At 36.7% G+C, this 72089-nt stretch overlaps 1 protein-coding gene across 1 annotated transcript; it reads right to left on the bottom strand.

Moving 5' to 3' along the window:
• Window positions 1-35724: 35724 nt before the first annotated feature.
• Window positions 35725-55107, bottom strand: LOC131048345 (calcium-dependent protein kinase 26). The gene is made up of 7 exons (XM_057982263.2): window positions 53072-55107; window positions 51372-51515; window positions 51092-51244; window positions 50668-50783; window positions 48036-48203; window positions 38744-38968; window positions 35725-36128 (listed from the first exon to the last, which is right to left on the bottom strand). Exons 1-7 carry the CDS (start codon window positions 53895-53897, stop codon window positions 36006-36008), a joined length of 1755 nt encoding a protein of 584 aa, XP_057838246.2. The 5' UTR covers window positions 53898-55107; the 3' UTR covers window positions 35725-36005.
• Between the last annotated feature and the right edge of the window lie 16982 nt (window positions 55108-72089).

Genomic DNA, 72089 nt, shown 5'->3' with positions numbered 1-72089 from the left:
ATCTCTAACATTGTACTTGTATCCAAACCAGATAAAAGCATCAAAATTTGTATAGATTTCAGGGATGTCAACTAGGCTTGTCTGAAGGATGACTTTCCTTTACCCAACATCGACGCAATTGTAGATTTAACACCAATAAATGCTATGTTATCACTTATGGATGGTTTCTCATGCTATAATCAAATCAAAATAGCACCAAAAGACCAAGATAAAACAACGTTTATATGTCCATGAGGTACTTACTACTAGAATGTAATGCCTTTCGGCTTGAATAATGCAAGAGTGACCTATCAATGAGAAATGACCACAATATTTCATGACATGATGCAAACATTCATGGAGGACTATGTAGATGATCTATTGGCCAAATAATTTACAAGAGGACACCTGGATATTTTGGACAAAAAATTTCAGAGACTAGATCAATTCAATGTACGACTGAATCCAAAAAAATGTGTCTTCGGGGCAACATCCGGCAAACTCTTGGGATACGTAGTCTCAGAAAAAGGAATTGAGTTGGACCCCACAAAGGTACAAAGAAATCGTGGAAATGCCACCTCCTAGAAATATCAGTTAGTTAATATCTCTACAAGGATGGCTACAATCCATAAGAAGATTCATTTCTCAACTAGCCAGCAAACACCTTTCGTTCACTCATCTACTCCACAAGAATGTCCATTTTAGATGGGAAGATAGATGTGCAAAATCATTCCACCAACTCAAGCAATATCTGATGAATCCACCTATCTTGGTACCACCAATAGCAGGAAAACTTCTCATTCTTTGCATATCATCTATAGAGGTATCATTAGGAGCATTATTAGCACAAGAGGATTCAGCAGGCAAGGAAAGAGCAATATACTGTATCAGCAAGACATTGAATGGATACAAGCTCAACAACACATTCATTAAAAAATCTTGTTTGGTTGTGGTGTTCGCTTTTCAAAAGTTTTGACACTATATGTTAGCTCATATAATCAAGTTGGTAGAAAAGATTGACCCGTTAAAATATCTACTCAACAAAGCCGCTCTTATAGGGAGGTTAGCTAAATGGGTGATGATTCTAAGTGAGTTTGACATTCAATACACGGACAGAAAGGATATCAAAGGTCAATCTATCACTGATCAGCTAGCAAAAGCACCATTACAAGATAGCCATCCAATCGATGTTAAATTTCTAGATACATATATTCTCACGGTATCGACAAAACCATAGGTCTTGTACTTTGACGGATCATACACACGACATGGATCAAGTGTCGGCGTCCTATTTGTCACTCCAGAAGGAAACACTATTCCTAAATCTTATAGATTGATGTTTCCTTGCACAAATAACATTGTTGAGTATGAAGCTATGGTAATAGGCATCAAGATGGTCGTAGAGTGGAAGATCACAAAGTTGAAAGTTTTTGGAGACTCGTAATTGATCATTAATCAAGTTAATGATGATTATCAGACAAAGGACAACAAGATGATGCCCTATAAGCACATGGTGGACGACTTCAAAAAGTACTTTGTGGACATCAAATTTCAGCAGATTCCAAGGTTGGACAACAAAGTTTTCGACACCATGGCAGCCATTGCCTCACTCCTGCAAATACCAGACAAACAGAGTCATTATGAGTTCCTGGTGGAATAATTGTTTTCCCCTGCCTATGACAATTCCAAGTCCCAAGTCATATGCCACATAGTCGGTTCCGACTCACCCCTCTATGGAAAGATCTACGCATACTTAAAAGACAATATCCTTCCACTAGATCTATCTTGAAAACAGAAATGCATCTTTAATCGCCAAGCAGCTTGCTATACCCCAACCGCTGACACACTTTACCGATGAGGTCTCGATGGTACTCTTCTTTGGTGTCTTGATCATAACGAATCCGAAGTCACCTTGCATGAATTTCACAAAGGTATTTGTGGCACACATTTGAGTGGTCCTACTCTCGCCAAGAAACTTCTAAGGATGGGATATTATTGGCAAACTATGGAGAAGGGATCATATCAATTTGCCAGAAAATGTCCAAAATGCCAAATTCATGGTAATCTTATACATGCACCAGCACAGGAGCTGCAACCCTTCACTACATCATGGTCATTCTGGCAATGGGGACTCAACCTAGTAGGAAAGATTCATCCTTCCTCATCAAATGGACATAAGTTTATCATCATGACCACTAAGTATTTTACAAAGTGGATAGAGGTTGTCTCATTGACTAGTATTACCGGCAAGTAAATATCCTCTTTTATCTTGAATTATCTCATTTTTCAGTATGGCATTCCTAGTTCCATTATCACGGATAATGGAAGACCTTTCAAGAATCGAGATGTGAAAGTACTATATGAACGATTCCATATCCAGCATCATTTATCCACACCTTACTATCCTTAAGGGGATGGCCAAACAGAGGCCTCAAACAAAACCATCTTGAAAATCCTCAAGAGGACAGTGAAGGAAGTTGGCCATGATTGGCATGTACAACTCAACCCAGCATTATGAACCTACAGAACTAGCATCTGCACACCTATAGGAGAAACATCGTACTCACTTGTGTATGTATCCTAGGTTATTCTACCAATTGAGGTTGAGATTACATCACTCAGAGTATCATTCAAAGGACTCATTCCAGATGAGTATCAGGTAAACAAACTACAAGAGTTAGAGTTGTTGGATCAGCGTCGACAACATGCTTTTGATCATCTCAAAGTATATCAGCAACGCATGTGTCAGAGCTACAATCACAAAGTAAAGCCAAGATCATTTCAAAATCAGTGACGGTACTAAAGGAAAATCCCCACAATCAACAGGATCGGGAAAAGAAGGGCAAATTTTAACCAAATTGGCTAGGTTCTTTTGTCATCATATCCACTTATGGATCGGGGGCATATCAGTTATCTACATCAAAAGGGAACCTATTTGATGAGCCTATCAACAGTGTACATAAAAGAAAGTAGTGAAAACCTAGCATTAGGCGTTATTTGTGATAGATTGGCTCTTCTATCTATTAGTACAAATTATCATACCTATTGCATCCATCTGATCTAAAGCCATTGGCACATTGTGCACAAAACATCTTAAACACGGGAAAATTTAGACACACTTAACGTAGCCACTTTCCTTCTTTGTTTACAATGGCTTATCCACATAATCTCTCACCATGGCTTGGTGATCAGTGTTTGTAACTAAATTTTTTGATGTCAAACTAGGGGCAAAATCCTAATCTCAGTAGGGGTATTTCATTTTAGGTTTCATCAAATAGACAAATTAACAAATAGAACACAAAGTGCATCACAAAAGAGGATCAAAGTAGACCACCGAGATAAAATATCAGAGTTACCCGACAACTTACCATCAAAATTGCCATCAAGATCAACACGAAAATAGAACGTAATGGATGATCTATTCTAAATCATGATTTTTTTACTCTTAGCAAGAAGTTGAACTATTTGTATCTTGATTTTTGAGTTATTAGATCTCCTAAGCAACTCAAGGATGCATTGAGCTAGAGAAGAAAAGGAGTCTGATATTTTATTTGGTTTTCTATCTATGAGGTGATCATTCATATGATGCAAATTTGTCTCGAGACATGATTGGAAACATATCTTTGAAGACATTTTGCATTTTGCACATAAAAATGGTTAACTCTTGTCTGTTTTATGCAAGCAACGCTCAGGTCATCTTGGTTTAATTATACCTCAACGCTTGTGTCATTTTGCAATATCAAAATCCATGAAAGTTGTACTCGGGTCATCATGGTTCAATTATACCATTGATGTATGTATTAACTTCCAACATTTCAAAAGCTCAGTGATGACCAAAACCGTGCAAACAATTGGCTAAAGGAATGACAACGAGGCACAATTAGACTTGCATAGATCATTATCATTAGTACATTTAGTTGCATTTCATCACCATTATTATCATCACATCCTATGTATATCATGTACCCATCACATAAATGCATTTACCATATAAAAACACAATCATCATCATATCAATATTTTTTTATCAGGTAAGCATATATCACCTTGAAAACATATAGATAACCATCATCATACAAATAACATCAAATGCATCTATACATCATCACATCATAAAAACATGCATATATAAAAACGCTATCAAGAAAAACATTTGCATTATCCCATCATCATATACTCATCACATCCACATATAAACATCAACCATCATCATGAAACATCACATGTGGACCAAGGGAAAATCGTTGTCATATCTCATATAATCTCAAAGCAAGGTCAAAATATACAAATGAATATTGTGTATGTATATAAGATACATCCAAGGTGATCTATATCACAAAATGAGACAATCAAGTATGACTATCTCCAGAGGTAGAAGGTTTCATAGCAGATGTCCCCGCTCCTGGGTCCCCGCAAGGTGGATCTCATGATATTGGTCTAGTCACACCTCTGCTCTCCGTCTTGGAATGACTACGTCCAGATCGGGTGGAGGCTATTGTAGCAAAGTTGGGTACTCTCTGATCTCAAGGGACCAGATCCTCATATAATCGCCAATACTACTCGGCCTCCTTGGCTTAGTATTGTATCTCCCTAAGCGTATCTCAGAGTAGGGTTCTTGTTTTTGCTCTATCCAATCTATCTGCAAGGGCCTCTACAAGTCCTTGTTGCTCTATAGCAGTATCTCTCTCAATTTATAGTTGAGAAATCTATCACTGTTGTGCCAAAACCTGTGCCTATAACTGTTGCGCAAATATCTGCAAAGCCCTAATTTGTGCATCTTGTTGATGCAAGGGCACTCTAATGTGAATAGGCAGTCGAGAGGAAGTCCCTTCTACACCTATACCTATTCGAGGAGCCAGTGGAGGGAGAACATCTAATCTCCTCCTATATACAGCCCGCCTACCTCCCACTGCATCTCCACCACCACCACCATCACACCCATCGTCACCTTCATCATCGTCATCCACCTCATCATCCTCTCTACGTCTCTATCCTCCTTGACCCTATAGACGCTCCTCCACCTCATCATCAAAGGACGGCACTGGCTCTCCTAGATCGGATAATCGTGCCACAGCATGTGTGATCCAATACACTGAGTACTCCTCAGTCACACCCGCGTCTACCACTTTGGCTCCGTAATCCTAGATCTGGCCGACTGGAATCATGTACTCTGCCACCACCACAGCACTATCAATGGTAGGCACCCACTTTGGTATATCCTACTAACGATGAGCATATAAATAGGCTCTATGCGGTATCCTTTGTTGTCATCCATACTGCCTATACACCCGATTGTGCAAGAATCTCTCAATGATAAAGGGTGTCCACTCGATCAAATACCTAGACATATATACATAGGGAATCTCTAGCCCATCCTCTGCCCACACCTCACAAACCCTATAAGACCTTCAAATGATCGCATCTATGTCATTCAGCACTCACCATCAATAATCTAGTTTGCCCAGTTTTCGTTGGACAACTACATCTGTGTATCCATTAGCATAAGATCGGCCAACTAGTCTATCTCTATCTACAAGCGGTCATGTCACTGATATATGCTCCCAGGTCCACACCTGTAGCAATGTGACTCCCACCAATAAACTCGTGTATCCCCGATACACGACCTAGTGCAGCTCCCTATATAGGTGGGCTAAAATATAATTTAATTAGCGCATAGAAATATCTCCCCCCCTACGGTATAAAGTCTTAACATTCTAAGAATGTTAGCCAAGGTCGTGTATAGAAATATCTCCACACCTGTAGCAATGTGACTCCCACCAATAAACTCGTGTATCCCCGATACACAACCTAGTACAGCTCCCTGTATAGGTGGGCCAACATACATGACCCCCATGCAAATCTCCTACCCTGTGTCATCATGTCCTCCAAAACCAAACCCCATCCAACTGCCAGTCCCTTCAACCTACGATCAGGACATAAGAAACCACCAATGAAACCTGCCAGTACAGATGGTAGCGGAGCATAACTGTTTGCCATCTCCTGCCACGGGATATCCTAACCACTAATCTGCTCATCCTGAAAAACCTGTCGCACAGCCTTTGTGTCACCATCCTTAGTCTGCTAATATGGAAACAAATCACCTACCTCCAGAATCTACATGATCCTATAGCAATCCTCAGGTGTCACTGTCATCTCCCATGTGGCAAGATGGAAGGTGTTGGTGTCGTTGTGCCACCTCTCTACTAGAGTTGTCAACAAACCCTGGTTAATCGTATACTGGAGCATGTCTAGAAGAGATGATAATCTACATCTCTCAATCACATCTTTTTCCACCTGTGAGAGCTGAGGAATCAGCCACCATGTCTTCGAGAATCTCTCCCGAGACTCTAGCACACCTAGAGAATCCTTCCAATCAAACAGATCCATCATAAGTCATCAATCAACTCAACTCTATCAAAACACATCAATATAATCCATTTCATCCAGCATAAAATATCAGCATCATATCAGGAAAAATCATACCAACAAATCAACATCAGCATCATATCAAGAAAATCATATTAGCATCATATCGATAAAATCAAAATCATATCAGGAATCATTTTCGAAATCATATCACAAAGTCCCATATCATACAACATATCAGCAAATCACCATCAAGATCAAGGAACATATCGGAGAATTCCATATCAATGACTCATATCAAAGAATTCCATATTAAGACTCATATCAGTAAAAACATATCAGTGATCCATATCAACAAAACAAAATAATGATCCATATCAACAACCCATAGCGTGCCCTATATCAGAAAATCATATCAACGAACCATATTAGGACCCATATCAAGAAATTCGAGCAATCAATCCCATATCGACATCAATCAAAACATATCCAAGCCTATCCAAATCAAAAATCAACTTCACAACACAAAATTCCAACTTTCCCACTCACACACGTTAAAACAGACAGTGTATGCACTAAACTACCCTACACGTGCTAAAATTTTAATGGAATGCACTAAAATTTCATGCTCATGTGCTAATTCTTGTATATGCGCTAAACAAGACCGCAAAAGCGCTAAATTGTGAAATGTGTGAGCTAACACAAAAAGAAAAAGCGCGAAACTTTCTTGCGTATGCGCTAAAATATTTCTATGCGCTAATCATATTCCTGTATTAGTTAAATTATATTTAATTAATTCCCCCACATTCCTTTATTTGATTTGGATAATCATTTGGTCGTGGGGCCTAGACGGATAACGAATAGCGAGTAACGAATGAATAATAGGTATCCCCAAATGCAAAGTGAGGCAGAGTGAGTGATCCGTGTAATAGGCGACCATCTCGTGCGGTTCGGAGGGCACTTGAGCCGCAGCGTGTTGACCCCCTATCCAATTCTCGGGCTAATCCCCCTACTGTACCACCCAAAAATGAGATTCTCGCCGAATCTGAGTTTGTTGCTCCAACCATTACCGAACTAATACCCAGATCCAGATACTGATGCTAGTGATAGAGATTATGACTTTCGAGAGTGAGATCCTGAGCTTGGTTCTGCAGTTGTTTAGCCAGTCCCATAAGCATCTCTTCCATTTTATCAAATGGAAATTCCCCAAGTCCCATCCTTTTCGTTTAGTTGGGATTCTCCTCACTCTTTGCTGATCAATCAGCTATAGTAACGTTGATCTCTTCCCTTCAAATAGTAGGGGCGGCATCCATCTAGCACATCTATGGATTAATTATGTGCATCTATCCACCCATCTATTCCTATGGCAGGCACATGCCTAAAGAGAGCGCGTATCCGAATTGAATGTTGGAACCGGTCGTTGAAGTATGCTATTTCAGAGTGAGCTCTACTTTCCAAAGAAATCCCCACTATAGATAGGTGTCGGGTTGGAGGAAGCTTGCTTGATAGATAGCTGGAAAGATCTATGCGTGAGCGTGCCCCTTTAGAATGGTAGGGGCCCACCCGATGAGAAAGGGGCGGACCTTCCTTTCCCAATTCCAGTCTGATCACCCGCCTTTGTTTCGAAAAGGGGCCAGATTATCTATGTAACATATCTCCCCCCCTACGGTATAATGTCTTAACATTCTAAGAATGTTAGCCAAGGTGTGGGGTTCTACTTTATCCTTTCCTTCTCGGGGATATCCTTCAGAGGAGCAATCTGATGGGGGAGTGGGTGGAGGACAGGCGGAGGAAGGGGACCTACCTTTGGGGGTTCAGGATGGATAAAAACCCCTCCCTTAAAAAGATCTACACCTGATTATTACTTTCCACCCCTCTGTAATTCCCTAATGAACTACATGTCTGATGAACTGCAAGGTGGGCCCCTACAGTTGGAATTTGGGTTATTAGGTATTGATTAGAATATGTTATTTTATTAATAGAGGAGCATATCTTTGATATTTATTAAGACAACTAAAGTCGGGGTGGCTAATTCCATAAAGAGACACTCAGCTACACTTTTGTCTATGCAGCACCCATATTGTACCATTGACAGTATTTTTTAATTAATTAATAATTAAAATTTAACTAGCATTTATTTATCAATTAATTATTAAAAATGATTAATGGTACAATATGAGTGTTGGATAGACATTTCCCTCAGCGATCGCTAACTCAAGGTGGATTGATAGCACGAGGATCTCTCCGGTACAGAAAAAGCAGATCACCGGGTCTCTGAAACCTTGATGCACCCAGGTGCGGCTAACCAAGCTCGGCCAATCGAATATACTAATTCAAGTGCTTCCCCGGACCTAACAGAAGGAAGGAAGGTTCACTGCTTCCAGAATCAAGGAATGCTCATGGCATACCCACACACAGGAGGACAAGGGTTGGTGCATCCCCATTCGAAAGGTTTCTTACATCCAAACCCAGACTAGACCATTGCTTACTTCGATTTCAATACATACGTCACATCCAACACTATTAGTTCTAGACCAAGGGTTAGACATACGGGCTCACTTAAATACAACAAAATGTATCTATACCACCCCTTAGGATAGTAGGGGCCCCCATGCATGCACACCCAGCCCTTTATGAAATCACGGGGTGGTTCATCGGGATCAAACAAATGAATTATAATCGATCCTATCGCGATAAGAAGTTGGGTCAACCAGGACCACGCCTGCGCGATCAGCTGATTTAGAAAGGAGGACCTTAGAGTGGAGAACAGTGAGGGTGAACTCGGTGGGGTCGCGGGGCTTCCACACCCCCCCCCCGCCGGAAGAGGGGGGGTTTACTTCAATTCCTATCGTACTACTATCAAAGAATCGGATGTTCTCGCCTATCTATAGTAGTAGGGCCCTTAGCCATTCCACTCTCTTCTCCTGAGCGTTTCAACACATGGTGTTTCCATGGAACTCCAACTATAGCCCCGGGGGGATTCTAGTTGGGACCTGGTAATGTAGTATAGTTGTCTACTCCCTTCCCTTCAACTAGAGAAGATCTTGCCTCCCACCTAGAGATAGTTGAAGGAGATGGAATCCAATGCCTTCATGGGCTATAAAATGAAGGACTACCGCTATCCGAACTAACCTCCTTCCCCTTGCGGGATTACCCACGACCCCTCTTCTTTCTTTTCCTCCTGGGCTGTTAACAGATATTTAATACCCCCCCCAGCCTCAGAATCAAGATGTTGGTACTCGATGACCGGGACTCCTACTGCAGCAGAAGACTGAACATTGAAACCAGATGTCGGTTGAGTCGAACATAGCCTCTTCCCCATCCCCACCGTCCAATCGCTGCCATGGTCGGAGTTCAATCTTTCCTGAGCACTCGACCAACCGTTCGGTCGGCAGTTTTTTGAGGGGGATAGAAGAGACCTGCCTTCAGTTCGAGCAGACAGTGATGAATCGTCCGTCCCTACTACTCATGCTTATGGGTATGGGTATGAGTCAATAGCTGCTACTAAGGCTTGCGACTTAATCCCCTCGACATCCAGTAGACCTGCCTTAGAGTCGGGTATGGATAGCCATACTCAGCAGAGGTAGAGGTGGGTAGAGCAGTTCCATATTCAGGAGCAGTCCCCACGGCAAAGCTCACTGGAACATGGGGGGATGTCGTTACTGACAACGATTTCCTTTCCTCATCTAGCAAAATGTATCACAGGTCTTCGAGCGAACTAAGAATCAATAGGGCGGTCGATCCCCCCCGGGGAACTATAACGGAGTGGAGTATACCAGTGGTGTAATGCCAGCTAACCAGAGTGAGAATGATGCCCAGATCTTTCTCTGTCCTTCACTTTACGATATCACTCTATCTCTATTCCTATATAACTATAGAAGGAAGAACAACTTCTGCATAAATTCACACAACTACCTAAGCGTTAGATACTTTTATGATTCAATTTATTTAATTTAATTCATTTAACCACATCCAACCCTTTAATTAAATAAATCACTTTTATTTAATGAAAACCCCTTTCTCATTTAATTAAATTTACAATTAATTAAAAATCCCCTTCCAATTTAAATAAATCAAAATTTTATTTAAATTATGCAAGTTATCATCCACTTTTTGGAATAAATCACTTTATTTCAAAAATAAAATTCTAATATCTTCCACTTGCATTCTCCTAAATTCATGACTAAACCTCTTCTAGGGTCTTCTAGATTCTTCTAAACACCCTAATTAGCCTGAACCATCTCTTAAACATTTACACATTCCTTAAGAGAAGTCGCTTCTCAAATTTTTCTCAAATTCTTTGAAATGCATTAAAGGCTTTATGTCCTCAACAAGTTAACCTTCAAAGTCTTCCTAACCATTAATGGTTAATCTAACATCAACCCATGGTTAGAGACTTTATCTCTAACTTAACCCTCATTTAACCCAGGGGTCTCATCAAGCACTCATTGTTTTGACCCCAGTCATCTTATTAACCCTTGCACAAGAGTTTACCCTTTGGGTAAAAGCTTTATCCACTAGTTAACCCTAACCTAGCCCTAACCACACCCTCCTAGGATGACCCTCATGTCTTCTCTGGCATTTAATGCCTCTTACATCCCCTCTCAAGCCGCCTCTTGTTGACAATTATCACCATTTCATTGGTGAAAATTGTAAACATGGATTGCATAGCTTTCAATCCTAGCCCTTGTTAAGATTTCTCAATCTTAACCATCCATTTCCCTATTTCTTCTATAAATAGGACTCACTTTTTTCAATATCCATATCTAAGTTTTTATGCATCTACACTATAGTCTAATTATATCAACCATTTTAGCCTCTCTTTGATAATAGCATTTTAATCATGAATCATGTTAGCATAGGTAATTATTTTCATTATCATATCAGCATCTTTATAATCATAGCTTAAAATCATATCTTAGTAAACTTTGTTAGATCTAGAATGCATTGCATATAGATCAGTATCATTCACTATCACTCATTCTTAGAGTTGTCATTCCGAAGTCATTTGCTCGATGATCTAAGAGAACCATTGACTTGAGGGATCCTATGAGATAGAGAACAATGAGACACATCTTGGGGATTTAACTTGTTTATATTAGTTTAAGCTTAGTTAGTCTTTATGCTCAAAAGTTTCATTGGTATGTTAGATTTTTATATTGATTTTCATATTTTGATTATACTAAATCTTGCATACAGGTCCTAATGGCTTTCAAGAATCCAGAAATAAGTCTTTTGCCAGATTAGTGTCCCTCTCACTCTTGATAGTTTCTAATGATGATATATTTAAAGATGGTCTCATTGTTTAATGTTTAATTGGTCCATGCAAAAAGAGCTCTGAGTAACTCCTAATTAGCTTCTCAATTTTATTATTAATGAGTTGATATTTATGCTCCCGATAGCTCCTTATCAATATGTCTCTTTTTCTTAGTAGCAAAATGATCAGTTCTGCATGATGACTCATGACCAATACACATTGAATAGTCAAAAGATAAACATTTATTATAGGTATTATTTTTGAAATATTGTTTTCTAATTTTGTAGATATAAGGTAGGGGTGATAAATTTTGTTTGTATAAATTTTTTGTCTGCTTATTAATAACAGTATTGTTATAAGTTAAGTTTTTAAACGAATAAATAAGAGATAAATTGGATTGACATCATTTGTCAATTCAAAATTTAAAAAATAATGATTACGGTGATAAGCACACATACTAAAGTCATTGCCAACTTCGTAAATCTTGAAACAAAGTACAAAATGATGGCGAGTAGATCATCCGGCTTTGTATGTAATTAAGGAAAAAAAATGTGTGTGCAATTAATGGTCACCTTTTGAATAATTTCTATTCAAAAAACAGAAATTATTTCATTTCATTTCTTATTGTGGAAGTTGAGCTCAAGTTGCAGAGTTGAAGAAGAGCATAATTTTCTGAGGAAATGGAGAATAAGAGAATCACTGAACTAGAAAATTTTAGCTTAGACCCAAAAATAGAAAGGTTGTTAGAGTAGGTAGGTTAGCTAAGATTCATCAGAATGTATGAAGGATTGAAGCCCATAATCATGGAAGAATTTGTGCAGAATTTCCATGTCAATGTTACTAGAGTGGGAAGAGAAATAGTTGAAGTAACACAATTATGAGTGAAATTTTAGAGATTCTTGTCGAAAATGAGTTGATAAACAAGGTCCATATCAATTTTGATGAGGTGATTAATTTATTCCATGAAGGAAATGAGAAGCGACCTAAGTTACAAGTACACAAGGGTAGTACGAAAGGTATAAATAGAAACAATCGAGATGAGTCGTGGAAAATAGTAGTGCTCTGGCTTATGAAATTTTTCACCTATGAGGGGTAGTCTAGTATGGTGTTGGGCACAGGAATGCGGCTGCTAATTCATTTAAGGTATGTAAACACCAGACCTGAGGCTCGAGTTAATCTTCCTTCTTTCATGTTCTCACAAATTTCTTCTATAATAGCTAGGGTGAAAGAAAGGGATGGTCATATAAAATACCCTAGTTTAATCCATCTTATTGTTAAGATTCATTTCTTAAAGAAGGAATCAGGGAAAGAAAAATGGTTGGAATTATTTTCCTCACCTGTCAGTAAAGCAAAGAAGGGGCCCATGTTGAAAATTTTGAAAATGGAAAAAGGGAAACCCTCAAAGAAGAAAACTAAAAGGACATATAAGGAGGTTGAACTCACAAAAGAGGGCCCATAAAAGAAAAAGAGAAAATTGGAAAGTGAAGAACCCAGAATAACTACAGTTACTCGCAGATATGCAAAAAAGATCATTGAAGAAGAGAAAAGAGATGATCATGTCTCTCCTTCTACTACCCATAGGGCTCTTGATGACCCCTCTGTCATAGACCCTAATGAGCCTATCCAGTAGACTTTTGTTCAAAACCCTACTGCCACACTTTCTGCTGATGATGAACCCCATGTGTCAACTCCACCCAATCAGTTAGATGTTGACAATGTGCCACTAGAGAAACCAAAAATTGAAAGAGTTATTGAGAAAAAATCACCCAAAATAATTTCTATTGATGATGACTCTTTAGATGATGTTGAAATTCAACAATCACTGCAGTTTTCCACACCCTCAGGAGGAGATACTGAAATGTTTAAAAATGTTGAGGAATTTGAGGCTTCTCAAAGCCAATTATCTCCTCCCCATGACCTTGAAACCCAATTACCTTCATCCCCTCCACAATTTGTCAGAAGAGAAGGCAAGGAAATACTAATTGATGAATAAATTCCTTATAAAGAAGATAAGGGAAGAGAAGAAGAGGATGAGGAATTGTTGAAAGTGGTGTTTTTTCTCATGTTGAAACAGAGTTCTATGAGGCTAATAAGACAATACAGTTTCTAGAATAAAGGTTGAAACTGTGAGAGATTGGTTGATATGTTGTCATTGATGTCAACATATGGGGAGATTGACATATGGGGAGATTGTTGGGAAGGTTGTTGGAATAATGTCAATGTATTCTTTTGTGTTTCAGTGTTGCAAATGAGTTGGTGCAGCTTGTGTGTTATAGATGAGTTGATGCGGATTAAAGGGTTTCTCGTATATTGTTTGTAGATGGTTTGTTCCCATTTGTAGAGGTCTGTGTGATGTTTTGATCAGTTTATGAGGTTTGGTATTGTGGTTGGATATTCAGTTATTTGTGTTATTCAGTATTCTAGTTTGTGCCCTATATTGCTTTGGAAATGTTATATATTTAGTTGTGGATGTGTGGGATGTATTTTGGATGTTGATGTGTGTCCTCAGTTTGATTGGTTCATGATTTGGAAATCCACAAGTGAATCCTTCAAGTTGACAGTCGGCTATGTTGATGTTATTGAGCTCTGGTAGAGAGATGATGATGATTCTAGTAATCTGAGTTGTTGCGGTTGTTGTGGTGCAATTCACGTTGCTAGTGAATATTTCTAGATCTTGTTCTATGCATATTGGTGGTCTGTGTTGATTATTGTGCGTGTTATTGAAGATTTTCTTTGTCTAGTGATTTTCTTTGTGTTATGTGACATTCTTGGTGTGGTAGCGTGTTGTGGATGATCAAGGCATAATTCTTGGAGGTGTTTCATATTTGCAGTGATTGATTTAGGTCCAGACTATGTCTTAGCCAACATTATTTTGGTCTGCATGCATTGTTGTAGCGTGTGAGGTTATTATTTTATAATTTGTATTAAGGGTTTGGCCGAACTTTAAATACAGGTTGATGACTTGTATAAATGAATGTAATAATCATTGCGAGATATCATGCTATGTGTGAATATTATATCAAACATTCAATAGTTGGGAAGTTGTGTGAATTTATGCAAAGAAGTGTGTTGCAGAGAAGATTTGACAGTGATCTTAACCGAAACTGTACCCAGGCATATGGAGATGTTATTTTCACAATTCATGTAATCTAGATTGTTGTCTGAATGCTTTTGTAAGTCAGTGAGACTTCCTGTAAGGCAGTGAGCCTTCCCTAAGGGATGTATCCCTTTTGGGTTTCTTGATTGAGCAGTGAGCTCTAGACAGTGTGCCCGAATGCATGTGCATTCCCCATTGTAATATTTCATTTACTCCTAGCAGGGTATTATCTCATTGTGGGTAGGTTCCCACTGTGGTTTTTCCCTTAACCAAGTTTTCCACATCAAAAGTCTTTGTGTTATGTGTATTATTGATGTGGTGTTGTTTCATGCTTTAAACTGTTAATTATCATATCTAATTTGTGGTTTAAGTTGTAGTAAGTTTTTGAGAAAACTGATTCACTCCCCCTCTCACTTTGCTGCATTTTTTCCAATAAAAACAAAAGGAAGGCCTCATTGCATACTGAACATGTGCAGAAAGATTCTGACATAAAACAAGAGAATTGGAAGAAAAGGATTGAAGAAATAGAAGAGGCATTGCAACAAGCCACTACCCAAGCCTTACAAAATGAAGAAGAAATGAGGAAGTTGATAGAAGAACTGGCAAGGAAAGAATTGCAACTTAACAACCAGAAACCACCAATTCTTCCTCAAGGAACTTCAACTTATTTCACTATTCCTTGGGAACTCTCTCTGATCATTGAGAAATATCGGCAAGAAAAAACTAAGTTGTTTTTAAACAACTTCAAGAAGTAAAGAATCAAAAGAATAGGGCAATTCAGCGGGTAGAGCAAGTTACAGAATTTTCATCTGCTTTACTAACAATGAGAAAACCCTCTGGGTTATATTCTTTGTTTATTCCTGAGAGATTCCTCCAATGGAAAATTAATCAATTGGTTTTGGATAGGAAAGTAAAGTATGAAGACGATGATGATTTTCTTCAAGACTTATATAGAAGTCATCCACTCTACCAAAACCAAATGTGTGAATTTTACTTGCATGGATTTTTGTTGGGATCTTATTATCAATCCTTTCTCAATATTTATGATGGTGAAGTACAAGTAAGGGCATTTGTGTCTCTATTGCAAAATCAGGTAGAATGGGAAGATAGGTTGAATTAGTACAAAGAGAAACAAAAAAAATTGGGACTCCCAATCAGGGATGAAACGCCAAAGTCCTCAGCCTTCAGATCAAAATTCATTTCCATTGCACAGCTTGAAAAGGTACAACCCACCTGTAGAAGGAATTTAACTGCTAGTATATCAGCATTCAGGGATGTTCGGAACCAATTACCCAATAGAGCATTGCAGGCAACCAAAACCAAGTACAATACCATTCCAGTCCCATTGAGGAGAAGAGAACCCATTTCTCCCACAAACATTATTTGGATTATTAATAGGTTAAGGTCAATCATTAGAATTATGGAAGAATGGGATATAAAATAGGTCAGAATGAAGTTCAGACCATCATTAATCCTTATGCCTGTGCCACAACTGGATGCACCAAATAATTTTGCAAGAACAACTTTGAGAGAATGGACAAATGATGTGGAGAAATGGAACGGGTATGTGCCCCCTCATGAGTAGAATTTTAATAAGTTAGATCTAGCTTCCTAGATTGAAAGGCAGAACAGAAATATACCAGATCAACCATGAGGACATGGTTTAAGATAGAAGGGGGAGGAATGATGAGTGATTCATCCTTATACTTATAATCATACATTATGGTTTAAACTTTTAATGATCTATGAACTAATATGTCTAGCGGCATTCTTATTGTATGCATATTTACTCATTTTTGCTATTATACTCTTATTATTATAAGTAATATTAGAAATGATATCTTTTGGTTCAATGTTTTACTTTTTGCTTGTTTGCACGTATGGATGGCATAATAATCAAAATAATGTCAGTATGTTATGTTTTATCTTCATAAATGTATTTTTGAATATGTTTTAAGAGAACAAGAAGACTAGGCAGACAACTCGAGTTCAGTTGCTACGAAGATGATGACAGCTCTTGAGCATTCTAGATAGAAAGATCCCCTTGATCTTCTCTACATCTATTCCATCGGTTGCCTTTAGAACTTTAACTTCCTTCTGAAGTTAGTTAATTTCATATTAAGTTTTCTCTAGTTTTGTTTTGTAATCATTACTTTGTTTTAAGTGGATAGCTTTAGTTTGAATTTGAATAGAGGATAAGTATAAATATCCTAATGGTTTCTATAGAATGTAATAGGAAAATAATCAGTAAGTTTTGGATTAAGGCAAAAATAGGTTTTGAAGGGGCCCTGAAACCCTTTACAAAATGATTCGAAGAGGATTAGAATCAGTAAGCAACATCTAAAACAAAACGGTCTGCAAGGATAGGCATAAAAAGCAGCAGCCAAAGAGACAGCAAAAGCCCAACCGAGCACAAAAACACAACAGAAATACCAAACCTAGACACAGAAAGAACTAGCAACAGAAAATAACCTAATTATATTAGGCTTCTGAGGGTCTCAGCGACCTCAACCTCAAGGGCATTCATGGTATTAGCAGTAGCCTGCATAGCTTTATGATCCAAATTCTGAAAGGCCGCCTTTTTCTTCATGTTCCCTCGGGTCCTTTTGCAGGGTCCTTCAACACTTTGAGCCGCCTTAGCTTCATCACCAATAACAACAATAGCCTTATCCAGTTGGTCCAGACTTTTCACCATGGTATTCATAACCATTGCAAACTGTTTAACAATTTTATGACTGCTAACCATAATGGTCTTGAGGGTGTCTTGGATCTTTTTGTAGCCATCCTCAACCCGGGTGATGTGTTCCTCTAGTTTTTTCTTCAGCTGGTCAACCCCTTCCCCTGTTTTCTTGATACATTCCATGTCTAAATTCTTCTCCGCCTCAATCCAATTCCCTTCATTATGTGGACCAAGAGAAGAACCAACAAGGAGAGAATTTGTTTTTCTTCCCAGAGCTCTTTGGTTAATCTGGATCTCTTTAAGTTCATGAAATAGCCACTTGAACAAACTGAAGGTGTCGATTGCATGATCACGAGCCATCCCCAGCACATTTTCATAATCCTCCCTCTTATCATTTATCTCATCATTTTTAGGATGAAGGTCTGAAATACCAATCACACCCACATTACCAATCTCCTTATAGGAAAGAGGAGAGGCTAGGACATTAGGGTTATCAGGGTTCTTAACATCATCAGCCTTCTCAATAGAAGAGGGGGATCCAATCTCAACCGAAGTAGAGGAGGAGGACATAACAATGTTCTTATGACCTGTGGAACCCTTCCTCATCTTGGGTTTAGAGCTCGAAGGAATTTCTATTTTAGCTTTTTTCAGGGGAGGGGAAGTCTCATCAGACCCAGACCCAGAAGCATCATTCTCAGACTCTCCCGCACTAGTCTCATCATTCTCAGAAGAAATATGGATAAAATCCTTAGGGGGAGGAAGGGAATGAAAATGGGCATCAATAAGAACCAGCAAGCCTTCATGCACAATGGGAAACTTAGCAGGGTTCTTACAGTGGTCACTGAAATTAGCCCTAAGAGAAGACATGAGGTAGAAAGGAAAGACATTTTCACTCCATGATGGAAATGACTCAGAATAATAAAGTGGTGGCCATACACCCTAGTACAACGACCATCCAAAGTAAGCTAATTCATTATTACCTTGAGAAGCTTCTACTAAAAAGACTTGATGACCGCAATATCATAGTAGTTGGTCGTCTTCTTAACAATTTTAGCCTGTTCCTCCTCCTCCTTAGGGAAATTCTACATAGCTTGCTCCGTGTACACCCTATCTCTATAATACTTCATGACATCCATAGATAACCCAGTGACCTGTGCGATTAGGGCTTCATCTACCAGGACCCTCCGACCATGAAGAACAATCATTCCATCATTCTAGTTTTTAGCAAAATATCTAGTAACATCTTGATTTCGCCCTTGAAGCCTCTCAATGTAAGTAGTGAACCCACCTTTCTTCAGAGTGTGTCATAGCTTCTTTTCATTTTTATTAAGCTACACACAACTAGGCGGCTCAATTCTCTTTCTTGCACCATCGATTTTATCGATCTCTCTATAATTCTCTCTGTGACAAATTTCCAGAGTTAAGGAAAACCTCTAGAAAATGTATGAAATTGCCCACAAAGCATGCGAAATAAATTTGTATCGATTCTTATGTCCTCTCTAGCCACCTGTCTCAAAACAGAAGGTATTAGCAGTTATAAAAACACTCAAAGTCATAGTAGCACTAGTAATCATTAACTTTACTCCCCCAACTTTGCTCGTGGAGCAAATGCATCGCAAGTTCCGAGTCCAACCTGTCACCATGGATCCAACAAAGTTGGGTTTTACACGTCACTCCCTTGTTGACAAGGAAGTCAGCAATGACATTGACTTGTCTGTAAACATGAACGAACATACATTTCTCAAAGATTTTAATAATATCTTTATCTTTTTTCATCCAAACATCCACATTCCAAGCCGAAGGACAATTGCCCTTTAGGTAGTTGATAATGTTCTTAGAGTCCCCCTCGACCCGAACAAGCTTACAGGTGTTCTGTTTTGCAAGTTTTAAACTGTAATAAGCTCCTATGGATTTAGCAACATTATTAGTCTGTTTACCAAGAGGTAAAGCAATAGCAGAAATGAAGTTATCGTAGTGATCCCATATCACCCCACCACAACCAGCTTGACCAGGGCTCCCTATAGTCGTGCCATCAAAATTGATTCTAACCCAACCTTGGGGTGGGAAGTTCCAACAATGTTTTCCCTAGGGTTGACCTTAGGTGTAACCATATGATGATTAAAATTCCAGCCCTTGACAACATTGGCTTCATACTCCTTAAGGATACCACTGTGAGAAAGGACATTGAGGCTAACAACTGATAGGTTATCAAAGATGGCACTAGAAATTTTCTTGAAAATAATATCAGAAGGGAGATGGATATCCCTGAAGATACGATTATTACGTTCTTTCCATAAACCCCACGCCATATTAGGAAACACAAAAAACTAGAGCTTCTTTATGAAGGGATTTCTTGAGAGCGGGTTCCATTGGTGAACAAACTCCTTAACAGCTCTTGGTAAAGTCCAGCAAAGATCCCATTTCTGAAGCACCAGACTCCAAATCTCAGAGGTGTAAGAGAAATGTAAAAACAGATAGTCCACAAATTCAGCCACCTGCAAGCACAAGTAGCATCTATTTGGGATAGAAAAGCCCCTCTTAACAAGATTGTCAGTAGTTAAGATTTTATTAAGAAAGAGGAGCCAAAAAAACATATTGACCTTAGCAGAAAGGTTCTTAATCCAAACTTTAGAACACTAGGACACATAGGGTTCATTACAGACATCCGGAGAAGCCACAGAAAAGTTCCCATTGGGATTGAATTTCCAAATTAGTTCATCTTCCACACTTTCCTGCAAACCAAAAGAATTTAGGGAAATTTGCAATTGGGTAAAAGAAGGATTAATAACAAGAAGATCAACCCACTTACCCTCCTTCCAATAGTCAACCACCATAGCGCCATGAGAAGCCACACAAAGATACTTTAAAGATCCCAAAGTAGGATCAAAAGCAAGTGAATGATTCTTGATCCAACAATCATCCCAAAACCGGATTTTTCTTCCATTCCCCAACTTCCAATAGGCTCCCCAACTAGCCACATCCCTAGCCTTGAGGATATTGTTCCAAAGATGAGAACCAACGGGGATATGAGAAGAACTCAAAAAATCCTGCAAAGAATGAACATTAGAGAGATATTTATTATGCCATAAGGTGTTCCATTCCTTTCTACAGTCATAAGACCTCTAGACCTGTTTAGCTATAAGAGCATTATTAAAGGTTTTGATGCTTCTAATTCCCAGTCCACCAAATCTCCTTGGCTTGCAGACATTCTCCCAAGCAACCAGAGGGATTCTTCTCTTTTCCTCAACCCCTGACCAAAGGAATCTTTTTTGAATTTTGTCAATGATTTCAACAAATTTAGAGGGAATTTTGAACAAACTGAGAGCATACACTAGGAGGTTCTGAAGAGTAGCTTTCAGCAGCTAAATTTTACCAGCCTAACTCAAAAGGGTACCTTTCCACCTAGCCAACTTCCTATTAAATCGATCAATTAAAGATTGTCAAAAGGACTCAAAAGGTTTAGATCCCAAAGGGAGGCCCAGGTAAGTAGAGGGGAGCTTACCAATGAGGCAGCCAAGAATGTTAGCAATCTTCATTTGGCATTGCTCAGGGGTGTTGATAAAATAGATTTAAAATTAAATTCTATTAACCATCTATCCAAAGGCTTTTTCATAGATGCTGAGAATCGATTTGATGACTCTGGATTCTCCAAAAAAAGAGCTACCCATTAAAATGGTATCATCAACGAATTGTTGATGAGAGAAAATCAAATTGGCGGAGGACGGCTTGAGACCTTTCAGGGATCCATCCACAGTTTTTTTATGAATGTATTTCCCCAGAATTTCTGCCATTAAAGTGAAAAGAATAGGTGATATGGGATCCCCCTACCTAAGACCCCTAGAGGTTTTAAAGAAATGGGACGGCGATCCATTGACAATAACAGCAAAAGAGGCGATAGAAATGAGCTGCCAAATCAAACTAATAACCTTGCCAGAGAAACCAAAAGCCTGAAGAGCTTTTTTTAAGAAGAATCAATCCACCCTATCATAAGCTTTAGCAATGTCCAATTTCAGAAGAAAGCCTTGAGACTTCTCCTCTAAAAGAGAATGAATGTTTTCATGAACTATGATGATGGAGTCAAGAATCTATCTTCTTGGCACAAAGCCATTTTGTTGAGGGGAGATCAAAAGAGGAAGAACACCCAGCAACCTCGACGTAAGGACCTTGGAAATAATTTTGTAGAGGGAGTTGCACAAGCTGATAGGCCTAAGAGCATCCAAAGAATTACCCCTTTGCTTCTTAGGAATGAGGACAATGAAGGTAGCATTCAATTCCTTCAGCAGAGATCTAGCTCCAAAAAAATCTTTAATAGAATTGGACACATCTTCCCCTACCACATCCCAAAAGTGTTGAAAGAAAAACATAGGAAAGTCATCAAGGCCTGGAGCTTTACTACCATCAAAAGAAAAGACAGCACTCCTAATCTCCTCCTTAGAAGGAATAGCAGCAAGATTATGTTTTTGGCTCTCAAATAGGATTTTAGGTATAGTATCAACCAAAATATTCTGAGCCTCCAAGTCCAATAATGTATCTTTCTTCAGAAGATCGGCAAAAAACTCAACAGCAGCTCCACTTATTTCATCCTCATTATCAACTCTTCTCCAATTCTTCATCAAGTGGCCAATTATATTTGCAACCCTATGTTTAAGGGTAGAGATATGCAAGAATCTGGTGTTTTTATCACCATCCTTGAGCCATAAGACCCGAGATCTCTACCTCCACAAGGTCTCTTCCCGAGCTATAATATTGTGGTATTTGGATAGAACCTCACTCTCCTTAGCAAAATTATCATTCACATATCCTTCATGTTGGACTTTATCCTGGATCAGGACCAACTCCTCCTGGATAGCAGATTTTTGAACAAAGATGTCCCCAAAGACTTCTCTATTCCACTTTTGAACCCTCTCCTTGACATGCCTAACTTTTTAGCCACTCGGAACATAGAAGAGCCATCCACTTGAACATTCCACCAATCCTTCATACCACTAGAAAGGTTTGGGTGAGATGACCGCATTTTCTCAAATCTAAACGGAAACCTCCTTTGCAGACCAGTTTTAGGCTCAACCATCAAACATATAGGAAGGTGGTCAGATCCAATTCTAACCATAGAATTCAGAGAACAAATATAATGTTGGATCCACTCAACAGAAATCAAGGCCCTATCAAGCCTAACTTGAATTAGGTCAGTACCAACACGACGATTGGACCAAATGAAAGAAGCTCCAGATAAATCCAAGTCAACCAGACCTTGACCATTGATGAAGTCAGCTAAGTCCAATTTGTTATCAATCTATATCTGGGATCCCCCAAATTTCTCAGCATCCATGAGAGGGGTATTAGAATCCCCCATTATCAACCAAGGGGTATTGGGATAACAGCTACGAAAAGAAGAGAGCTTTAGCCAGAATTTCCTCCTGCAAACTTTATTATTAGGAGCATACACATTGGAAAGGATCCAAGAGAACCTATCCCTTGAATGTTTAAACAAAGTAGCAACATGGTTACTATCGTGACAGATAGGAGTGCCATGAATAAACTTGGTATTCCAAAGGGTAGCAACTCCCCCAGAAGCCCCATCAAAGTTGCTCCCATAAGATTCATAAAATTCAGAGAACTTAATTTTCTCCACCTTATCTTTTATCATTTTAGTTTCTTGAATAAGTAAAATATCCGGTCTATGATCCCTAGAAATATTATGGACAATGTCCTATTTATGAATGCTATTAAGACCTCTAATATTCCAAGATGGGATATTCATTTCTTACCAGGGGAATTAAATAGACTGTCATGGATCGTTTTTTGTGATCCATCCGCTAAGTTTTGTATGCACTCCTGCTCTCTTTTCCATCTGTTAGATTTTCTCCCTACACTTCGAGGTGGCCCACCATAATCTTCCTTCACTCTGTTACGAGTTGTAACTCCAGGCTTCTATTGAGACTTCTTTTTCTTCGACACCACCTTAGTGTAGCTCATTTCTTCATCAAAGTCAATTCCTTCTAGACCCGTACAACTATCAATCTTCGAGAACTACAAGGTGTCCGGAATAACAATATTCGGATCAAAATCGGCGAGGTTACAAGTGGAATGTTGTGACAAAGAGTCGTCCTCCAAATTCTTCTTCAGATCATTGAGCTCAAGAATTCCAAACGATGATCCAAGAACCGGAGAAGATTGTCAATCTTTGAAGGAACATTCTTCCATATCTTTGGATTTGTGGGGGTTCAGGGAAAGTTCTCCCTCCACCAAAACATGTTCTTCAACCTTTTCAATGATCACATTCTCCTTAGTTACCTCCTCTTCAACCTGATTAGGACCCTCCTCAGACATGATCTTCGGATCTATGTCCTTGGCCTCAAGGTTTTGATCACCATGAATACTTTCTCTGTTATCAGTAAGTTAGTCAGCAGTAGAGTCTCACATTTTGTAATCAACAAATTTGTTTCACTTCCTTTTGGAAGTACATTTTAATGAAAATCAAAAGTTGATCTAAAAATCTGTGATTTGGATACCATCAGAGGAAGAGTAGGGCCCACTCGATCGAAGGGAGGTGATCCTTGTGTTATTTCTCTTACATTTTTAGTTCTATGCATTGAAGTTGATTTCATTATGTTTAGTTTACATGATGATGAGTTCTGAGTAATTAGGAATCTGATTGCAGAAGTTTTAGTTATTCATTCCTCATGTAGATATTGTTTTGGTAGGTGAATGTTAAGAAGCTTCAGTTTTACATCTTTGTTTAATCCCTTTTCAGTAAATGCATTTTGTTTCCACGATAGTTATCAAGATGATGAATTTGGAATTAAGAAAAGAGCAGAAACATTGTTAGATTAACTCATGGAATTTAGTTTCTTTCACGTTCGTTAAAATAGATTTCATTTCCTGCAATCATAACATAGGTTTCATTTCTTGCAAGCGTAAAATAAGTTCATTTATCAAGCACTTAGTTATAAATTTGATTTCGTAGGAAGTTAAAAGTTATTCAAGTTTTTGATTCAGATAATTCCATGGTTAAATCTTAACTCTATCATGTTCGAAGTCTTGATATCAAATCTAAATCCTTCTTAGGATAGGTTGATTTCATTAATTTATGTTCACAATGTGTCTTTTAGTTTTAGAACTCAATTACAAGAGAGAGCTCCTCGTAGATCCTGACGGAGCATGATCCAACCCAAGGCACTATTTTATAGTGCAAAAACCCCAAAACTAAATATCTCCTTATCACAGAAAGCTTTCAAACACACCCTGGTTCGATAATAAAAAGAATTTAAGTGGTGCAAGTTGTGACATCAATGACCTTGCCCACCAATCCTCCTTGAGGACAAGTGTTGTACTTGCACAATACCCACCTCTCCTAATTCCTATTTAATCCCCCCTCTTTTTCAAGCAAATTCTCCACTTTTCATACAATACATCGTTATAATGCAACATTTCATACACACTCGGAATGTCCATATCATCATCATGCTAAAATTCACCAATGTAATTGCAACCCTACCCCCGTAATGCATCAATTTCATCCCATCCTCTCATCCATATTTTAGGCTTTTGAATCTCATCCTCAAATCACACATCATGGAGCAATATCGAGCAACTGCTACATCAATGAGCACACATCCTACCATGAGATAAGAAAATCAAGGATTCAAATGAAGTTTTGCATTTCATTGTTTTATGTCAATTGTTCTTCTTTTGCTTTCTTTCTAACATCTCGATCATGAGGTGTTTGAGCTAATTGTGTTTTCTTGGTTGTTATCACAGGTTTTTTGATATTTCATATTCACGCACAATTTCCTTCACACACATATCCACCCTGTAACTTCAAAGATGGTATCTATAACCTTTGTCGGATTATTAAATAATATGTTTTGTTTTATTAAAAAGCAGCATTGACTAGGGTATCGACCCTTTAACATAGTAAGAGACTATCAACAATACATTTACAACAACAAACATAGTCAGAGACTATCGACGAGACCTTTACAACAACAAAAACCTTAGAAACCATCAACAACCTAGGCCCAGCTCAAGGAGGGGTAGGGATACCCGAGCCTTGACAAGGAGGGGTCTGGGGGAGTGGGGAAAACTTCCCCTTCTACTTGTGACAAACAACAATCCAGGCGATACTATCATTGGGACCGTCAAGAGAGTGGTTAAGTGGTAAGGTCCCCGCTTGGGTACCATCAGTAGATTCAAGAGAGTGCAATTGCAAGGCAGCAGTCGACTGTTGCAGGGCAGCAGGGGGTTGTTGCAATACAACAGCAGATTGTTGCAGGGGAGTGGCATCATGAGCAGAAGCAGTAGGTGTAGAGTGGAGCTGCAAGTCAAAGACGACAGGAGTAGAATCCAAATCAGGAGCCACAGAAGTTGAATCCTCACGGACAGCAGTAGCATTTGCAGCAGCAGCAGCATCAGCAAAGGGCGGCTCATCAGCCAAGTCAATAGCATAAATAGTCAAATGATCTAGCATGGCATCCTTCTACCAAGTAGCCACCTCTTGTGACGCGGGAGGGAGCAGTCTAACGCTAGATGACCCTTGGCGAAACATTTTCTACAGCGAAAGGGGAGGCCCTCAAAATCCAGTGGTTGGGTCCAAGGCCTATCCCCAACCATAAGGACCACATCCCCAGGGAGGGGTGAGGAAATGTCAATATGCACCAAGATGCGAGCAAAGGTGGAGTGATCCATAGAAGTCGTGGCATCATCAACCATCAAAAAATGACCAATAGAGTTACCTATGGCCTCATAGCAAGATTGTCCCCAAAAGTGGAGAGCAAGATTCGTAAGTCAAACCCAAACTGGACACACATTGAGAGGTTTAATAAGGGGATTGAAAGAGGTAGTCCAGGGCTTAATAGAGAAGGAATGAACTCCCCAGGCCCACATCTTGCCCAAAATCTAGTCACGATCAAAAGAAGATGTAAAAGAAGCAATGAAAAAACCTTTAGCTCAAGGAAAGAGTTCAATATTCTGAGCAACTAGAGGCTTCCATGAGTTACTCACCCAAGAATGAAGATATGGTAAAGAAGGCCAAAGACCAAAGCACGGCTTTGGTAAAACCCAATGTTGTCCAAAACATCTTGTCCACGGACCATCATAGGAAAGGACTCGGCATAGGTAAGAGGATGAACCCTTCTGGAGAGATGGGCTGCAGATCTGGCCTCACAAGCAAAGCTATGCTTCCCAACAAAGGAAGGTCAAGGTAGAGCATTAGCATCCACAGTAGGGTTGCCATCAACATCACCCAGTCAAGAGGAATCTCCAATAACTCAAGTACTAGCATTCCCAACTTCACCCACTACTAAAGAACCAGGGGGCGTGGATGTAGAAGGGTTTGCACCGGTCAAAATCCCACGGGGAACGGTAGTATCACCATCCACTCGAGGAGCATGGCACTCGGATGCAGCAACTACGGCAGCCCCAACTGCAATGACCACACCATGGTCCACGGGAGCATCACCAGGAGGGAACGCAACGATCGAACTACATGTAGGAAAGTCGTTGAGGGCGGCAGAAGAATTTTTCAAAATCACAACATGTGTGTGAGAACTCATGTTGTAACTATGTTTTGTTTATAAGTTAGCTTTTAGATTAATAAATAAATAATCAATGTTAGTTTTATAGTTAGTTGCATTCTCATAAGTAGTTTGCATGGGAAAATAAGACTTCATAAAATCAATTGAAAAGCAATGTAATATAAATCCCCATCAAATATTTTTATTAACAACAAACCGATTATTTTTTCTATGCAGTTGATCTACCATTCTAATATGGTATCAAAGTAATGCAAGTTCATGTGTGTGCTAGATGTAGATGTTGTAGATTGGTGCTTGTAAGCAGATTGTTTTTGCTGAAATAAAAGTTTCATCCAATGGATGAAGGTGATGATAGAAGTGTGAAGTCAAAGCATACAACCTATTGTGCTAGAAATAGCCATTTAAGCATGAAAAATATGAAAGAGGTATTTAAATTATTTGTTGGACATTTAAATTATCTAATGCTATTATAATGGAGTTTCCTAGAACTTTGATATATTTTTCATTTCTCAATGAAATTTTAAAATTCAAAAAATTTTGAAAAGAGTAGAGAGTAGAATATAACCCAAAACAGTATGGAGAATAATCAGCGTTTTGTGAACAGTTTAAAACAAAAGTCCAATGTGGATTTGTTGCTAGGCATTCTTTATTGCTGGGAATTATATTTTAATTGCTTTTGCAAATTTTATGCTTAATGCCTCTTTTTCCTGATGTTGGATTGAAAGCATTTATTGGAGACTTAGAATGGTGTATGTGATAGAGAGAAGTTTGAAGGGTGTGATGATGGTAAATGCTAAGCATCGAAGGCAAAGGGAGATATGATTAAAGGCGTGAAGTCATGCATTTAGCTTACGGCAAACTCGCACTACACTCTCATTTGGATGATTGGTGAATAAGATGTAAATGTTTGCTATTACCAATATGATATCCTCAAAGGACAATGGCGAAATGAATACTAAGTGTGGTAATGTAGTGGAAGTGGATGGGGCTCAAAGTAATTTTTTTTAAATAAGTGATTGATTAAAAGTAAAGAAGTTAACTTGAGAGTTTGAGTAGGTTGATAAGATTTTGTTAAGCCATTCAAGTATGCTCTTGAATGCATTGAGTTTTCTTTAGTTGAAAAAAGAAAGGTAATGTGTTTCAATTTTGGAGATATATATATATAATTTTGGTCATATCATATAAGGGTGCTTTTGTGGTTCATTTCAACATTCTTAATGTCAACATATGGGTTTTTATATTGTGTTGTGTGTATATTCAAAGAAACAAATTCATTAAAACTTTGACTATTTGGTAGTACATGGTGTCTTTGATTACATTTTATTTGATGCAAAATGTCACATAAAACATGAAAAGAGAAAACTTTAACATGAATATGAAGCGGATGTCAAAGACAATGGAGAATACAAAAAGGTGAAAAATCTATCAATCTTGAAACTAAGCACACTAATCAGAAGTTGGAAGAAATGGAGGTAAGAGGACATCTATCATTCTAAGATAGCTTCTTGCTTAGGGGTTATTGCATGAGAAGCACCTTTTCATCTTTTATCTTGAGCCCCTTTATGGAGCAAGGAGGCATGAAAATTATGTTTTGGCTTACAAATAATGGACTATGTCTTGATCTACAAAGTGGTACTTGTGGATAATTAAGTTTATCTCAAACCATAGTCTTCCAGGTGTGTTACTATGGATGATTGAGTTAGTCTCAATTATTGATTGATTGTTGATTGTGTTATTTTGAATAATAGAGTTTGTCTCAATTCACAATAGTGGTATACTTGTGAATAATAGAGTATGTCTTAATTCGCAAGTATTTTGCAGGTTTGACAGTCAGGAGATCCATTGATGTGTTCAATTTGATGTTTCTTGGATAAGCAAGGAGAATTGGTGGAGATGCATCATCAAAGTCTTTGAAAGGGCTATTTTGTTTAGTCCTTATGTTGTTCCACCCTTTTTTTCGAAATGATGTAATAGGGGGGTGGGAGGTGGGGAGATGTTGGGCTATTATATAGTATGTCTTAATGATATCAAATTTCCACAATTCATAGTAAATTAATGCAGTGCTTCTAGATTTAATTCTGTTAGAGAGTCATTTTCATCAACGTTTCGGATCACACATTATGATCCATCATCATTTTTTTTTATCTCCTTGAGCTCTCTAATTTCATCTTGATGGTGGATCACAAAGTGTGATCCAAAACGTTGATGAAGAAAACTCTCTAACACAATCGAATCCAAAAGCATTGCATTAATTTAATATTATGTTTTATTTATAGGTTAGTTTTTAGGTTAATAAATAAATAATCAAATGTTAGTTTTATAGTTCATTGCATTCTTGTAAGTAGTTTGCAAAGGAAAATAAACCTTTATGAAGTCATTTGGAAAGCAAGGTAATATCAATCCTGATCAAATATTCTTTTCATTTTCTTGTTTTTGATTAGGTAATCAGTGGATTTTGAAAAGGACCTGAGGCTTGTACAACAAAGAGCAACAAACTAAGGTGTTGAACCCTTTACAACAAAGGCCCCAAGGGTTGAGTCACATAGGCCATAACAGGACACTTATAGCACACAAGTAAAACATCAAACAACCCACGTCGGGAGTGGGTTGAACTTACACCCACAACTCGAGAAAGATTTGGGGAAGAGGAAAAAAAGAGACTTTTCCTTTGTCGACTAACAACAATCCAAGCAAAATTGTCATCCAACAAACCAATACAAGGGGAAGCAACAAGGGAAACCTCTAGGGAAGGCCTACCATCACACAAAGAGGGAGCAACAAGACGATGAGATAAAAGGCACAAAACAGAAGTAGTAGGTAGAACAAGAGTTGTAATAGGTTGCACCAAACACTTGTAGCACACCGATGATAGACAACTCACTGACGATAGAAAACACAATAAGACAAGAGGAACAACAAAGAGGTTCCAAAGGCAACCCAATCTGCACAAGAGGGATGAGAGGTTCCACAAAAGAGGTTGAGGGCATAAGAGCCACACCAAAAGCAAGAGACACGTCATCATCATTCTTAGAGTAGCCATTCGAAGGATTAGTAGGATTCTTCTACCACATAGTAGAGCCCTTGCGATGTGAGAGAACAATTTGCAGCCAAATGACCAATGGAGAAGCACCAACGACATTGGAAAAGGAGGCCCTCATTATCAAGAGGTTGAGTCCAAGGCCTATCCTACCATCGAAACCGCATCTCCATGAAGAGGCTTGGAGATGTCAACATCCACCAAAATGCGTGCAAATGTGAAGTGCCCCTTGAACGAAGTAAAATTATCAAGTTTCAAAAAGCAACCAATAGATTTACCACAGGCCTCATAGCAAGAAGGCTCCCAAAAATATAGAGGGAGATTTAGAAGTTTAACCCACACCTAGTGCACATTTAGTGGCTTAGTAAGAGGGTTGAAGGAGTTTGACCAAGGCTTAACAAAGAGAGTTCTCCCCTTATGCCCACAACTTGCCTAACACCAAATCTCTATCCTCAGAGAAGTCAAAGGAGGAAATTAAAAAAACTTTATCACATGGGGAGAATTCAATCCTATCCACCACAAGAGGCCTCCATGAATCCAACACCCATTTGTGTAGATCAGAAAGAGAGGGCCACACATTGGACAATCTGCACATTAAACCTTTATATTGGTGCAAGTCATCATTTTCCACATCTTGGCCAAAAACCACCCAAGAGAAGATTTAGCACAAAGAAGAGGACGATATTTCTTACTCAAAGGACGAGCAACACCCAAATCAGCAACTTGTGAAAAGTTGCATCCGTCAATGGCAAAGGTCGGCCTAGACGGTGCAACAACAATACCAACAAACTACACACCAATAGTAGCAACAATAGGAAGACTGGCAGTAGACAAAATGGAGCCCAACGACATACTAGCAGTCACAACCATAGGAAAGACACCCACGGCAGATGAAACCCTTCTAGCATAGGGGATATAGCCAAACAACACACCAATAATAGACACAGAGGAACTAAAGACAAGGAGCACACCCACGATAGACGAGGCACCGATGGGAAGCCCACCACCACAAAAGAAGCTTTGGTAGCAATAAGAACTAGTGGCTACACCAGACACAGAGAAACCAAAGAACCTTGCAACAACAAAAAATGAACTTGTGGTTGCACCAAAGACGGGGTGCACACCCACAGCACACAACCCACCACTAGGAAGCCCCCTCACCATGGAAGAAACCCTAGTAGTTGAAGAATCAGTGTAAACGACACAACAACAGCAAATGCAAAGGAACCATGGGTCCCTATGACAAACAACGCACAAACAAGAGTGGGAGAGCCCATTTCATTTTTGTTTTGTTCAACAATAGTCTGATTTTTTTTTCGGTTGATCTACCATTTTAACAACCTTGCCTTTCTCTTTCTTTTTCTCTTATTATGAACATGTTATTGTTTTTTATTGCCTATGTGATGCTACTCATTGTTTTCCTTTCTATTTTGCAAGCTTTTCAACATGCAACAATCATTTCAAGATCTATCCTTACATGGTGTGATATGTCAGTTTAGGGGTTTCTGGCGTAGCCTCCCTCAACTGCACACCTGGATCTCAGAACAGTGGGAGCCTCTTATTACTGGTAAAGTTCATATTTTCCCAATGGCTAAGGGGTTTTTTATTGCTAGGTTTGATAATGCTCATGACAGAAACAAAATCTTATGTGATCATTATTTTAGTTGGGAGGACAGATATTTGTTGATGATTAACCTTGGCATTCTTATTTCAACCCTTCCTCAAAACTGTTTAATAAAATTCTGATTTGGGTTCAGCTTCCTAATCTTCCCCTTCACTTATGGGTTGATCCTCTTTTAGAGGAAGTGGGTGATGCCCTTGGAGATTTCTTGATGGTGGATGATGAATCCTCTAATATTTTTCACTCCAACTTTGCCCACATTTTGGTTGAAATGGACGTTTCAAATGGGCTGCCTGCTGAGATTTTGCTCAAATCTTCTAAGGGTTATTGGGTTCAATATTTGGATTATGAAGGGATTCCCTTCCAATGTAGAAGATGTTTTAAAACGGGTCATGTGGCTGCACAATGTGGATTTGAGAAAAAGGCATTGACAGCTACATAGTGGAAAGGTGCTTCTCAACATCATTATATGGTTGAGAAGAAACCAGACTACCATAGGAGTTTTTCTGAAGTGGTTGCGATGGAATCACAAGGTCTTGGGACATCGTCTCTGGATGTCATAAATGGTGGGGGTGTTCAAGTTGTACAAGATTATCATGTTGAAACCCCTAAAAAGAGAGTGATTGGGCCTCAGGATGCTACTTCACGTGCTATTTCAAGTGATAGCATTCCAGCTATCAAATCTGGTGGTGTTTCTAATAAGGCTATGCCTACAAGGAGGAATACTGATGATATCTCAGAGACAGTGGTTGCAGGGTTTCTTTCTCAAGATAATGGTGCATTGGACTAGCATGATAAGGCAGCGCAAGTGGAAGAGGGTTGGATTTCTGTCAAGGGCAAGAAAGCTAAGTTCTCTAAGCCTTCTTTTGACATGACTCTTTGTTCCCACAAGAGTAGCTCTAAATGTAATTCTTGATGGTTCTTGGTTGGAGGTTGGTTTTTGGTTGGTTGTTGGTTGTTCTTTTTTGCAGCTTCGTTTTAGGTTGTATGGTGCTTTCATGTTCATTATGTTAGGACAACTTTCTGGTTGAAGGTTCTCTAGACTGTGCCCCATTTATTATTTTATGGTTTCTCTGTAATGGGGCTTTTTTTTGGTTGTGTTCTTTGTTGGCTTAAATGTTGGTTGAGCCTTCATGGAGCTTTTATTATATAAAGGGTTTCTGGTCCCTTCAAAACTTGTTTTTGACATAATCAAAAACAATCATTTCAAGAAAATAAGTACCAAGGCAATTTCATTGTCTATATTTGTATCATTTTTATTGATGTTTGTGTATTTACTTAACTATTGATTGCTTGTATTTATTTTGACATGATCCTTTCATAATTCACACACACATCAAAGTGGGGATGAAACATAATGGTGAAAATTGAATACCCACACAATTTTCTCGTATGTTTTGACCTAATTCATTTAAAGTGACTTTATTCAATAACAAATGTACAAATTGTGTCTTTCAACCTAAAAGTGGGTGCACAACCCAAGCCGTATCCTTCCACATCTACACTCATTTCCAAGGATCATCCATAACCCTCAACTTTCCCCCTTTGTTACCCTAGATCGAATCCACAATTCTATTTAATTTGAGGCCAAGTTTAACTATCATGTACTTATTGTGTGCTAACTCATGATACAAAAGCATTTCATTTGGCCCTTAGTGTTGTGTTTAAAAGGCCAACCCTCATTCAATTTAGATCATCACATCACTGGCAAGAGCATCTTTTGCCCTTAGCATTGTGTTTAAAAGGCTAACCCTCTTTCAATTTAGATCGTCGCATCACTAGCATGAACATCTTTTGGCCGTGTTGTGTTTAAAAGGCTTAACCCTCGTTCAATTTGGATCATCACATCACTAGCGTGAGCATCATTAAAAGTCCTTGCATTCGCAGTCTCATCCAGGGCATCTTGCATGTTTTGAATGTTGCTCCCAATCATTTATCTAGCCCTTAGATAACAGGCCCTGATCTATAACTTCATTGGGGTTTTTTGAATTTTTTAGAACCGGGGACTCTTAAAAGCCTACACCAAAGAAAATTGGAAATTAACAATTACAATAAATACCATATGATGCCTAAAAGAGTGTTTTTAGAAATGGCAACTCCTAACGACTAGACCAAAGAATATTGAAAATTAACAAATACAATAGATACCATATGATGCCTAAAGAGCTTATGTTCTGTTTTAGCGATTAAAGCACATAATCTTCCAATGAGGTGTATGATCCTTTAACAAACCTGGTCTATTCATGAAGCACTCAGTTCTCACCTTCAACCCAACAAAAAATCTTCTAGGCATAGCCCCCATCTAGGTTCATTTTTATTTGCTTTCAAGTGTCTACCATAGAGAGAGGGCGATGAAAAAAAACAGTACCAGCAATAAAGAAATACCTCCTGACCTCCCAGATGACCAAAAAACCACGGGTTTTGAACCATGCACGGATGTATCTTAACATAGATCTCAATAATCTGGATTCTTGTTATCACTATATTGAAATAGACTATTAAGTATCACAAATATGGTGAAATTTCAAATTCTTTTATGCTCCAATAACTTATATTCTATTGGAGTTTTGTAAGTATGTCTAACCACCCTCAAGATTATATCTTCTCATCCTATATCCTAATTGCAACCTGTATCTATAGCATGTATCCTTCGCACCTAAGACTTTCATTACTAGCATACTGATCTAATTGCAACAGGCCCCCAAATGCAGACGATGAAAGTAGAAAGTGGGGCTTGCAGTTGAGACTCCAAAACTATGTTGCATTTTTTCCAGCCTACAGTATACAAACTACTCTATTTTGTCCTTAGACTCCCTGGTGGTAATAGTCATAGTATCTGATCTGGTATTGATATGATACATTAACATGCATTCAAATATGACTATGCTTACCATGAGATGGTTATAAATGCCCATTATGTTGTTGCATTGCCCAATGTAGAAGTCAAGCCAAGCCCCATGTCAAATCTTATTATCAGTGACAAACACAAAAATGTAATCTACTAACTCAACAGGTATGTGGGGTCAACAATATCCCTTATGTGCATCCTAACCTTAGTAACTCCTCAATCAACGGATACCCTAACATCTGGTTATGTTGCCTCTTGTTGCAGATCAACTTGATTTACCTCTGGCCCATTCACTGTCTACCGTCCCTAAAGAAAAATAAGGGAGTGAGGTGACCTGCTTCTCATCGCAAATTAACTAGATTCATGATTACAATGCAAGACGTGTAGCTCTTTTTAGATTTCTTTAGTTCCTAAGCATAACGGGATTCAATTATATCATGTATAATTTTAGAGGTCAAGAGCACAAGGAGAATATAACACCCATCTTCAAGCACCGAGTTGGAAAGGTTATTAAATATAAAAATATTGTGATCCACAACAAAGCTTTTAGCCTCTTGAATTTTATTCTCGACATAGGAGTTCACCCTCGTACTTGAATCTTTCTCACAAATCTGCCAAAGCTTATCATCCTGAGCACCCTCTGATACATCATAAATATTCCTCTCGTTCTCTATTCACTCTTCTCATAAATTGGAACAACAGGACTAGGATTTTCATTTTCTACAAACGGTTTTGATCTGCATTTTGTACCCTTCCCAGATCGCTAAAGCACAAGTAGGCTCAAAAAGTGCATTCCTATACAAGATAGAGATTACAGGTCAATTAACGTTAAGCAGACATTCAAGCTTACGAAATGATATCAAGACCGAATGATAATATTTTGTCAACCAAACATGAGTTGATAGTATTATTAAATAGACATGTGAAAATGTATCATTCAAAAATTCCTTCAGCATTCATGAGAATAGGCCAACAGCTGAAAGCTTGTAAAACAAATCCTTTCACTGATCTGCATTTGATACCCTTCCCAGATTGCTATACCACAAGTAGGCTCAAAACAAGCATTCCTAAAACAAGATGGAGATTGCACATCCGTTATTGTTAAGCAGACATACAAGCTTAAAAATTTACATTAAGGCCAAAACATGCATTTGTATGCAAGATAGAGATTACAGGTCCGTTAATGTTAAGCATGCATTTAAGCTTACGTAGTGATATTAAGGCCAAATGTAAATATTTTGTCAGCCAAACATTAGTTGAGAGATGTTCCAATTTTACTTTTGCAATCTGCCACATTAAACAGACGTGTGAAAATGCATCATTAAAAAATTCCCTCACCATTCATGAGAATAGGCCAACAGCTGAAAGCTTGTAAAACAAATCCTTTCAATGACCATGTTCAAGTAGCACTTAATAAGAATACAATCTACACATGTACATCGTGTAAAGTGAACCATCTAATAAACCTCCCAATTACAATCTCAATTTCGCACCATGCTCAAAAGTAAATTAGACAAAGAACAGAAAAATGTGCGGTTACATATTTCTTAGTGAATGGCTTCACACCAAAAATTGATGAGATATGGGCTAACCAACTGGAAAAGCATCCTTCATACTGACATTCAAGCTGTTCCTCATTGTTCTCCTACCAATACCTCCATTGCCCTTTCGCATCATAGCAACAAACTCATTATAATCTATGCGCCCATCCTGAGAGAAAACATGGTAGTGAGTATACTGAAACCATACCAAAACTCCATAGGAACAGATTATCAAATAAGGCTTATGCAATCTGTTAAAATAATTGCAGTAAAACATAACTTCCTCATTTCATAGAAAATGGTGGTTGTTTCCAGTTAAGAGAATCTGGTTCACCTACGAATGCAACGCCTGCTTATGTATGTGGTTGCTAGGATGATGGTTGTGGAATCGTTACACAATATAGACAGTAGTAATCAGAGCTCTTATTGAATTGTTATAATTCAGTTACAAACCAAGCAGCAATTAAAGCAGTTATTCCTGTAACACACAATTCACTTCGAAAGCAAAAATTGACAAGCCATGTATACAGGCAGAAAAACAATCAGCTAAACAACATATACACACCACACCTGAGAGGAGCACAATAAATCTTTCATGTTCGATCTCTTCCCCAATCTGAGAGCACTCTCCTACCATTTAAAATAGCAGCAGAGAAATATAGAACAAAGCAATAACAAGGAAAAAGGAGAACACTAAATAAACTTACACAAAATCCAACACCTCAAAGACAAACAAATTGTGTTTGTAATATTATCACATGTAGCAACTCCAGAAAGCATCCAATCAGAAATGAATTTTCTGAAAGAAAGGCAAAATGGCTTCAAAGAAACCAATACAAATTCTTAATAACAGCTCCATCAAGACTATTTGCCTAGTTTCTGATATTGAACGTTTTGGCATCTGCTTGAATTATTTGAAGTAGTGTTCTGTCAATAGAGAAAAGTGGATCATACAGTTTTTCCAGCTGATGCAATAAGATTATAGCAGTTCAGTACCAACTACCCAACACAATGCTGCTTACATAATGGACCACCCAGTTATGCTCTACCACCTTCCCTGCTACAGTATGCAGCAAGCTACAAGTTTCAACACTCTTAGGAGTTCCCCCTTCGAGAGAACAACTCATCACCAATTTCACTCAAGTATACAAAACAATGTTTGATTTCCTAAAATGGGGCATTTAATATTGGATCTAAAACTAGTTGGCATTAGTGCTCTCAAATTTATCATGGAAAATGATAGCTTATGCAAGTTCATATTATATACTAGATCCTAAGAATTTATAAATTATAACCCTAAGTTCAATTTGGCTAACTGGTTATTATTATCACCTACTGCTAAATCTATGACTGTCTGCTGTAACGCATTCCCTGTTTATTGTTGCTGCAAGTCATTAAACACACAAAATGCCTCTTTGCTTTTGCTGACTGTTCTTGTACACAGAAATGCATTATATGACAGACTTCGGGGTTTCAGGCAGTTCACACACTAATAGAATGGATCTGGAAACATCACATCAACCCTAGAATCGCCTGGATATGCCCTTTAATGGCTCTACACAAATCTGAACACTGAAAATCAAATCCTGCCTGATTCAATGGTCAAATCACATACAAATCAATTCCAGAAAAACTCATACACAGAAACGCTGGGTTCTCCTGCAGATCCAGTAACACAAGACAAAGATAAATTTAGATTGAATTGTCTTTACATCTTTCTCAATTTGATAGTACCATCTCATCGCTTTTAGTAACATCCATGCAATTCACAGGCTTGCAGCAGTAGTAATTGCTGATTCTTAAGAACGATTGATTTGTTGAAAAGCATTACACAATAAAATCCAACTGCTTTGTAGGCTTGCCGAAGGGGTAAACCAGGCACAATGTATTTGATGAGAGCACCCCACCTTCCTACAATGGATCAGAAGTGATTGGACAGTTACCCAACTTCTCAATTTGATGTGATTACAATTATTCTATAGGCTTAAAATATCTCATAAGATATGTTAATTTATGCAAATACCCTAGAGTAACATACAGCAGACGTTGCAACTAAAGTGCATTCAAAATAATAAATAAAACACCTAATGTGGTAAGGGGATATCATTTAAAATAGTTGTTATTTCAGCAACGCAGGTCTGAGAAATGGAATGTCTGCATCATAATAAATAAAACACCTAATGAGGTAAGGGGATATCATTTTAAATAGTTGGGTCTGAGAAATGGAATGTATGCATCATATGGCGAAAAACCATAATTAGAGACATTATATAGTATCATTGCTTTAGTAATATCACACAAATGGTAAATGGGAAGCTCAGTATATTTTACATTAACTGTAGCAGAATTTCCAATTGATAAGCAGCAAAATATGAAATTCAATTTTAATTGAGCCTGAGGTAATATTTGTAATTGATCTCAAATTACTCACAAAAAGATTATTTATGATCAAATATGCATTGCACCATATAAATTGACCTCACAATTCATAGTTGGCAACTGCAAATTGCGTTGCAAAGTAGATCTGAAAGCATTCGGAATGCAATTTGAAAATGATACTAGGGTGACACAAAAAGTTTCTTTAATTAATTGTGAAAAAGTTTGAAAATGCTAATTAACATAAAAGTCAAAAACAATAAAATTACATTTCTTGACAATATTTAACAGAAGCGAATAATCCCCTATCCTAGGATATTTTATGTTACCAGTTAATATAGGCTGCATTTTTCCCACTAGATGTTTCTACAATTGCAAAAGATCAAAAATCAGAGAAAGAGTACTTACATTGTCTTGGTCGACTTCGCGAATGATCTCATCAATAGGAACATCATTCATATTGTTGTCTAAACATGCTTGCTGGAGTTCATCTACTGTGATATAACCACTTGCATCTTTATCAAAGTATGAAAAGGCAGTAAATAAAGTCTCTTCACGCTCCAGTTTGTTCAAATGAAAAGTTGCAGCAATGAACTCTCCATAATCAATGGTACCACTATTGTCTACATCAGCCTGTCATAGCAATAGAATTGCTCAGAGAAGCACACCACTATCAAAAGAGGAAACTAAAACTTAGTATAATTCACTGATAAACCACAAATGTCTCAAATCATGGGTAATTACAAAAATAGCACTCTTCTGACAGTTGATTTGAATGAATCACATGTTATGAAGCATGTTGTTATATTCTGTTTTTTATCTAGTGTTTTACTATTCCTATTTATTAGGCAGGACTCTGCTGTCAATGCATGATTTTAATTCTATACAACATGGACTTCGACTATTTCACAAGTACACTTGTGATTATCACTCGATACTTTAAACTTGCTTATTGAACAGAACAAGGAACATAATCTCTTTTAAAACCATCTCTATTTCATCATTTAGAAAATGATATATTTTCTCATGTTCTAGCACAACAGGGGCATTTGTGACTAAATGTGACAATTAGAAGCACATCATTTTTGCCTGAAGCACTAAGATACAGGAACTTCACCGCCTCTGCCACATATTTGTTTTGAAGTTCGTGGGGTACATTTGTGGAAGCAATAAATTAACCATGTGAATAAACACTGGACAATGCTGGAAACATATTAAATATGGCTGCAACAAGATCTTTGCCATATCCCATGAAAAACCTATGATTAGGAGAAAAATCTAAAGAAAAGCACAAATCCGTTATAAAAAGAGGTCACACATGTCATCTTCAAGCTCATATTTGTGGGACCTTTAACTGTTTTGTGTTGACATTTGGGAGGATCTTACAATCCAATTCATATCTATAGAAATTGTCTTTTTCAGTTGCAATGTTGGTTCATGTTCCTTTCTTCTGATGTCCTGATATGGATGGAAATTATCTCATCTTATTTATTCTAAATTCAATTAATGCTATTTCTATTCTATATTTCTAATTTGCCAGTTTCGATTCAGGTGAGGATGTTTGGTAAAAATATTTGGAAAATTGTTTCTGGGTGTTTGGTTTGTTTTGGGTTCATCTGTACACAAAAAATATAAAAATCAATATACATAGATGCAGCCTAAAAACAGGAATTAAGTTCAGAATACCACAGAATCATATAATAAAAAAATCCTCCATAAAAATTAAAAATACTACTCAACTCAAACTCATGAAAGATATGCATTGTTCAATATAAAAATAATAATATCAACGATCAGCTAAAGCATGAAAATATTTGGTTACTTGGGCTCCTTTAGTGAACACCCAAAAGTGATTTCCTAAAAAAAAGATAGTTTGGGACAAGAAATAATCGACTCATTTTGATGATTTTGAGGATTAGGTGTCTTCTACATACAAGAATAGCCAACCAAACAGGCTCAGTAGTGAAAAGCAAGGAAAAGAAAGAAAGAAAGCAGAGGAAGATATGGCTGCACTATGGTACATGTTATGATGCACTTATTGGGGTAGACATATCTCATCCCCTTCATGCAGTTCACCCAGAAACCGAGTGCCAAAGATTTACTAAACTTTATGACCGACTTTCACCACATCCTTTCACTGCACAAGAGAGTAAAGGGTGCCCATGAGGCTGGGCTGGACATCTGCCTGATTGAAATGCAGATTCCCCACAATTTAACACTAGGAGTGAACTGCAACAGTGCTTCTGGAGATTAGCCAAACATGCTCAGGTTCTGCTGAGAAAAATTTAAGAACACATTTTTCTAGGCAGGTTCAACTTGGTTAAAGATGGATTCTTCTAGTTTTATCATGGGTTTTCTCAGATTCATATGGGACAAATCCATAGTCACATTCATGCACCCTTAAAAATCTCTTCCCAAATTCGCACAGTATCCGCAGTGGGTGTGAACCGGACCCAGATCCAAGTAATGCAGGGGCAAACCAGCAACTTCTATACTTCAAACATTTTTTGCACAGAAATACATGCACATATGTTGTATTCCAGTTGTATCATATCCAAGGTTTTCAAAATATGAACTGTCAGTTTATTACATATTGTATTCATATAAATACCCATATTTGTATACATGCAGCTTTGCTGTGAAAGAACTGTGTTTTCTGCTAAAAATGAGCAATTATATTAAAATTTTACCAAAAGTCTAACACCAGACTACTTCATATCTGTATAATTTAACAGTTGAATGTGGTAGAGGTGGGTATTTTTAGATGTGTGCTATCACAGAGTTTGCCAAATATAATCATTCAAAATTGAAATTCAGTTAACTTAAAACTTAATTGAAGGGTAACAGATTCATCCAAAATTGCCCTTAAAAAGTTTTATTGCCTGATTTCACTTGAAAACCCTTTAAAAACCTTAAACTTATTAAGAATTTAAGTTATTTACTTTTAAATTTTAATAGAAAAAAATATTAAAGATTGACATACGTTAGGGGTTTTCCCATTTTTTTTAAAGCCCATGAACTCCGTTGCTTTGCACTAAAAAGTTTTGTCATTGCCATGAAGTTTTCTGTAAAAAAATTTGTGCAGGTTTACTGTACAGTTATCCCTATTTTGAAGATTTCCTACATTATTCTTATTGCTGTCCGATGTTTATGTTGCCTATCATTACGATTATGATTAATAGAAAGATTTAGAGAAAATAGCTTCTACCTTAGCATTATAAAAAAATAGAACTACATCGGAGTAACAATCAAAACGTACGATTGGTAGAAAGAGGCAGATCAAAATATTAATAGAAAAAAATGTTAAAGATTGACATACACTAGGGGTTTTCCTTCTTTTTTTTTTTAAGCCCATGACCTCCATTGCTTTGCACTAAAAAAAATCGTCATTGCCATGGAGTTTTCTGTAAAAATTTCATGCAGGTTTACTGTACAATTATCCCTATTTTGAAGATTTGCTACATTATTCTATTGCTGTCTGATGTTTATGTTGCCTATCCTCTTATGATTAGCTGCTGCATTTTGATGGTGTTTGCTATGTGTTCAAAGTTGCTGTTGAAGGTGCAAATGTGTAGTTAAGCCATTTTTTTTGTGCTTGAAGCTACTGAGCTGTGTTGTTGATGTGCTGTGCCACCATATTTCAACTTATAAATAATTTAATTCAGTTGTATAATTTGCATTCTATTATGTTTTAACTTTTAATTTACTGTTTGTAGTTTGACAATTATATATTTTTATTTTTATTTGTATACTTCTTTTATTGCATCACTTATTATCTCTTTTTTCTTTGCTTTTTAGGTTTTTTTTTCTTTTATTTTTTATATTTAAATAATTTATTAAGTTTTAATTTGTTGTTATATTTATTGGTTTATATTTTTATTAGGTTTCAGAATTTATTAACTTTACACTTTAGATTTCTAGATTTAGTTTTTAAATTTTTTTAATAATATATTTGACTGATTTAAGATTATTAATACAGTTCTATTAAATTTTATCCTTTTGGGCCTTTTAACTATATTTTATTTTACTTTATTGATTTTAAACTTAAATTGTTATAAAACCATATTTTGACAATCACAATTATTTGATTAGTATTTTGAAGATAAAAATAATAAGTACAGATTTATACACATTGAACTTAATCATGATGTTTTTTGATTTTTTATTGTTTGACGAACTTGTTCAGATTTTTCCCTTGTTGAACTGCAATGATTAACATGAACCTTGTGGCTTATAGTATGTACGTGAGTTCAAGGCAAGCCACTTAAAGCCACCAATTGTTGCAGTTACTATTAAAAACATCACAATCCAATGTAGAATCTATATTCTGCATGTTCAAAACAATTCAAGACAGCCTTGATCCATTATGAAGGAAGATAAATATGCATTAAAGAAATTCTATTAGAAAACACAAGATATATTAATGCTGGAAAGGAAAACCACTGTTCAAATACTTAAACCAATTTGAAAGACAGATTGCCACACAAACAGGACAAACAAAACAAGTTAGACAGGAGGTTCCAATTGTGGAGTACCGGAGAACAGACTAGGTTGCTGTGAAAGAGCTTATGAATATGAAGGGATGAATTAGGGTCAACAAATACCTGCCTTCATAAATGTAGATTCTCCACTTCTTTGTCCTCCTAACCATATATCATTTTCATATTCCTCTGCATGATCTTCTCTAGTATATTACCTGCTTGTAACTATTACTTCATGATTTGTCACATCATAGATCTCCCTATTTCCTACAACATCCTCAGTAGCCTGAATTGTGATATTGAAAGAATCATAGACCTGTTTTAGATATTAAAGTTTAGGACATCCCTGGATCTCTTGTTTAAGGTACAACTTGTTTCAGGTGCAAATTGATTGGGGTATAATTATAAGAAATTTACTGAGGTACCACGTTTACCAGTTTTGGTCCACGCACCCGAACCAGGTTCACTTGGGTTCGGGTTCACCCGGGGGTTCACTTGGGTATGCCCTAGGTGATGATTTTATGATCAGAAATGAATTAAGAAGAAATACAGAAATAAGGAACGATAAGACACGGTCAATACCCTGAAAAACCCTCCTTTTATGTATATTAAGAAAGAGAGAAATCTGCTTTATAACTGGACCAAAGACTAGGCCGATCTGATGCAATGAAGATGGCACCTCTCCTAGGTGCAATTTATACAATGAATGAGATATCTCCTTAATATATCGATCTGAAGCAATAGGATAATATGCTGAAGATAATCAATCTTGAAGTCACACGAACTTGCCTTGATAAAAATTTGAATCTATCTTGAATGAATTCGCTTGAGTGAGTATATACATGTATGGTGACTATTCGTGAAAAGTTAGCCTTCTCCAAAGATGAGGTACCTTTACAAACAGAAAGGAGACGTCTTTTGGTGAAGAGTCAGCCTCAACAAAGAAATTAAAAAATATGTAAATGAATGCCGCCGATTTTATATATTTTATTTTTTGAATTTCTAGGCGGAGATACTCTCCCGCCGCTATACAACAACACTAGGTACATACCCAGGCGTTTGGGTTCGCCAGGTATGAACCTGAGCATATCCAAAGGTGTTGAGCACCAAAACATAACAAAAACAGACATTTTTGACCTTTTTTTGCATCCAAAAACTCTAAAATGTCCCTAAAAGCGCCCCTTCTATTGTTGGGTTTTCCTCACGCATCAATCAATGATGAATAAAATTGTTATTGTGTTCACAAGAAAAGATATGGCAAAGTAATTATTATTTAATTTATTTTAGCAGTATACAAATTAATTTAATGCATCCATGATCAATAATTATCATTGTTGGTGTAATTTATGTCTCATGTAATTACACTTCACTTAAGTTGACCTAGGATAATGCATTTCATAGTAATTTGCATATGAGACACTTAGGGAATTGCATATCTAGGGATATGGTTGTAGAAAAAATTCCACCTTTGGTAGGTGATCCACCTTTAGTGGAATTATCTATTGTTTCTCCTACCTACCCCTACCTACCCTTGCATCTCATTGAACCACGTCATGATTGTGTGCTCACATTTCCCTATAGCCTTGCCTTTATAAGCAGGCTCATGTACATTGTATGGATCCAATTGTATCAGTTGGGCATTTTGCATCTTGATGAGAATACAATTTGTTCTTGTCTATTTTGTTCTCTCCTTTTTTGTGCTATTCATTGGCCTCTAGATCTTGGGTTTTTATAGGCAAATTCTCACAATCATTAAGACATAGCCCTTCTAGTTCACTAGTCATTTTTCTTCTGTTAAATTTTGGTCAAGTATTCTCTTACTTTACTTTTCTATGAGTTAATTTGACAGGAATTCTAGGAATTTAAAGGCGATTTGTTATTGAATTATATATTCTGCTATATCCTACCATTTTTATTCATTGAATGAAGTATATAGGGCAAAGTTGCCAGATCCAAAGATTAAGAAGAGCAACTCTGAAGAAGAGTACAATGAATGCCCAGCACGGTTCTATCCTTATAGGTTCTTTGACGAGGATCATATATTGTTGCCCACTTGAGAAATTCAGTATTTACTTAGCCACCATGTTTCCTCCTATAAAAATTAGCTATGTAAACCACCCAGGATCAAGAAGCTTTAAAGGCAAGCACAATAGATGAGAAATTCAATAGATTGCAATATGCAAGACCCACGTGTGATCAATGTGTGTAATATATATGTCCAAGATGAGAACAATGAGTGGGTAACATATAGGATACACCTCCAAGAGATGTGAATGTAAAACTAATGTGGGATAACAGGAAGATCTAGTAACGTGTCCACAACATCTCCACCAATCTAAGAAGGTACAAGACAAATGATGCAAGTACAACCAACCTAAGTAGATGCCTGCCCAATCAAAATTATCATATCATAGGTGCATAACATGCATGCAATAAAGTAATAAATGAAATGCAAAAATAAAATAATGTAGCAACAGGTTCAATGGGCACTATCCTGATCCCCCTTATCTCTATCTTTAGTCTGCATTACAACATGAGGACAATGGACCATTTACAGGCCCTTACAATATCAAGTGAATTAGATTGGATAAGTATTTGTCTTTACTATGTAATTGGCCTGTAGGATTTACCTTTAGTGAGCTCTCACAGCTAACAAATGGGATCATTTGGAAGATTGAGCTCATGTATGCCCATCTGATCTTTGAGTTCTCATGTTTCCATGCACATGATAGCAGAAACAGGCTATGGAGATGAAAATTGCTAAAATGTCTTGTGGGACATGATAGTAGAAGCCAGCTATGTTACAGTAACTTTACAGCTGTTCAGAACGGTGTTCACCCAAGGGTCTGAAACCTTTAGCAATTGAAACCATGTTTTCATCCTGCTAAACACATGGAGATATACCAAAGCCTTCTAAACAATGTTTTTATCCTGTTAGACATTGTTTCTTCCCTAAAAACATATGGAGATATTACAAAGCCTTCTTGTTGTGATGCCTGCTGGAAAATTATTTTTATACAGTAGGTATTAATGATAATTATGCATGTGATTTAAATTACACTACCAATCATGTCTAAAAGACTAAAAAATTATAAATACCACATCTGCAGGGCACAGTCCTGTCCTATCAATAATTAAAAATAGAATGAGATATATAATTGTTGGAATGTGGATACTCATTAACGATGACTAGGATGTTCCATCTACGACTTCGTTCAATTCATATTTGCAACAGTAACAAAGGCAGCAGAACAAATGAAATAAACTAATTAAGAAGCTTGTAATATAAGCTGCTCCATGTAATTACTTAAGGTTACATATAGTGGAAGATGTTAAAGGAAATATCCACGTCATCGAGTGACATTTAAGATCAAGGATGTGAAGATGACCTTCAACACTACAATTGAAGAAAGTAATAAGACCCTGGCTGCTAGAGAAGGAATGAATAAATTGCATAGAAAGAATTTCTGAAGTTGATTGTACTTGAAAATTGATCCAAATGATGCAGAATGCCAATATCTATTATCATTGGAAAAGGAATTTGAATTGTTCAATAGAGTCACCATTGCATTAACTGTTAAGCCCCCAAATAGATAGCTGCTCTTTACAATAAATTATAATTGCTAAAGCTACTCACAATGAGTCAATTTTTGGAACTACTAAAATAAGTTGTAAAAGAGATCTAAATAAAGAAGCTGGTGTATAAATTATATTTTTAAAGAAAAAAATCTATAACTGTTGTCAGTTTCAACCTAATTCTGATGTCAAAGCTTTTGTTTTACACAAAAACATTGACTGAAATAGTTGGATGTTGAATTGTTCAGAAGTATTATAATCAATGTCTACTTGTGGATGTCTGTCATCAAGCCTTTGGTGCCCTATCTTACGTCCAAGGCATCAAAACTTATGTCCCTGTCAAAACTTAGAATTGGTTGTTACAGGTATAAAGAGTGTTGATCTGTGGGCCAGTGGAATCATCTATTCATACTAAACCTTATTTTACAGTGACTTATAATATTTTAAAAAGCTATTGATGTGGTCACTAGATGGTATGGAATCTGCATTGTCGATTTAATCACCTAGCATCAAGTTACCATGTAATGAAATAATCTGATATGCTCTCTTTCACCTTAATGACATGAAAGCACTAAATTTATTACCAATTTGTCTGAATCATACATCATACTTCAACAAATCCAAGTTCTGTCAGGGATTCAGGTTCAAAATTAAAGATCAGAATTGTAAATGAGGGGCTTCTTTACTCGGTTATTTGGTGTTGTGATTATCCTAGTTCAAAAAAATTATTTAAAAAATGTTACAGCATACACCTTTGCATATGTTGCCAGTAGTTGAATCTTGAAAATATTTAACCTTCCACATAAATATTATATAATGTTTCCAGTTGTTGAAGATTTTAAGACATTCTCTCTGCCTCCCCTTGTCCAACTCCAATAAGCTTATCACATTGCATTCTTGGGGGCAACCATAGAAAACACAAATTTTGCAAACTAGTTCCAACTTCTAGGGTCACTGCATTCAGACTTTTTAAACAAACAAGTGAGTATGCAATTTATCTTTAATAGATACTCATTAAATCCTATACAGAACTTATAGAAAAATGGTTTGTAAAATGCAAATAATCTAGATATGAGTACTTTCAAGATTCAGACTGAGTGGTTGCACCATAGACACTCTGAGACTGTTGAATCCTTGTAATTTCTTTGAATCTTATTGAATGTTCATTAAGGTATATCAGTGTGAACAGCTTTACAGATTTCTCTTCAGATCTGGTTACACATAAAGATTTACCCCTATTTTATTACTAACGTAATGTAATTTATTCTAAAATCATAACATGGTTTCTATGTGAATTTACTAGACTTTATAAATAGTACTTTAATTTCATAATTTGCAATGACACATGATTATCAATCAACTTGCACCCAAGACAGAACATCAGTAATATGTACAGGTAATCTTAGGTACTATTTCAATATACCATATACTCTCTTAACTTTCTATTTCAAATATTTATGCAACCAGCACAGATACCTGTAACATGTGCACACATGGATACATGCTAAGCATTTATGTGTATGTAGGGATGTGTAGAAAGGTTCATTTTTATTGTAAAAATTAGTATGTGTGGCAGACTTCTATTTTTTATATGCATGGCAACATAACACAAGCAACTGAATTGGACATGAACTGTATCTTACCGCATCCATTAGAGCACGGATCTCTGATTCTTTCATGTTAGATCCATATCTTTTCAGTCCGGCCTTCAGCTCGTCAAAAGTAATTGAACCACTATTATCCGTGTCCATAGTCTTGAACATCTCTCTCAAACCAGCAATCTCTTCCTCTGACAAACTTTGAGCTATTACCTACAAGAAAGCATTAATGTGAAACTCTTATCTGCCTTTCTCTATGCATCAGTTAATGCATCCTTTCTCCCCTAAAGAAAAGATTTACTTTCATGTCTCTTATACATGCAATGCACATTCTATTAGATCTTTTATGAAGTTGCTCTAAAAAATAGAAGGAATGTGAACTAGAAAAAAACATGCATGCAGACAGCAGTTTTGGCAGATCATTAATTGCATTGCTCCTTTACAAATAGGAGGCAAGTGACAGGCTTTAATTAAACACCAAGCATGCCAATAAGATTGTAACCACAGCAAACATAACCATAAAGTTAATTGCTCGAGTACAAATTGAATGAGGAAAAAGATACTATAATGTTGAGTCTCGACATAAACTTCAAATGTTTAAATAAAGAAATTACGGAATTGTTAAGCATCCTACATTTTCAAGTCATTTGAAATTACCCAAATTACTCTGCAGTTACAGAAAAAAGGAATGCTTCACAGAGGCTGGACCGGTTTGACTCCTAGAAGTCAATGTTGCTGAGGAATAACTTCAACTGAAGTATAAAAGTATGGAGTTCTGTAGGGCAATACTGAATTTGGGTTGAAAATAGAAATTAAACTCTGAAAATTGGTTATCTCTTTGACAATAGATATCCCAGGCATGACAGTTCATAAAAGAGAACCAAATTTTACAGGGTTATATTAAAAGATAATCTTCCTTGAATGTCACATTAAGATACTGCTTACATGCTGGTCACATGTTGACTTGCAAAGCCAATAAAAGAATTTTTGTTTGATGTATAAGCACAAATTTTGAACTATGAAATGCGAGCTCTGTAAAATATCAGAATTTTCAAAGTTACTGAAACAAATTGGAATCAGGTACAGGCACATGGGTACAGTACGGCATTATGGCAAAAAAAAAAAGGGGATAGGTATGTCCATTAAAAAAATTGTAAAATATATATAAATATATACTGTTTTTAAGTTTTTATCTAAAAAGTAATTTAATTTTAACATTAAACTTTCACCAATTTATATCAGAAAAACAGTTTGACAAATTTATATTAATATGACTAAAAAAATTAAAAAGTAAAATATATCAAATTAAATTTATATTATAAATATAAACTTTTATCAGTATAATGAATATTAAAAATTAATAACAGTATATAAAGTCACATTATAATTAATAACTTAATATTAGGCTTAGTAACTTTCACATTAGTCTTGTTTGTGTTAGTTGTTACTTCCTTACCTATTTTTAATCTACCATATAAAGTTACATGCAATATAATATTAAGATATATTATAGTATCAAGGATTCAAGAAAAATTATAGTATTAAGATATATATGTAGGTCTAGGTTTAGCGTTAATTGTTACAGTGCATAAATTTACACAAGATATAATATTAAAATTATATTTAGTTATGTTCCCATCATTGCTGCATCTTGTATCCATCATTCCTGCTAATATGAAACCAGAAATGCCTGTTTGCTGATGCTGGCATACGTTATCCCACACAAAATATCTGTTTTCAGTTGCTGCAAGGAGTTAAACACACAAAATCTATTATATTACTGTCATTTAGGATTTCAGAACCGACGTTAAGGGTTTCAGATGGTTCATTCACCACCAAAAACCAAATCCTGCCCGATTCCACATCCAAATCCATTTTGGGACAAATCATACCCAGAAATGCAGGGTTTTCCTGCTAAATTGGTAACATAGGAATTTTTTGACATCTAATACTATGCAAATATGTTTTGGGCACCAAAAGACCCAGGCCACAATACCTTTCATCTGATAATTCAAGTTGAACTCATTTCCAAATTACCACACAAGCCACACATGAGGTCAAGTTTGAGTTCACAACTTGAATTGGTCACAAGGCAAAACCAGAGAGTATAGAATTTGAATGGTACCTAAATAAAATGGAAATCAATTCCCTAACAGACAACTGAAAAGATGAGGACATTCAACAGAATAATTTAACTTTACTGATTTATCAATAAAATCCATAAACAAGTGGGGCAGCTGGAACATCTAGAAAGGGTAAATAAAAACTTAAAGTAGGAGAACAGTCCTAACAGCCAGAGAAAAATAGGTAGAAATGAAAAAATTGATAAGATGGACAGTTGTTGGTAAGTGGGAGTTAAAAGAAATCAAATGTCATCCTATGATTTTTAGCTTGTCTTGTATGAATAGACATTCAGAAAGAGTTATTTAACCCAAGTGGATCTCGGTCACAAAATTTGGTGCCATATGTAGGCACGCCCTAATGTGATAAAAGGGCAACATCCATTCAGAATGTAAAATCTGGATCTCTATGAAACTGCAACACGGCTGCATTCTATCATTCTTACCTTGTTAAAAAACTGCTTAGTGATAACTAACATGAACGCATCTCTAAGGGAGTTGTTAAACTTCTGTCTATAACTACTTAATCACATGGATAAGAAAAACAGTCCGCTTACCATAAGAGCCATCTTCTTCAATTTATTCATTGCAGAGAATTGTTTTAGGCGGGACAACACGGCCGGATCCAAAGCTTTATCTGGAGCAACACCATCTTTACATATCCAAGGGTGACCTGTAATGATTGTAAACTTGACTTGTTTAATTATATTCAGAATTTTTACATAAAAAATGTATGTTTAATTATATTCAGAATTTTTACATAAAAAATATACTCATGAAGTTTCTACAAAAAGTTGAAATGCTACCAAAACCCTTTTCAAATACAAGTCCTTTAGTTTTGCACAGAAGTTCATTCCTACTTTATTTAATGATTACTCTTGAAAGTATCTGAGTTAGCTGCTAATGCACTACATCTTTCAACGAAAGTAACAATTGCTAACAAACACAAATACAGTGAAGACTTGCAGAGTAATCTCATACATAGAACTTCATGTGCATGGATGCGCTGACTTGGGTCTTTGGTAAGCATTTTCCTGATAAGATCCTTGGCACTCTCAGAAATTGAAGGCCAAGGTTCTGAATCAAAATCAATGTGGCCTCGTAGAACAGCATCAAAAATTCCCTGTTGGGTTTCTGAAAAAAAAAAGAAGTTAATAAGAGTATCAGACATGAGTTGGCATTTACATAAATATATCTATTCAAAGAAAAAGCCACTTTGACAGAATGAGCTCTAGTTGCAGACTTTATATATGCCTTTCACCTGCCCAAAATGGTGGAACTCCACTAAGTAATATGTATAGAATGACTCCAGCTGTCCACACGTCTGCCTGTGGACCATACTGCTTGCATAAAACTTCTGGAGCAACATAGTATGGACTTCCAACAACATCACAGAACACCTGGCCTGCAAGTGCAATGGACCATTCATATATTGCTTAAGCCTCTAAACTATTTTAAGTTCAAAAGATGGATCTAACTCGAGTCCACTTCAGATTCTTTTTTCAAATCAAGTTACTCAGTCAATTGCTTTAAAAGGGAAGAGCTTCAAAAATATATGTGCTGGGAACAGAGTCAAAATCTGTTTAAATGAAGAACAAAAAGATGCTAAGATAAAAGGGCAAAACAAGAAATGAGGGCATGCTTGATAATCCTATAAAAGGTGTTACTGGAAGCATGACATCTATACGAGAGGAGAACTGGATGGAAAAGAAGGAAATTAAGAAAGACGGAAAATGTGCAGAAGGAAAAGGGAGGAAAAGATGCTAAGCTGCAAAAACATATGAAGCAGTGTGAACTGGCCCGTCTCAAAATTGTCCTGAATAACCACTATGTAAAACATAAACATAAATAATTCTCTTCCAATGTTTTTTGTCTTTCCAATTGTGTAAAATAGTTTATGCAAATTAAAAGCCACGATTAAACTACTGAAATGTTTCAATTGTTAAATGACCAAGGAGAGTTCAAGAAAAATGAACATAACTGGCCCATCTCAAAATGCAGAAAATTATTATGAATACCCTCTATGCAAAACATAAACATATATTGAACTCCTCCTATCTGTTTTTCGGTTTCCCTTCTAACATTATAAAATAGTTTAGGGATATTAAAGACTACAAATTAAACTACTAAACACTTTCAATTGCTAAAAGATTGACCAGAGAGAGTTCACAACATGGATCTAATTCTAAAAGACTACATGGATCTAATTCTAAAAGACTACTTCATGTTCTGTTTTCGAATCAAATCGATATGTTTAATTGCTTTAAAAAAAGAGGTCTTTGAACATTTTCAAGAACATATGTGCTGTAAAAAAAGCTATCGCAAGGGAAGAAATGCCAAATATATTCAAATGAAAACAACAAGGATGAGCAGGAAAAAGGGCATAACAAAAATGAGGGAATCTTGATATTTGCAGATGTCATTGGAAGCACCACAGTTATAAGAGAGGAGAATTGGATGGAAAAGAAGAAGATATAGAAAGATGGAATATGTGCATAAGTAAAAAAGAAAGAAAATCTGCTAAAGATGCAAAACATTTTAGAAACTGAATTGGCCCATCTCAAAATGGAGGAATTTATCATGAATATTATATGTAAAACGTATTCACAAATAAGTCTCTTCCAATCTTTTTTTCTAAGATTGTTAAACAGTTAAGAGAAATTAAAGACCACAAAATTGAACAGCTACACTGTTACAATTGCTAAAAGATTAACCAGGGAAAGTTCAAGAAAAGCAAGAAACATATCTGGACCATCTCAAAATGCAGAAAATTATCACGAGTGCCCTCTATATAAAACATAAACACAAATAAACCTTTCCAATTTTTTTCCCTTTCTATCATTGCAAATAGTGTAGGCAAATTAACGACCACAGCTAAACCACGAAGCTTTTTCAATTGCTAAAAGATTGACCACGGAAAGTTCAAGAAAAGTAATCAGAAACTTGTCTAAAGGATCTTACCAGGTTTGAAAAAAACTGATAGCCCGAAATCAATTGCCTTCAACGATGAATCATCATCCTTGTTTACAACCAAAAAATTCTCAGGCTTTAGATCCCGGTGCATAACACCCAATGAATGGCAGGCCTCAACAACACCCACAATAATCCGGGTCAACTCAGCTGCCTTCCGTTCGCTAAAATGTCCTCTCTGTATTATCCGGTCAAAAAGCTCACCCCCAGCACATAGCTCCATGACAATATGCACATGTACTGAATCCTCATAAGCCCCTTTAATGGTCACAACATTAGGATGCCCGGACAAATGGTGCATGATCTGAATCTCTCGTCTCACATCCTCAACATCCTCCTTGGAAATCAATTTCCTTTTGGGAATAGATTTGCAAGCATATTCTTTGCCAGTAGAAATCTCAGTACACAAATAAGTTGTCCCAAATTGACCCTGGCCCAGTTTTCGTCCCAGCACATAAAGATCCCTAAGACTCGCCGTGCGGTGACCCAGCACATAATAGGAAATATTGTCCCCCCTTTTCATGTTGTCCTCCTTGGGGTTCGGCAAATCAGACTTATTCTGATTCTGATTCTGATTTTGATTGGTTTTAACCACCTCTTGTTTCTTTGATGGCTTATTAAAACTTTCTTTGCCAAAATCGTTTGAGATCAAACGCAATGTCAAACTATTAGCTGAAAGATCAGAAGTAGAGTCAGTCCTGCTTGTATTGTGTTCACTACTGTTATTTATGTTACTGTTTCTCCTAGAGCGATCGGAGGGCTCTTTGTAGCCCTGACTATATATGTTTTCCAAAGATCCCCGGCATGTATTGCCCATGAAAATTAAAAGACGCTCAGAAATTAATATAGAATCCCCACATAGAAAATACCTCTAGATAAACCCAAGAGCCCGCCAATTGATCCTCACAGTCAAATCCTTTGACCTTCAGACGGCTGAAATTCAAAAATTCACCCCTAAAAGTCAAACCCTGATTAATAACCGGTCACAATAAACCGGTATCTATAAAAACCCTAGTTCACCTAACATGAAGTGGGCACCAAAATATAAAGTTAGTATCAGAATATGAAGCGAATGTCTTCAGAACCAACTGTACAGCGCATTAAATCAATTTTCAGAGAGCGCACTAAACAAAGAGTCAAAGTAAGATCCCAACAACAGTATACACCCAAACCCTGAATAACATAAGCACCCCAAAAAAATGTATTTCTCCCGTCCCTTCTTGACCTAAAAGCAAGGGATATAAAAAATAAACAAATCTCTCAGGACACCCAGAACGAACAAGAAGACCGTGTCTAACCCCAATAAGCAGTATTCATCCAAACCCTAGTTGCACTAAGCACCGATACTTCCAATCCCCCAATTGACCAAAACTGAAGTGGCTATGAAAATCAAGCAAAACTCTGAGAGACCCAGATCAAAACAAATATAATATTCGTCAACCCTGGACTTCCGCTGCACGAAATATAGTCAACAAGTAAGAAACCGCCGGCACTAGCTCGTTCTCTTATTTTTCGTACTGAGCACAGAATGAAACGCTAAATCTCAGGTAGCCTGAATGTGTACTTAAATGCAAACATTTCAGCGAATCTTCATGGGATCCTGCGAGGCGGCTTCTCTCATAATTATCCATCATCATTTGTCATAGCTATGAATGTGCTAGAAAGGCTAATCAATCCATCGTGGACTCTTTTGCTCCCTTTTTCGCCCTCATCTTCCTCTAAACGCTTCTTTTTCCTTCCAGATTTCTGCAATTTGTTCACATTTGTTTCCTCGTTAGTTCTTTCTCAGTCAATGCCTATGAACAGTTCAATGTACCTGATGAGCTGCCCCACACCACATCACTGTTGACTGACATCAGATTAGCTGTCTCCTCGTTTTCTTTTGGCTTTTGTTTCCTTTTCATGGGTTTTCCAAGAAGCAACGAGTATAAGAGCTCACGTGCCAGCACGCTGACGATCTGGCATAAATAGTAGGCAGTTCATGGGATTTTGGGGATTTACTGTTACCAATCGAACCGCAGATGTCTGTAAAGATGGAAATTTTGAGTAAAAAAATAATGGCTGTTTCTGTCGAACAGCTAGCGGCCAACTCTGTCTTTCTCACCGCGTAACTTTTCAACATATTTTATACCATTTTGATTAATGATTAAAAGTAGCTTTGAAAAGGAAAGTTTTTTTCTCAAATGTCAATAATTTTTCTCCTCAAAGTAAAGATCAACATTTTTTTAATCTAAAAATGGCTTTTATTCAAAGATACTTGATTTTGTTATTGTTGATTATTGAGGTGAAGTTGAAAGCATGTATTATATATCGGAAATGAACCCATCAAATTTCAATAGAATTCAATGTGAAAGTATAAAAAGTAGATTAAAAAAAAGTTGTAGAGGCTGATGTATGTGTATTGTATTGATTTAATAGTTTTAATTTGTGGTATTTCTTTATTGTTTTGTTAATTTGGGTTTTAATAAAATATTATTTTATATATAATAGTCTTTATTTTTATTGAATTTTTATGATAGACTCGGTTTTTGTTTTGTGTAAAGTTATATATTTATTCAAAGATCTTCACCCTTTTCATATTTTGAAAATGATTTGTTATAAGTTGTAGTTTATCGATTAAGTGGAAATTTTTTTATAAAGAAGTGGTCAATACATGTAATGTCTTGTTCATGTACTAGACATATATGATTGCATATATGTTTACTTTTCTAATGAAGAGTTCAAGGTGATTAGTATATTTGGCACTTAGGATGAAATTTTTCATTTCAAGGTGTAGACAAGTGGCAGTCTTGTTATGATGTGTTGAATTCCAAGTGACAAAAGGTATATGCTAGCAACTTTGCATTTTGTTATTTTACCCTTAGTCATTGTTCATGAGTCAATCAAAGTGGGTCGTATTGACAACCCATTTCGATGTGTCTCATTTTTGCTTTTTTTTGTAAAAATGTGCATTTGATTGTATCCCACCTATTGCTAAGAAGTGATCTGAGAAATATTCTAAGTTGGGTCCCCATGTTGAAATATTACTCAAGAGGGATGGGAATCGTTCAAAAAGTTTATCAAAATAAGTTAAAAGTGAGCAAATTTTGGCTTGCGGATATTTAATGTCCAATCAAATTTGATCTAGTTCTCGTAGTTTCCATGCAAGGTCCTATATGATTAGAGATCCCCTCAAAAGGAGAAAAAAATGAAGAAAAGTAACTAATTTAACATTTTGCCAAAATCCAACTTATAATTAAACATCTCCTTTTTTTATTTTTTGGGTCTAGTTCAGTTATCTTTTCTCACATCTTGTTTGGTTGAAGTTTTCAACATCATTAACATTTTATGGGACCCTAGAACCTATCCAAACTTTACCATTCAAGGTGAACGTCCAATTCACTTGATTTCCCCTACACCTAGCTACTCATGAATTAAAATTGAATGTTTGTGGAAGTTTGATGCAAATTATTTTTGCAATATTTCACCCCCCATATGAACCACCTCATCCAAAAGTGAAGTATCCAATTCACTTCATTCTTTTTTTTTTGCATATGACCTATTATGAAGTCAATTTTAAGTGTCATGAAAGTTTGATGGCTATCTAAATCTAATTGTTTAAGCATGTGCATATGTCTAGCTCACTTGAAAAGTTTTGTGGGTCATACCATCATTACATCATATTGACATCATTATTATATCATCAAAACATTTAGTAAAGTTTCCTTAACCTACTAAAAAAACTCATTTGAATGTGCACTCCTAGTTAGATCTAGTTGCATCTTCTTATAGTTGTACTTTGCATATGTCATGTCGACATCACCCCATTCAAAGCATTATCAATACATGATGGCATCACGTTTACATCATGATGATGTCAACATATGCAATTGTTGATATCATCATCAAAAATTTCCATCTTGATCAAATACCAAAAAATTATTAAATTGGTAGGTTAAGTTAGACTTCCCTACAAGTTCAATTCAGATGGATTTTCTCACAAGTTTGATTGAGTGTTGAAATCTTGTAGAAAGTTTAGTTGCAGTCCAAAACATTGCAAAACAACAAAATGCCTAGCTTTTGTTATTAATGCATTTTAAAAACCTATAACTACCTTATTTAAATAAATAATAACAAAAAATCCTTCTAAAATCATATTGGCATGGATCCAAAGGAGAAAAGTGGTTCTTAGCTACGTCAGTTACTGTTTGTGAACCTAAAAGTCAAACACATCATTCCCTAGGCCATTGTTGTAATGAATTCCATGGGTGATTTTCTTGATCTTTGCACTCAAACTCGTGAATCATTAATGTGGAAGAATGGTGGGGTGCAAGGAATGTTATTTCATTCCTCTAGTCAATCAAATTAGATTTGGATTTAGGACACATGTTTGCAAAATATTGGTTAAAGTGGTGGCAAGAGTATGGGCATCCCCAACAACTATAGAGGTTGCATGATCATGGGCAAACTCACAATAATGGTTCCCACTTTTTTGCCACTTTTGATAATGAGATGAACATTTTTAAAATAATCTTCAACTTCCGACAACTATAACTTTTAAACTATTAAGAATTTGAAGATGATGTAAATTAGTGATTTGTAGCATTTTGTCTATAGATTCTAAATATATATATTTTCATATTTTTTTGAAGATTTAAAAAAAAAAAAAATCATCTACTTCGACTACTTTTCAGAAAACTACATTTTTTAAGAGTGATGTGCCTCCCGAAATGCATAACGTTTTTTTCTATAAATGATAAAAACTCAATTCTTTCGAATTTTGGTTTGTAACATCAATATCCAGGGCTTGTTCTTGGTTTGATCGTGATATGTTGAATATTTTTTCATTTTATTAAGTTTTGAAGTCCGTCTAGTTATAATTCAGACATAGGTTTAAGTTTGAACACATAACTTGTTCTATATATATCGAAATTCAATTTATTTTTTTGTTAGAAAGAAGACATCAATACCTAGGGCATAGGTACAACTTGAGTTGGCCTAGTGGTGGAGAACTTATGCTTTTGAACAAGAGGTCACAAGTTCAACTCCCACAAGGGGGTAGGATATGTACACCTTGTCAGCTTTGGCCTATTACCTATCAAAAAAATATATATACCTGGGACATAGATATTTTTCTTCTTATTTCTCCCAATGCGTTAAACAGAGAAGTTCATGTTCGGTGAAAAACCAGTATTCCATAAAATTAAAAAAACAAGAACATAATAAATTCACAGTGTAATAAAATTATACTCGTTGGAAAGTTTGCTCTAAGCACTACCATCTTATATTTTTGGGTTATCAAGATTCTTTCATTTGTGCCTTGAACCAGAGGTCCGAAGGCAAAAACTTCTCAGAACTCTGAAAATTTTGGGGAGAGATCTCTAAAAAGGGTGTTCGAACGAACAGTGGTTCGAGCGAAGGGGGGTTCGATCAAACCCCCCCTTCGCTCGAACCCCCCGAGCAAAATAATGATGCATACTTTCATGTAACAGTTGGGTTCAAATGAACCCGACCTTTTGTAACTGTCAACGTTCATTCGAACCCTGACCGACCCATTTTTTTCTTTTTTTTTTACATTTTTGTATAGTCATATAAATATACATAATTTTTTTCATTTTTTTACACACAAATGATGAAAACGATTTGCATTTTTGGATGAAAGAAGACATTGGAAAGTTATTTTGAGGGCAATAATTTGAAGATATTTGAAGGTTATTTTTAAAAGCATGGGGAACAAGAAGAGAAGGTAAAATAAGACTTCGAGGAATTATTCTCCCGAAACAGAACAAAGATATTGAGAATGAAGAAGGCAAAGATATCATGATGCAAGTATGCATTTTTATTTTTCTTTCTATTTAATTTTATATGTATTACATACCAAAAATTGTGTTTATTTGTTAGTATTAGTTAAATATTTTTATAAAAATTATTTTAAATAATATTAATTTAATTAATTTAATTTATATAATAATTTTATCTTAATTAATTCTAATTGATGTTATTTTTATTAAATTAATTGGAAATAGTAGGAATAAAAATAATCTCGTTTTAATTAAAATTAATTATGTTTTAATTTGAAATAATATGTGTATTTGCAAATTTCAAATTCAATTAACTTGCTTGTTGTGTAATTGACATTTTCTCCTCCCCCCCCCCCTTAAGTCCATTTATAATAGATCATGGTTTTAATTTAAAATTTAGATCTTTAGGACCCCTCTCTTTCCCATTTATTATTTATAATTTATAATTTAATTTAGATAGTCCATAAATTTATAATTTAATTTAGATTTTGAAATCATGTGTCTTTATAGTTTAGCAAACACTTCAATTGGTGCTCTAAAATTAACAAACTTGTATTTTGTGTCTTCCGCAATAGGCTCTTTTAGTTTTATCCTTAGAAAGGGGTATGCCTCCCGAGTAGCCCTTAAGGCTCAGTGAGAGGGAACGACCCAAAGTGGTAACAAGCTAAAGCCAAGCTCTTCCAAGCCATTATAAATAAATGTGTTTATGATGAAAGTTGCAAGCAACGGGTGTTACATGTTGCTATAACGGCGTTATGACTCCCCATAAACCCTATAGAGTGCAACCTCTATAGGCTGGGAGGCCTTCCATTTAACGGAGCATAACACGTTGTTGATTATAGCCACCCGAATGGATGCCCTTACTAGACACCTTTTGTGTTAGAAGCCAAAAACCTTCTAGTTGTTGGTGCAGGAGGTCGAACCTCTGAAGCGGCTCACATTCTTATGGTTCTTAGTAGAGATACAAAGATCTCCACATGGATTTTTCGTGGGGACTGGTGCTTGGTTGTCCCGGAGAAGTGAGTGTCGTGGAGGGGAGCCAATGGGGTCAAGCACCTAAGTATCCGCTCTGAATTGCATAGCTCAGGGTAACCCCCAAGTCAGATTCAACAACTATTGTCTCGTCCAGCCCTAGGATGTGTGCTTGCATTATCAAAACAATCAAACACTTTCAAACAAACAAATATTGTATCTTCTTTGTTTTCAAGTGTATGCAAAAATATTTCACATTATACTTTTAGAGTCCCCTTATAAACTATATTATGTGATACTAGGACCTATTATGTGATATTAAGACCTATTATATGCGATAATACATATCTTAAATATGACATAATAGAACCTATTATGACATAATAGAACCTATTATGACATAATAGGTCTTATTGTGACTTAATCACATGACCATGTATGCAAAAACATTTCACATTATATACTTGACTTCGAGCCTTAAGACCTATATTTATGATATATTAGGGCCTATTATGTACATGTGATAAATTAATGACCTATTATCGCATAATTTAGGTCCTAATATCACATACATAATAGGTCCTAATATTTGCATAATGTAGGTCTTAAGGGGAGTAAAGTATAATGTGAAATATTTTTGCATATGTGGTCATGTATTAAGTCATAATTAATAAGACCTATTATGTCATAATAGGTTCCAACTTATATCAAATTTAAGACCTGTAGACACCTAAAATTGTCCAGTCTAATTAAATAAATATCTTTATTTATTTAATTATTTTAAGCCTAATTCTTCTATTAATTAAATAAATCTTTATTTATTTAATTAATTCATTTATCCTCTTCTAGCCTTATTTCTCATTTAAATAAATACATTTATTTATTTAAATTATCCTTTTCCTAAATTAAATAAATATCTTATTTATTTAATTGATCCCACTTCTTCTATTAATTAAATAAATCTTTATTTATTTAATTAATTCATTAACCTTTTCTACCCATGACACATGTCATTCATCTCTTAATTCATATACTACCCACCCTCTCATTATTTTATTATTTTCTTTACCTACCCTTTAATCATAATCGACCATTTATCTTTTACACCTCTCAATCTTATCCCTCCATTTCTTATGGTGTCTTCTATATAAGGAGATGCTTCCTTCATTATCAAACCCTGACTACTTGATCAATTGACTACACTACGCTTTTGCACTTTCATATGCGATCCTACTTGCAACCAGATTTCCATTCTTTGTTGAGCTCTTGTGCATACAAAATCTGAGAGCAAATATATCAAGCAAGATCAATGGAGATAGGAAGAATGGAGATCCAAACCCTATTGGACATGTGATGGTATAATCTTTGTGATTTCATTTGATTTGCATTGTCTTAGGTAATCTTCATATGTTATGGTGGATATTTGTTGTTGTTAGGCTAGGGTTTGGTGGTTGAATTCATTTAGTCTTTCAACATTGTTGTTATCCATTTTCCCCATAAACATTTTGGCACGCCCGGTGGGACACTTGTCCCTTTTGCATTTAACATCTTTTGTTGCAGATTTTGTTTTGAAGTTGCAGATTTGACATTTCCGACAACATTTTGATATTTCGTGTCTGCGCACTTTCGGATCGCGTTTTTTGATTTTCTGTCGCGTCTGTGAAACCTGGAACCGCGTCTGCGTCTTTGACAATATTTTATTTCTTTTTTTTGCATATTTCGAGAAACACGTTTGTGCTCCTCAGCCGCGTCTATGAAGTCTTCAAACACGTCTGCATTTGGGAGCCGCATCTATGTCAGGTTTAGGTGCGTTTGTGTCTGTGACAACTGTGTTTGTGTTCGGTTGTTGTGTTTTTTGTTTCATTGAATCAATTTTTCGTCATTCGGATTTCAGATCTGGTTTATTTTAGGCTAACATTTTTAGATCTAGCGTACGAAATTGGTGCAGCTTGTATTGAAAGCAAAATCATTTTGTTGAAGGCCCCTATTTTCACAAAGTCTTTTGGATCTAAAATTTACCTAACTTGTGTGCTTGCAGGAAGGGGTGATTATTTCAAACAATCCAAACTACTAATAGATCTTGGTTGCAGGACCTTGGCAAGGATTTTTGATCTTTCATTGTGTGCCTTGTTTTCATAGACTGGCAAACACTTCAATTGGTGCACTAAAATTGAACCATTGTCTTTGTGTCTTGAGCAATAGGTTCTTTTTGTTTAATCTTTAGAGGGTCTGTCTCCCCGTGTGGTCATTAGGACTACTAGTGAGGAGAGAATGACCCAAGTGGTAGCAAAAGAAAAGCCATCTTCTTCCAAACCACTATAAATGACTATTACCACATCCTCCACATGGAAATTGTATTTTGATGGCTCCTACACTCAAAATGGATCGGGGGCAGGAATATTATTGGTCACACCTCAAGGAGATTGCATCCCCAAATCATACAAGATAGCCTTTGCATGTACCAATAACATAGCAGAATACGAGGCCCTCATCACAGGTTTACGCTTGGCTATCCATTGGAAAATAAAGGAATTACAAGTCTATGGCGATTCCCAACTCATCATAAAACAAGTCAATGATGAATACCAGACAAAAGATGATAAACTCCTTCCCTACCGTACCATGGTTGAAGATCTTAAGCAACATTTCACGACAATCAAGTTTGACCAAATCCCACGAAAAAACAACAGAGCTGTAGATGCAATGGCCACCATTGGCTCCCTCCTTCAAATGTCAGCACACAGTCATAAGTGTGAGTTCTTGGTTAAGCAGTTGTTTATACCGGCATACGACCTACCAGAGTCTGAAATTGTGTGTGTTCTCGTTGGTCCCGAGTCCCCTTGGTACCAAGAAACCTTCGCTTTCCTCAAAGACAACACCATTCCCCACCAAAACCCAATAGCAAACCTTCATCCGCTGACGTGCCCGTTACACCATCCTTGTAGACACCTTGTTCAGAAGGCATTTTGATGGTTCCCTCCTAAGGTGTTTAGATAAACAAGAAGCAGAATGGGCATTACGCGAAGTACACGAGGGTATCTGTGGGGCACACTCAAGTGGACTCACATTGGCTAAAAAACTTTTGAGAACATGATACTATTGGCCTAAAATGGAAGAAGATGCATACAATTATGTGAAGAAATGCATCCCTTGCCAGGAGCATGGTGACAAGATTCATGCACCATCACAAGAATTGCAGCCATTCATTACACCATGGCCCTTCTCGCAGTGGGGGCTTGATCTCATTGGGAAAATCCACCCTTCATCTTCCAACGGACATAAATTCATTATCACCGCCACTAAATACTTCACCAAGTGGGTAGAGGCTAACCCTCTTACTTTCACCACCGGCAAGTGAATATCCAAATTCATCCTGAACTACCTAATCTACCGATATGGCATCCCAAAAGTTATCATCACAGATAATGGTAAACAATTTAAGAACCAGGATGTCAAAGAACTCTATCAAAAATTCAACATCCAACACTGCTTCTCCACTCCATATTACCCCCAAGGCAATGGCCAAGCTGAGACTTCTAATAAAACCCTAATAAAAATCCTCAAAAAGACAGTCAATGAAGCGGGTCGTGATTGGCACCTCCAAATCCATTCTGCATTATGGGCCTACCGCACCTCCATCTGCACCCCCACAGGCGCCACTCCTTATTCCCTAGTATTTGGTTCCGAAGCCATCCTTCCCCTTGAGATCGAGATCCCCTCTCTAAGGGTATCGCTGCAAAACATCCTACTAGAGGAAGAATACATAATTGCCCACTTACAAGAGCTAGAATTATTAGATGAAAGGTGTCTCAAGGCCTTGAATCATCTCCAGGTATATCAAAACCGTCTGCGCATGAGTTATCATAAAAAAGTCAGAACTTGAGAATTCCAAGTTGGTGATCTTCTCCTCATGGAAAATCAAAAAAATCTACAAGAAAGAGAAAAGAAAGGCAAGTTCGAGCCTAATTGGCTTGGACCATATGTAATCACAACAAAATATGGATCAAGAGCTTATCATTTGGCTACTCCTGAAGGTGATCCTTTGGATGATCCAATGAATATCATGCACCTCAAAAGATTTTATGCTTAGTCCTCAGAAAGTCTTAAATTGTCAAAAAAAAAAAAATCAAGAAAAATTAAAGAAAAAAAAAATGAGAAAAAGATCCTGAAATAATCGTCACTTTGATGCAAACCTGGCAAACATGCACCTTATGACACAAAAAAATTAAAAAATCAGAAAAAGAAAGAAAAAACAATTCGTCCATTAGTGAAAACCACTTGGTGGCGCTATGGACAAGTACCTTGGTGAAAACCTCTGTGCAGACGCCAAGGTAAATAACCGGATCCATTGTCTATCATGTTGATACTACAAATCATCTGCCATCCAGCCCACCCATGCGCAACATTCGTTCTTTTCCGCCTCCCAATAAAACATGCGTATGATGATGAAATCTTCGCCTAAGTCATGAACAAGGAATGTCCCATTGAAACTGAGATTTTATGCCTCTGTGTGTAAGCTTCGAGAAGTCTTGAGAAACAATCCCAAGTCCATCTTAGTTCTAATCTTGGCAAGAGGTATCATGTGGTCGCAAGGAAGAGACTTGTTAGATTTTGTTAGATCTTTTCATATAGGCTTGCATCTTTTGCCCTACAACTACCACTATTTACGACTGCCTGGGTTCTTCCATATCCAGGTACGTTATGATAGGTGCATACTAGGGCATATTTCATAGTATGGCATGTTTTGGATCCTTCTTGTATAAATTGGCGACCTGGTACTAGTGTTTTACCTTCTCGTGTACAAGAGGTATCGATGTGTTTGAGGGTTTCCTTGCACGAACCCACAACTCTATATTAGTGTTTCTTAATACTTGCATTGTTGTGTGCAAGAAATTCCCATTGGTCTACAGAGTCAGTCCACGCCCTGCGTTTCTCATGGCATCCTAATTTCTATAATCAATGGTGCAAGTCACTCAGGGCAACATCAAACTAGGTTGGCTCTCCACATTTGTTGTGCACAAAATCTCACCATCATTCCATCAAATCCTAAACTCAATAATCCCATGGAGTTCTCAATTGCCCCCATTTTCCTCCACGGTCTTGCATCTCGTATTCGCATCTCGTATTCTTCTTTCTAAATACCTCACGACTGCTTCATATTTGTTCCTCATCTATCCCTTCCACCCTAATTTTTCTTCCTCTTTTTTTTTCCTCGCATAATCAATTCTGATTCTGAATCATGTCTTATACAGGATGAATCCATCCTGAAACTAGACACTCTGATCATGTCTTATACAGGATGAATCCTTCCTGAAACTAGACGTTGTGATCAATCATGTCTTATACAAAATGAATCCTTCCTAAAACCAGACATTGTGATCTGATCATGTCTTATACAGGATGAATCTTTCCGGAAACCAGACGTTGTGATCAATCATGTCTTATACAGGATGAATCCTTCCTGAAACCAGACGTTGTGATCTGATCATGTCTTATACAGGATGAATCCTTCCTGAAACCAGACGTTGTGATCAGTCATGTCTTATACAAGATGTATCCTTCCTGAAACCAGACACTCCGATCATGTCTTATACAGGATGAATCCTTCCTGAAACCAGACGTTGTGATCAATCATGTCTTATACAGGATGAATCCTTCTTGAAACCAAACGTTGTGATCTGATCATGTTTTATACAAGATGAATCCTTCCTGAAACCAAACATTGTGATCAGTCATGTCTTATACAAGATGTATCCTTCCTGAAACCAGACACTCTGATCATGTCTTATACAAGATGAATTCTTCCTGAAACCAAATATTGTGATCAATCATGTCTTATACAGGATGAATCCTTCCTGAAACCAGACACTTTGATCATCTTTGTCTTATATAGGATGAATTCTTCTTGAAACCAGACTGAGTCTAGATCTTATCAATCGAATCAAATCAAATCTATTGGGATATCAATTTTGCAAAACTCCAAAGATCAAATACCTCAATAGATCTCCCGAGGGGGCATCACCATACCATAATCTATCAATCAAGAGTCGGGGCATCCTATCAGACCAATATCAACATCAAAACAAGATTATTCTTTGAATCAATGTGTCATCACACCTCACTTCAAAGAGGGGCAAAATGTAGACACTTAAAAATAATTATTTTAATTATTTTTAATTCCTCGCATAATTAATTAATTAATTATGTTAATTCAAATTCCTCTCAATATTAATTAAATATAATTAATATTGTCACTGTAGCATATGATTGATTTATTTAATAAATCAATCCCTTTCTTTATTCTTCTAAAAAAAATCAAATCCTCACAAATCTTCCTCTTAGCTAATTAATTTCAATTAATTAGTTAACCTACATGATTCCTACAAATCATCTTCTTAATTCATTCTTCTAGAAACTCCCTAAACTCACTTAACATTATTCTTCTAATTTTTTATTCCCTCCACTCATTCTCTCTCCTAGTCAAATTCTCCTACAAATATTAATCCCACCTAACATTTCCTCTAATCCCCCTCCAAATGAGTCGTTAATGGTTAATCATCATGATTAGCCACAAAGTCAACTCTTTGTCCTTTTCATCTAGCCACTAGCTTTAAATGCTCTTTTCCTAGGTGAATGTAAGATTTTCGAAATCACACATTCCTCTAGGCATCCCCTCTCCCAAGGAATTTTTAATTCCTTTTTATTCTTCCAATCCCCATGATATCCTTTTTTGGAGAATTTTTAATTCCTCCAATGCATCTTGTGGAGTGTAGAGATACGAAATGCCTTTAAGACATAATTCTTGGTCTCCACACCCTCTCTTGGACCTTGTGTGAGCTCACAAGTAAATCTTAGCCCTTCATCTCGAATTCATCCTAGCCATCCATTTTCCTCTCCTCTTCCTATAAAATAGGACTCCATCCCTTCATTCAAAACATCTTGAAATCCAGTAAGTTTATGCTGCCCTTTTGAACCCAGGAAATCATCTTGGCAACTTGATCATCTCATTCTTATCATTTTTCAAATCCATTCCATTTGTGCACAACATTGGAGAGCCATCCACATCCAGCAATCAAAGGAGCACATTAAGTGGAGCATTATCAAGGGGCGCCTTCACTTCATCAAGCTCAATTCGAAGGAGAAGGTAAAATAGCAAGGTGAAATGGTCTTTTAATGATATTTTAGCATTTTGCATGTTTATTTCATTATGTTTTGATCATTTGACCTTCAAATCTATTTTCCCCTCTTCACTTTCATAATTCAGCAAACAAGAACAGTCAGTTTCAGACTTATTGAGCTTCTTAGGTTATCTCTCTGGGGTTTTCATCTGGCATTCAACCTGTCTTTGGGTCTCACAAAGTCCATCATTGCTTTACATCTTGCATTACATACACATTTGTCTAAACTTGAGTCAAAAGGTCACTTGCTTGTCCTCATCATACTTTGTCAACACACTACATACAACAACATTTTGCTGAGTGGTCCCTCATCAAGGTCTATCACCTTTGGGTCTCATTTGGTCTTACTTAGAGTCAAGGTCAACTTACCTCATCAAGAGAAACTATCATCTCTTTGGAAGCCACGCCTACTCTACTACATACATACTTGGTCTTACACTTTGGACATTGCAAGTACACCTCAGATTCATTTACATTCCATCCAACTCTTGGTCTTCCATACTCTTTTCATCTTTCATCTAGTCTCACACATCTTGGTCAATACCTAGTTCATGGTTGAAACTCGTTCCCAAAAATCTAGGAGAGAAACTAAAGAGGCTTAAGAGTCCATAAACACGAGTTCCTATGAGTTTGACAATGATATCTTTTTCAATTCTGATCATACTACATTACCTGACATGGATGCCTATAGAAACATTCCAAATGTTGAGAACATGGACACTACAAACAACAATGATACACACAATGACAATATGGACAACTTTTCCGTACATTCAGCAGAAGTGGAAGACACCATTATGAATCCCCATTTCAATCGATTGGTTGAGGAAATAATGAGGAGAGATAGACAATATTTTCTACAAGTGATGGCACAAAGTGGAGCTAAGATTCCTCATGATTTTGACATGTCTCTGTGATGCTAAAAATGTGGTTAGTATAAGAGGCATACACATATAATGAGACAATAAAAACATAATTGAAAGCTTAATCGAAAACTAAATCAAAGATGCAAACCATAAGCCTTCCTTGAAATGTCCCATTTTCCTCTATTCTTGAGGACCTTGAAGGTGTTGGATTGATGGGCTCTCAGCGGAGCAATGACCTCCAAAGTGACAACTCGAGAGTTGAGTAGCTAATTGATCATGATTGACTATGGAGATGATATGAAATGCATGATTTAAGAACCTAGATGAACATGCTATGATAAATCCAAAGCTAATTACTCGATAATCGAAATGCAAATTGCCTATAGTAATGATGCCTAAATTGATATGAGATGGGATCGATATGCCTATAATAACCATGCATAAGATGAAATGAGATGGGATCGATATGCCTATAATAACCATGCATAAGATGAAATGAGATGGGATCCATATTGCTCCAAAATGAGGGGTATTTATAGGATTTCTAAGGCCAAAGCTGAGGTGGCAGGAATCGACAGTCCGGATTTGATCTAAAGATATCAAGGGCCAAGATGGAGGAAGTTGGAGAAAAGGTTGGAGGAAGGGGCACTTGTCATCTATGTGGTGACAAGTGTCAAGGAGCCTTGCTCATGAGAGGGCAAGTGTCCAAGGGAGGAGACATGTGGCAAAAGTGCCATGTGTCTCAAGGAGAGAATATCCACACCATGAGAGGTTAGGATAAGGATGTTAGAATGTGCAAGATAGGATAGGGTTAGTTAGACCCAAAATTAGATTGAATGGGTTAGGTTAGGGGATGGTTAGGTTGGGTGGTTAAAGTTAGAAGCCATGTGCTCATTTGAATTTAGAAATTCAAATAATAGAAAAATGGTAATTAATCTCAACAAACTTGAGTTTGTTAATCTTAATTAGGGATTAGAAGAATTGATTAATATGGGGAGACATTAATTAATTGAGAATTAATTAATCGAAGGGAGATGTGAGATGAACTATATAAATAAATCATTTAGATTTATTTACTAGTAGATGAATAGAGAAATTAATTAAATTGCTTGTGAATTCAATTAATTGGGAAGGGGAATTAATCAAATAACTGTGTATTTAATTAACTATCTTCAGACCATTTTTAGGTGTATACATTTTGCCCCTCTTTGAAGCGATGTGTGACGACGCATTGGTTCAAAGAAAGCTCGATTGATGATGTTATTGATTCGATAGAATGTAGATTTGATCTTGATTTGATGCAGATTTGGTTTCGATATGATATTGATTTGATTTGGAGATGATAAATCTCGATATGATTTTGTTTCGATCTTGGAGATGATAAATCTCAATATGATGTTGATTCGATGTTTGAGATGATATGATGCCGATATGATGTGGATTCGATGTTTGAGATGGTATGATGTCGATATGATGTGGATTCGATGTTTGAGATGATATGAGGCCGATATGATGCCCCAGACGCTGATTGATAGATATGTGGTACGATGATGCCCCCTCGAGAGATCAATTGAGATAATTGACCTTTGGAGTTTTTTTTTTTTGGATCTTTGTGAAATTGATTTCCCGATAGACTATTGGATGATTCCTGCAACTGTGGTTGATGAAAGTGCGAGTTCTTCGATCACTTTGATGTGGTTTGATGTGATTATTGATAGAATTTGATTGAATTGATAGGATTGATAAGATCGAGATCAAGTCTGGTTTTAGGAATGGCACCTCCTGTATAAGACAAAGATGATCAAAGCGTCTAGTTTCAGGAACGATATATCCTGTATAAGACTTGATCAAAACGTCTGGTTTCAGGAAGAATTCAACCTATATAAGACATGATAGAAAGGATCATATGAGATGGATTGATAGAATTGATAAGATTGATTGGATAAAGAACTGACAGTTTGTTGATATCATGTTGCAGGAAGATTCATATATGCTGATGTTGGCATATTTGGGGGAGTAGCATAAGATTTGCGTTGGGTTTTTCTAGATTTTTTAAAAATATCCATACACCTCCCAAAAAAAATTATGCATGTATTTTCTAAAAAAATACATTAAAAATTTTTGTTTTTGATTTTTGCAATTTAAAAAAAAAATGTCATTTTTGCAATTTTAGATTTTCACGATATTTAAAAAAATGCCTTTTTTTTTCTTTTTTTCTTTTTTTTTTTTCCGGTGTGAAGGCGAAGGCCCGGCGGCGGCCGCGGGCGCCACCGCAGGCGCTGCGAGCATCGCGGGAGGCGCCTTGGGCGCCACTGCGGGTGTCGTGAGCGTCGTGGGCGATGCCTTGGGCGCCACCGCAGGCGCCGCGAGCGCTGCGGGCGGTGCCTTGGGCGCCACCGCGAGCGGGGGGGGGTTTTTTTTTTAATTTTTTTTTTGAGTTTTTCGATTTTTTTGGATTTTGATGAGTTTTTCGATTTTTTTCTGAGTCGATTTTGATTTTGACGATTTTTAGATTTTGATAATTTTTTCGATTTTGATAATTTTTCCGATTTTTGATGATTTTTTGATTTTTTGATGATTTTTTTTGATGATTTTTTGATTTTTGATGATTTTTCGATTTTTGATGATTTTTTATTTTTGATGATTTTTCGGTGTTTTCACTCCGCGTCTTAGTGGTCCCACTGATATGGGACATTGATCCGTTCATGTACACACCCTTTTGTGATGAGATATTGATGATTCCCGCGATGTATACTTGTGATGTATCTCATATATTTTGTGATATCATTGTACATTGGACATTGATCTTGTTTTGATGATATGATATGCAGTCGATCCTATTCGCTCTACATGACCTATGAGATGATGGATGCATGCTATTTGACATATGATTATGATGTGCAGACATTCTCATGATGTATGCTTTAATTTCTATATGCTTATGAATTCTAGATGATGAATATATGATGATGCAATATTTACATGATGTATGGTGATGCTTATAATTTATATGTGATGTTTGTGTGATTGCAATGCTTTCTATGTTTATATTTTTTTATTTTATTTTCTCATGCATGTCAATATGAGATGAATGCAATGCAATGGTGTTATTTTATTGAGATTTGATGAATGTCATGCAATGATCTTGCTAAAAGAATGAATGATTTGATGCTTTAAATGAATGATGCCTTGGTATGCAATGATTACATGAGATGAAATAACTTATCATGCAGGATGAATGAATTGATTATTTTTGTTACTGTCCAATGTACTCAATCACGTAATAAGAGAGATAACACCATGTTAGCTTTGGCCTTGAAAAAGATGAGCATTGTGATCCCATGCAGAATGAAATGCAAATCTATCTTAAAATGCAATGCAATGCAGTGATCAGACCGGTTATGGAGTCATTGCTTTGTTTCATCATTGAGCCTTTAAAATATGGGAAGTGAGTGCAAACATCAATGGTATAATTGAACCATGATGACTTGAGCACTACTTTCCTGGGTTTTGATATTGCAAGTTAGCACAAGCATCGAGGTATAATTGAACCAAGATGACCAGAGTGTTGCTTGCGTAAAACAGGCAGTATTAACCATTTCTATATGCAAGTCCGAAATGTCTTCCATGATATTCTGATGATCATTTCCTTCGACAACTTTGCACATATTGATGATTAATTTACAAACAGTAGACAAAAAAAATATCATGTTCCTTCCTCGTTCCTCTAGTCAAAGACATCCTGGAGTTACTCATAAATCATGATAGCGAAAATCCAAATAAAATAGTTGAACCCTCATTGCCAAAGTGTTAAAATCATGAGTCAAGATATATCATCCATTGATATGTGTTTTGTCATGTTTAGATTGATATGTGATAGTTAATGGTTGATAATGTGATCTTATGTTCAATATTGGATGTGTCTTAGTTTTTCGCTTGACAAGCATTGTCTGACTGTTGTTCTACCTGCTTTGATTAAGCTCAAAATGATCAAAACGTTTTGCCCCCAGCCAGGTTCAAGATTTTGCCCCCAACCTAGAAACAAGCCTTATTATGATATAGTTAATGATCCAAACCATGACGAGAAATCACCTGGGATGCCTGCGTATGTACAAAGGCTTTATGATGAGTATGAATAGTGCTGATGGAAATGAATGCAAGTGGAAGAAAGCGTGAACCAATAGATGGCAGAGCTAGCTGACAGATAGTGCCT

Source organism: Cryptomeria japonica, chromosome 8, assembly GCF_030272615.1.
Source record: "Cryptomeria japonica chromosome 8, Sugi_1.0, whole genome shotgun sequence".
NCBI lineage: Eukaryota > Viridiplantae > Streptophyta > Pinopsida > Cupressales > Cupressaceae > Cryptomeria > Cryptomeria japonica.
Note: the sequence above shows the minus strand (reverse complement) of the source record. Positions and strands in the feature narration are given on the sequence as shown.

What these genes read in the sequence shown, in the direction of transcription:
- LOC131048345 (XM_057982263.2), bottom strand. Translation starts at nt 53,897, where the DNA reads ATGGGCAATACATGCCGGGGATCTTTGGAAAACATATATAGTCAGGGC. An exon ending in ATCAGTTTTTTTCAAACCTG is followed by an intron (nt 51,516 to 53,071) that starts GTAAGATCCTTT and finishes TTGCACTTGCAG; the next exon opens with GCCAGGTGTTCTGTGATGTT. An exon ending in TGAAGAAGATGGCTCTTATG is followed by an intron (nt 48,204 to 50,667) that starts GTAAGCGGACTG and finishes GCTTTCTTGTAG; the next exon opens with GTAATAGCTCAAAGTTTGTC.